The sequence below is a fragment of the Silene latifolia genome, chromosome X (assembly GCF_048544455.1).
Source record: "Silene latifolia isolate original U9 population chromosome X, ASM4854445v1, whole genome shotgun sequence".
NCBI classification, from domain to species: Eukaryota; Viridiplantae; Streptophyta; class Magnoliopsida; order Caryophyllales; family Caryophyllaceae; genus Silene; species Silene latifolia.
This window is the reverse complement of record NC_133537.1, coordinates 211,389,004-211,461,092: the sequence shown is the minus strand read 5'-3', so window position 1 is coordinate 211,461,092 and position 72,089 is coordinate 211,389,004. Positions and strand designations below refer to the sequence as shown.

Sequence of the window (72,089 nt, the reverse complement as noted above, 5' to 3'; positions counted from 1 at the left end):
GAAAGACAAGGCAGTTTTCAGGTGGTCGACATTGACGCCTCTTTCAATATGCTTCTAGGACGCCCCTGGATTCACGCCGCCAAGGCCATCACCTCAACCCTTCATCAGAAAATCAGGGTCCCTTTCGACGAGAAAACTATCACAATTCCCGGCTCCCCGATCAAGGCTATCATGAAGAAGGGAATAGCCTCTGAGGTCAATGAAGAGGACGACAGTGAAATGTGGTGATTCCAAGCTGTGAATGCCCTAACAGATGAATAAGCACCTTTTGATTGTGTCCCGTTCTCCAACCTTACAGTGAATCGTATTCTGATGCACCAGGGTTATTTCCCGGCCTACCTCTCAATCCGCTGAAGAGCACCTTGCCTCCCATGAAACAGGCCAAGGTCCCCAACATCCCCTTCGGGCTGAGATGAGTTAGATGTTTTGGGGTGGTTGTCTCGTAGTTTGGAGAATGTCACCATCTATGCTTTAGGTTTCGAGAGTATAACAAGATCTCCTTAGGATGATAGAATATGCAAATGAACTTTTGAATTTGAATTTCTGATTGATGGTTTACCATTATGAGAAACTCATAGTTGACACTAGTTGGATATGAGTATAGCTTTGTTGGAAACTTTGACCTTGATCTTGTGGAAGTTATTTGTAGATGTCTACGTTTTCCAGTGGTGAACTCACACTTATAGTGGAGTACCTTGTTTCATGGAATTGCTTAGGATGAAGTAACATAAGTGATTTGAAGAAATCCTTGGGAGTGTTGTGGTTATGAGTTTTGTTGTTAGGAAGTTTGCGGAACCGTTTTGGATGATGTTGTTGTTTGAGATATGAGTACTTGGCGTTTCCTTCATGTCTAACTCCCTTTCGTCTTTGACCATAAGCGTTACCGTTCATACCTCTCTTTCGTCGCTTCATCTTGCTCCTCCCGTAAGCTTGATGCTAGTGACCTATAAAAACTCTACCTTTGACATTCTTATTGACTTGACTTCAATTCTTACCCTAGGAAGTTCATCATAGCTCTTTTGTTAGTTAGGTTTGGATTCTCTTTGCGTAATTTGCTTTTATGATGTCTAAATTGCTTTTCATTTCATACAATTTCTAAATATCTCAAGCTACCATGTTTGTTTTGTTGTTAAAAGTTTATGTTACTTTTACAAAACCTTACCTATTTTAAGGGTTTGAAAATGAAAATTTGACTTAATTCTGCTTTTGTTCCTTGAGTATAGACTTCTTTAACATGATTTTAATTGCTAAGCCCGAGATTCCTTTAAATTTTATACAATTCCTGTTAACTTTAATCTATTTAAAATTTCTTGGTGAAAGTTTAATGTTATATTTTCAGGAATTTGACTCCCTTTTGAGTTTAAAAGTGAAACCTTTATCTCTATTTTGGCTTTTGCAAAAGAAAATTTGAGTGAATTACCTTTCTCTTTTGATTTTAACGTTGATCGGATGTTAGAACTCGTTATTAGAGACGTTTAATAACTTGTCCTACGCTTGTCGGCGAATTGATTTTGTTTTAAATTGGTCTTTGACTAGGAAAGTTAGCGTTCTTGTGTGCACGACAAGAGCATTTTCGTTCCATGAATGAGACTAACACTTTTGAAAACTCTTCAGTAATGCTTTTGAAAGCATTTTTTATTTTTGATTTATACCAATGATTTACTTTTCAATCTGGTTCTGTCGAAAAATTTTATTTGAAACTTTTGAAAGAATTTTAATTCTTACGATAAGTAACCTTTTAAATATTTTGGTTACCGATTCCAATTCCACTCTTATTTTATTTAGTCTTTCACTTCTACTTTCAAGTTTCGAGGACGCAACTTTTTCAAATGTGGGGTGATTGTAACACCCGCGAATTTCCCATTTTAACAATTATAATTCATTAAACCGTTTAATTACTCTATTTAAAATTTTTGAATTATTCAATTTAATTATTTTTATTTCAAATACGATTTTTATAAAAGTAATATTTTAAAGCTAAATTTATATAAAAATACGTATTTTAGTCAGACAATAATAATAGTGACAATAATAATATTTGTAATACCCCTCATATTTTATGGTTATATGACCCTTTGTGTGTGTCTAAAGTATAAGGTAGACTATGAAAGGTTAATAGAAAGCTTGCACAAATGTGCCAATTACAGAAATATGATCACTTGTTTTAGGAGTAATTTGAAACGGGAATATCTAGCGTTTTACAGCTTATATGAGGGTGATTCAAATTTTAGGTGAAAGGTTATTGTCTTAGCTTTCCAACGCATGGTCAAAACCTTTATTCCGATGAGTAACGAAGAAATGACAGCAGTTTGAAAATCAGTGCGCAAAGCTGAACTCGCTGAGTGATGTTACGCATTAATTAGTTTCATAATTTCGCACCTTATTATAATATTCCTAATAATATAATATTATATCCCATTATTATTATGATTATGATTATTATGATTATTATTTTATTTATTTATTAATTTACCTGCCATAAATATTTTATTATAATATTATTATATCTTACAACTTATAACTTTCCTAAAACGATACTACCTTATTACTATATATACAATAGCAAACCACAAATTTTATTCACTTTCACTTTCACAAAATATATATATAGAGATAGAATGAGACTAGAGAGATAAGGAGCTTGTTCATCTTTTCTTCATCTGAAGATTAATTGGTCACGCTTTTGTGAGACGGGTTTTGTTGCTTGGATTCGTGTGCTTTGCTATTTAGATTTTGTTGAGCCGCTTTGCTATACAGGTCAATTACTTTAATGATTACTTGGATAATGTTATATGATTGTTTGATTGAATTGTGTTGGATGAATTATGATTGTTGGATTGTTGGACTGAGATGATTTGATTATTGACTACCTCAGCTCGTGACTGAGATGCTTATATTGATTTGGTTTCCCCAGCCTCATATCTGGGATGGTAAGTATATTGTTTGCATATCATATCATGAGCACTTGCATTGGTTTCCCCAGGCTGGTTCTGCAGGACTTGTCTCTGGGATGTTATTGAGATTACCCCGGCCAGGGATTTGGCGGGATGAACGGGAGCGTCGGAGGATTGATCATGAGCATGCATTGCATTTGCATTTGATATTGTCTTGTATTCATTTATTGTTGTTGTTTAGCTATTCCTACTCAACCTCGTGGTTGACAGTGTATTCGTGAACACCTGTGGTGAACCATAATGGGGAGCAGATTTGACAGGTACGAAAGATTAGCTGACTTGGGAGCTATGGGATGCGTGAGGACTTGGCCAATCTACCTAGAAATCTAGACCACGTAGATTATGAGATCACTTTATTTATTTCCGCTGTGAGTTGTAAATTATTTTATATTAAGTTTTAGTTGATTAATTTGTAATACATATGTATTCATTAAAGCTTTAATTTAAAGAACTTTGGTGAGTTGGACTTTGTTATTCACTACCTCCGGAAACCGAGATGGTAACAGTCTTATTTATTTGGGAATGTCTAGCTAAAGGCTCCTGAATAAATGGGGGTGTTACAATATTAATTTCCGTCTCAAGTTAATATAGACTCGAGACATTATTCCGTCTAGCTGTACACCGTCACATTTCCACTTGTGAGACTAATCTTTTCTCGACCTATCCTATATCGACAACACACTCACCTACCCTCTTACACTTTACTTTTAATTATCTCTTCTATATATTATTTTATATTATTATAATTTTATTATTATTATTATTATTATCATATATTACTATATATTATTATTATTATTATTATTATTATTATTTGTGTGGCTATTATTTATCACCCGCCCCCACCCCCTCTTTCCTTCTTCCTCATTTCGAAAGAACAAGCAACAGCAGCAACATGAAACAACAGTACTCCTCCATTTTTGCGCGACATTCAAACCCAGATTTCTCCCCCAATTCTCGACCAAATTCCCTAATTCTTGCACCATTCTCTTCCTCTTTCTTTCCTCATTCTTTTAAGGTAAGAAAGTTGCGGTCCTGTATGACTTTCGTTTTTGACCCGTCTTATAAAGTTTCGGTTTTGCCTCAACCTCTTTCGTTTTCTTCCTCCATGACGAAGGTTTCGAAGACCCTGTGGAATATTGAAGCTTTTGGGGCCATTTATTTGATGAATAAAGAGCGGCTAAGGTAACGGTGATAGGTTACTCGACAAAATGTCGGGAAACTCGCCCTTTCTACTCGGTTTCTACTTGTTTATCGTAAAGTTTAAGCCTTTATATGTTTCCTCATGTATAGAATCGATTTTTGTAGTTCTTGTGGTTAACTTCCATGGTTATTGTGTCTCACTACGTGTCTCTTTTTTTTATCTGGTTTAGAGTTCGAAAATAAAGTGTTGCTTGTCTGCTTGCTGAGCAATTTGTATTTTCGTACCTGCTGGGTTTCAGTTTTAAAACGTGATAGGGATTAACATGATTATTTTGTGGAAAAGTTACTATTAGCTAAAATCGAAGCTTAAAAACGAGAAATTCTTGTGAATTGAAGGAGTACATCATTTGGGGATAAGTTCTGATACATGATGTTAGAACAAAATTTTCTGTTCAAAATGTTTCTCGTTTTCGTATGGTAATGTGTCAAATATTTTGGTGTATGCTTATGGGCTTGTAATTTATTTCTACCTCAGTTAAAGGTCCGACTTTTGTTTGAAATTGGTTACGTTCAGAAGCCTTTATGAGACGATCTGAATTTTGTCTATTGTTGCACTGTATTTGGATGGTTACTTTTGTCATATCTCCTTGAAATACGTGCTCGTGGCTAAGTGGTCGTGTCTGTTTCCTTGTCTTTCTTCTCCATTTATTTATTGTTGCTTATGCCTTACTTGTTTATTCCATCATTTCTTTTATCCTTGTTGGTTTAAACACGTATGATCCCATGTTTAGTTATAATTCGATTGCCTATGTCTTATCTAATATGATTGTTTGTTTATGTTCTTTATTATGTTCGTTTCGACATAGTGTGGCTGGGAGAACCTTGAGTTACTCCCCACTGACTGTGGCGTTCATGTTTACATGAATGACATGTGGTGAAGATGCTTACGTGGGGAAGACGTGTGGGCTAGAGAGAACTAAACCCTTGGACCTTAGTTTCTAGTTTAGAAACCCTTTATATGTTTATTCGTGGGATATCTTTTCCCCGTTTTCTAGACTTGGGTTGTAATAACCTAAATTTGTCTATTGTTGTATTTGTTTGATTTCTTTAGTGGCACCCGCGTGATATTCTTTAACTAGTAATTTTAAAAGTTTTTAAAATATCTCAAACTTCCGCTTTAATTTAGTAGTTATATTTTCCTCTTTATCGTGGGGTGTCACAAGAATTGTCTTTCATACTATATTGCATGCATGTTTATGTAGGTCGTAGTTTAGGTGAGCGACTATTACTCATCCTCTCTTACATATACTTGCTTACCCTTTGCTTCATGAGAGAAGAGTGACCCTTGAGAGTCCATTATCAAAGGTCGTGCAAGGTCGACGGTTCAGCTTTATTATAAACATCCTACGACTCGTTTGCATTTGACAGTTTTTGCTATAAATGTTAGTTTGCTTGCACTAAATTTGATTAAGTAGACGATTTGTAGATAACTCTGAGTTTCATTCCTTTCCATTAGTTAGTTGCATTTATAGTTTGCTTGGAGACAAGCATAGGTTTGGTTTGGGGAGATTTGATGCGTGCATTCCTTATAATATTTTTAAGCCTTATTTGCACGCATTTCTATGCAATTCCCGTAGTTTCAAGCTACGAAATTCTTCGAATATTCTACTTTCGTTCGTTTAGCTTTAATTGCAGGAATGAACCTGAAAGAAGCAAAACTGAGCTTGGCACTGTCCCTTTTGCCTGCATTCAGGAGATAGAAGGAATCGGAGCGAGAATACTATCACCTCAGGAAGCGTGAAGTCGTCTGGGAAGCAAATCAAACGTCCTATGGCTAGTTCAGGGGTGGAGTCATCGATCGAGAGCCTTTGCTTGCTTATATGCTCGATCGAATGCCCTTGGATGAGGAACAAGATCCTCGATCGAACCACTGCTGTGTTCGATCGAGAGATGCATAATTGGTGTTCCTCGATCGAGTAGTGTGGTACTCAATCGAGAGGTTTTTAGCTGAAGATTACTCGATGGAGTTGTTTCAATGTACTCGATCGATTATTTTGTTATCTGACGAGATATTTTCCTGCGTGAACTTGTTTATTTAATATCTTAGGTTAAATAAATTTCTCTCCTATAAATAGGAGAGACTGAATTAGGTTTAAAGGGTGAGTTTTTATCTAATCTTGGAATCATTGTGTTCCACGTTACTTCACTTTCTATTTTCCGGATCTCATTTTATGTAATCCTTCTTTACTCTCTTTCTATTTAATCTAGTTTACCATGTTTAGTATTGCATTATCTTTAGTTATTGCTTTATTTATCGTTATGAGTAGGTAATTCCTTAATGCTAGGATTAGGGGAGTCATGATAGTAAAGCAATGATGCGATAAATAGGTTAGGAGGTATACATGTAGGAATTTTTTTATGGCAACATAACTGTAAATATTCAGTTGAATGCATGCAACTGAAGTAATTAAATTGGTTAAATTATGACCTAGATCGGAAGATTGAAATGAATAGACCGATTATGAACAATAGAATACTCTAATGAGGGTGAAAGCTAAGTTAGTAGTATTTTAGAGCGGATAGCGGACCGGAAGGACCTTTCCCTTCACCCTTCTTATATCAAACCGACTGACCTTACCTTTAGCAGAATTGTGTGATATCATGTTTAACCGACATCCTACCATCTGTCTCTCTTTTTTATCACATCTTTTTTTTTCATTCTCATCTGATTTATTTGTTATCCTGTTCATTGTTATTAATTAAAATCAGTAGTTTAGTCAAATCAATTCAAACCCCCCGTTTTGTGACCATAGACAGACTGAATAACGAGTGGATACTGACCGCCTCCCTGTGGAGTACGATACCCTGCCACATTTTGAGATACCGGTGGATAACACCACCGAGCATGCCCTATTATCATTCATGGACGGGTATGCTGGGTACAACCTGATCAAAATAGCTGAGGAAGACATGTACAAGACTGCATTCACTACACAATGGGGTACATATAGCTACACTATCATGCCCTTCGACCTAATCAACGCCGGAGAAACCTACCAAAGAACCGCCACCACTCTCCTACATGACATGATGCACAAGAAGGTGGAGGTATATGCCGATGACATGATCATCAAATCAAAAGAGCAGGACGACCACATCAGCGCCCTTCGGAAATTCTTCACTCGTCTTCGGAATTAAAACATGAGACTAAATCCTGAGAAGTGTGCATTCGGGGTCATCTCTGGAAAACTACTGGGACACGTTGTCAGTAAAAGGGGCATCAAAATTGATCCTACAAAAATAAATGCTCTCCAACAAATGCCTCGGCCTAAGAACGAGAAGGAGATTCGGGGATTTCTCAGTCAAGTCCAATATATAAGCCGCTTCATAGCCAAGCTCGCTATGGCTCGTGAACCAATATTCAAGAAGCTTCGCGCCTCCGATCACACCGATTGGGACGACGATTGTCAAAAAGCCTTCGACAGGATAAAGGAAATCTTATCCAAGCCACATGTCCTCATGCCACCTCAGCAGGGAATTCCCTTATCCCTATACCTGACTGTCACCGACACAGCCATGGGAGCAATGCTAGCACAAACGGTCGATGGCGAAGAACGAGCCATCTACTACATCAGCAAAAAGTTCATCGAGTACGAAATAATGTACACCCAACTGGAAAAGACATGCCTTGCCCTGATCTGGTCAACAAAGAAGCTGCGACATTATATGCTCAGCTACACGGTTCACATCTATACCAAGATGGACCCGGTCAAATACATCTTCGAAAAACCCGTACTAAACGGAAGGCTGTCTAGATGGACACTCATGCTATCCGAATTTGACCCCAAATTCATACCCCTTAAGATTATCAAGGGAAGGGCAGTCGCCGATGTCCTAGTAGAAAATCCCGTCAACGAGTATCCAACGATCGACACATGGTCACTTCCTAACGAAGACATCCTTTGTGCCGATACTGACGCATGGGACCTATACTTCGATGGTGCATCAAACCTGAGAAGCTTCAGGGTAGGAATCCTTCTAATATCACCAGAAGGATAACATGTTCCGATCTCCGTCAAGCTAGACTCCGTTGTCACCAACAATGCCGCCGAATACGAAGCATGCCTCATCGACCTACAAGAAACCATAACACATGGCATAAAGAAGTTGAGGGTCCACGGCAATTCCTCACTCATCATCAATCAAGTGTCCGGGTCATGGAAAATCCGAAGTGACAGCTTAGCACCCTACCGAGCAAAAATCAATGAAGAGGCCGAATTCTGTAGATACCTCATTTCTGCACCTCCCGCAAGCCACCCGGTGATGATTGGGCCGCATGTTTGGTACACGGAACGATTTAGGACAGTTCGTAAGTTTATCATCAAGTGATAGCTTAAACACTTGTGTCTACCTCATAGTTGTCATGTACGCGCCGATACAGTCGTTTTGACAGTAATTAGAGTACATTTGGAGTCCGGGTCAAAAACCGTCTTCATTTTCTAATAACCGTTTTAAAATGCCGAGTCAGAATATTTTGGAATGTTTCGGATACTTCTATTCCATATTTTCAATCTTTTAATCTTTTTGGCAAATTATATCCCGGAAATATTATATAAAATATCAAGGAAATTGAGATCAAACCGCAATTCCATAATAGAAACGCGGAAATCTTTCTTCCGCAGGAGGAAACCACTTGGGAAAGGACGCAGAAGGTGCTGCGCCTCTTCCAAGAGACGCAGTGGCTGATGCGCCTCTTCCCCAGTTCCTTTCTGCGTATATTCAAATCTTTTCGAGATTCACTTCCAAAGTTTCTCCGAAACCCTAATGCCTCCGTGTGATTTGTATAAATAGGGACATTCGTTCCTCATATTTCTCACGCGAGTGTCCGCCCTTCTCTTCTCCCTTTGAATTCTAAGACCACGCTCTTTCTTTTTAGCGTCTACGTGCTCGAACTTTCGACCACGTAAGCTCGTTTCTTTCTGAGTACCAGCCTCGTTTTGCATGATCGACCAATTTGACCAACTCCACATCAATCAACTTAATCAACTTCGTTTATTTTCCTCTTAGAGGGCACTTTCGTCGTACATTCTAGTCGAGCATCACTAAGCGTTAACTTAGTCAATCTCGTTTCGTCAAACATGTAAGTCTGAGGGTGTAAATCCCATATTTTGTTATTGTACTTTATTTTTGTAATCATTATTGTAAGACTTACGGCGAAAACAAACATAAAACCGATTTATAAAACCTTATTTCAAACCTTTTTTTACGGATTAACAGGAGACTAACGTCGAGAAAGGACGCAGCAACTACTGCGCCTCTTCGAAGGGACGCAGCACCTGCTGCGCCTCTTCCTGAGGCTGCCGCAGTTCCTGCTTCCTTTCTTCTTCCTTCGTCTTTTGTTCCTCTGTTCGTTTTGATTTGCCTTCAACTGTTCATTATTCATTAACACAATAATAATATTAACATGTAAATCATTAATCATTGGTCATTAATTCATCTTTAAATTCCCGACTTAAAATCCCAAGTAACTCAATATTTGCGGGTTTTCGTCAGTAAAATCAATTCGGGTTTTTAAAGATTCGATTCATCAATATTGAGTCTCTGAAATTCATCCTTTGGTATATTTTCATCTGTTAATTATCGTCATCATTATAAATAGTTTAGCATTAATAACCTATTCATTATTAACCTTCTAATTAATCTTACAATTAATTTGTTCTAATTAATTTAAGTCCGTCTTTTATTGCTTTTATGACCAATTGACATGTAAATAATATATTTATCCACTTCTATCCGAGTCAAATATCGATAATCAAGCATTAAATTCACCAATGAACATTAATAACACGCAATTCCGACTTCACAGCCAGAAGTCACCTCATGAACAGATGCAATGAGCACTGCGCCTCTTCCAAAGGACGCAGTAGTGCTGCGCCTGTTCCGGGTTGAATTTTGCCCATGAACTTCCGTTGTTGCTTTGACATAGTTATTAGCTTACGTATTAATTTACTATTACTCGTGTTATCACCGTTAATATGTTCGTTACTTTATTTTCCCTTTCTTTTTCTCAAATTATCCGTTTTAAATGTATTTTCGACGTAACTCAATTAACCCATTGTAATTATTGTAATTTTTTATTATTGCATGTTGTTTATGATGTACTCTTTCTCATTGTTTGTACGCTCTCACATGCAATTAACCTAAATTTGTACCTCGACATTAAAGCATGTTAAACTACTTGATCACCGACTTAGTTAATTCTCACATGTTAGGATTAATTTATTGGATGTCGCATTACATGCATATAATATAGATGACATCCCTAATCATTAGTAGAGGCCGCTATCGAGGCGGGCGGGATTAGGTGTTCGATAAAAAGAGCTTCCTAATACGTACCCTCACCCCTTACTCCAGATCTCTGTGAACATCCGTGTTCATTGGCATCCACGAGAGTCATTCTAGACATAGAATGCTGGTCGGTCCGCTTTGAGCTTAGATTTCGGTTACTTGTCGTTAGGAGCACCTAGACCAAAACAATATTTATAACTTCACAAACAACTTTACTACTAGTAAAGAGGCAAGTAAAGGTCGGATCCCAAGGGACGGGTATTGATATAGGATTTTCGATTACAAGTAGTGATGTCTAGGGGTGTCACAATTTGGGTTGAGATAAGAAGATCACTAAACTAAATAGCAATAAAAGTAACAAGCAAGATGACTAAAATGAGATATAAACAATTCTTTAAAAGCACTAGGGTGTCATGGGTTCATAGGGGATTCATGGGAATTTATCATACAAACATATTCTCAAATTATAAACAAGCAATTATTGTTGTGATAGGATCGAGTTGGTTTATATCTTACAATCCTAGGAAGGTTTGGGTCCCGGAGCCTAATCGATTAGATTGTACAACACCTACAAGTCGACTTAATCTTCCCTACTCAACTATATGCATGGTCTAATGAGACTCGAGTTGGTGTATGTCTTACAAGTCTCATTGAAAAGGTAAGTGATGGGTAAAAAAAATGTAAGGATTCATACGCTCGCATTTCATCAAACATAACATGTGCATAAGTTGAGATCACAACAAGCAAGCAAATAAATTATGTGAACATATTAAATTAAGTATGAATCATCTTCCATGTTGGTTTCCCCTAATTACCCATTAACCCTAGTTAAGGAAACTACTCACTCATTATCAAGTTTAACATGTTCACAAGGTTGTCAATCATATTAACAAAGCAAAACATGATGAATAAATGAAGACGATTAACAATAATTAAAAAGGGATTAAGAGAATTATACCTAATGATGATTCCAAAATAATAATGCAAAGAATAATAGAAGTACTTGATGATTGATGGAAGGTTGTCAATCTCCCAATAAACCCAAATAATCTTCAATTACCCAAAATAAAAGATGAACAATAGATAAATTAAGGAAATGAGATTTGTATTAATATTTGATTAGAAGTTGATTACAAGATTAAAGAGAGATTAGAATAATATAAACTACACTAAAGATTGATAAGAAGAACATGATAATCTAATTAGACTAATGGGGTATTTATAGTGGGGATTAGGTGCACAAATTAGGGTTACTAAGGGCTTAAATGACTATTAAGTCCTTGAGGAATCGCTCCTCTCAAGAAATGATGCGGGTTTCCTTTTAGCTAGTCTTCCAAAAATATGCGCATCTCAAATAAAGAAAGAAGAGGACGTAATTCTCTGGAGTACAATCCGAGCGTCCAAGGGTCGGGACGGGCGGATTGGGGAGCTGCTGGACGGGCGTCCCGATGGTTGAGACAATCGGATCTTGGCTCAGCTTCCTTTTCTTCTTTCCTTCTTTTCTTCGTCCAACAATCATCCGGTATTTTTTCGGGGATGCAAGGATCTTCTTCATCATTGCGCATCTACTACATTATGTTCAAAGGCTTTCTAGTCTTGTCTTCTCTTTGATGCTTGGTCATTAGATTCGATCAATTTAGCTCTATTTTGCCATGAAAATGCAAGGTTTGCACTCCTCTCCTACCAAGGAAACAAAACCTCAAAGAATATGCAAAACAAAGGACTAAAGATAGTAAATGACCCAAATATGCACTAAAAAGCATACGAATGAGGCTAATTCGGGGACTAAATATGCTCAAATATTGATCACATCAAATATCCCCAAACCGAACCTTTGCTCGTCCCGAGTAAAGAGGTGACAAAACTAGGACCCTTATTTAAACTATCCTAATAATATAGCCTACATGAGACAATTAGCGGGTCTCACTCCGCCCCTTGAACTTACAACAAGACAACCATGAGGTAGGATGCCTTCTTGCAAGGCAAGGTGGGTCTTGCCAAAATGGAGACACATCCAATCATTAAAGCACAAAAAATCAAGTAATGGATGCATCTACAAAAAAGAATAGCCACTTTCCTCATCTAAGTGGCGGAAATTATCTAAAGGGGAAGCAATTCAAGGGTACACACTCCTTCATAGATATGGTTTCTTCAAACTACTAAGCCTAGAAGGATACCAATAAATCGTCCCCTCTCTACCATGCACAAAAGTGGATACGATGGAAAAGGGATCAATAGATTTGAGTATCATATGGGAGTTAGCTTTTGTTGTTGTCCCCCCCCCCCCCCCCCCCAATTTCTTGTGGCATATAACATTTGAGAACACTTTCTTTTTGCCATTTCTTTTGATGTTTGGCATTTCAATATTTGACAATTTCAACTTTTCTTTGCATTTCTTTTTGAACATTTTCAAAGTCACCCCATTTGTAGTGAGGGTGCTTGTATTTGAAGCATAGGAGTTTTCATTTTTGTTACTCCTCTTTTCTTTTTGATGCAATTGCAAACGTTTTTCATTTTCATTTCAATTCTTGAACTCAAATTTGAACAATTTTTGTGCCCATTCCCTTTTTTGATGACAAAATTGTGGTAGAACATGGATGATGGATGATTTCATGGTTTCAAGGGTCACCTTAGAATAAACGGTAGCCAAGGAGTTATCACACCACAAGGTACTCTTGACTAGGCCTTAATCCATAGGTCAAAGGATAATACCATGACACGTCCTAGAGTGTTTTACAAGTATTCTAAGAAGGAAAGTCTTAAAAAGAAAAAGCATCTACTAGGGCCTATATACACTTGTCAAGCAGCCCAAATAGACGGTTTCACAAAATTTTCCCTAAATGCAACTATTTGCCATGATGCAACTAACATGTATACATCCTAATGCATATGCTTCTACCAACTAATATGTCGAATAATCTAAATGTAATCCTAAATTCACATTGTTTATACCGCATCAATCAAAATAAAGCCACATAGTCATTTATATAAAGAGGAAAAAGGAGATTGGAAAGATCGTCATACCATGCGGTCTTCAATATCCTCACGTCTCGGATGTGGCGTAGTCAATCAATGTGAACAAGGATGAAAAAACACAACATATACAAAACAACATATACAAATCTACACTACAAAGGAAATGAACTTGTTTTTCGATTTTCAATTTTTCGATTTTTTGGATTTTTCGAAATTTTTGATTTTTTTTTTTTTTGATTTTGAATAAAGTCAAGTTAGAATTTCCCATTCCCACACTAGTATGGGCATTGTCCTCAATGGCCAATACGATAGGAAATTATGCAATGAATATGCATGATTTCTAAACTAAATGCAAACTATACTAACCTACACTACATGATGCATGTGTTTTTGTTATGGCAGAGAGCATAATTTAAATTAGCTCTCAATGCATATGCATGGACTTCCCAAAACCAAAATAGATATTATTTCTAATGTCATGAATTTCGGGGGAGTTTATGCACATGGAATGCAATGCATAAAACTAAAATTTGTCATTTTGGATTTTACAAGTTGGGAACAAAGATAAAGAACACCTTAATGAAGCCAACGTGTTAGTCCTCCAATGTTGTTAAGACTCCACAAAATAAATGATCAAGATAAAATAAAAACAAGAGGAATAGACAAGCCATAAGGGAGGTGTAAGAATGTAGGAGCCTCCAAAGGTTGGTAATCCTCACCTATTGTATCATCATCATCATCATCATCTCTTGAGGCATCATCGACCTCCATAGATGTGGAATCATGTCCACTCTCACTTTCACATGCTTGTTCTTCTTCACTTTCCTCTTCCTCTTCTTGAGCTTCTTCTTCTTGAACCTCTTCTTCTTCTTCTCCTTCTTGGTCACCACCCTCTTCAACAACCATCTCCTCTCCACCCGGTCTACTACCATTAGGAATGCTAGGAAAGAATACTTCCCTATCCGCCCAACTAGGCAAAGGACAAGACGGAACAAGAAGTCCTTGCCTTGCTAGATGTAGGAGAGGCGGATATTGGGCCTTGTAAGCATCCAGTCCATCATTGTAAGTTTTCTTGTGCATTTCCCTCATGAGTAGTGTTAAGTAATCATTTCCCACTTCGACATCCTTGGGTTTGAACTCGTGGTATTAAAATGGGTAAGGTGGGGTGATAATGGAGGAGGAGGGCTCGGCAATTTCGCCCCTTTGTTGTTGAATGATATACTCGGTCTCTTCGGAGAGTAGGAGAAGGTAGTTCGGTCGGTGAACATTCAATCGGCAAATTTTGGAAGGCAAGGTGAAGGATCTAGCTTCATTTGTTAACCACCCATATTTGTCGTCAAGAGTGTCGTGCTTGACCCACTTGAACTTGTGAATCATGGTGTCCATATCAACAAGATGGCCTCCTTTAACCGGCACATAAGTGTTATTTTTGTTGAAATCCCGGTTAAAATGCTTAGCCAAATGGTTAAATAGTCCTCCATTGACAATAAAGGCGTTGCCTTCTTTGCCACAATCGACATTAAGCCATCGTTCAACAAAAAGTCTTAGAGCATTGTATGGCTTGGTAAATTCCCTCCCAATGTTCAAGGCCGTCTCAAGAAGAAAACAATCGAGTTTGGTAAGATGATTTGTGCCATTTCTAGCTATCAAAGTATTCCCAATGACCTTATGCCATACTCTAATGCCCGGATGGTGGACTAAGAGAGCACGACAATCATGAAAGCGTACGAATTTCTTTCCGGAAATTGCCATCCAAAGAGGAGCGGGGTCATACATGATAGGAGTCTTTGTATATTTCGGGTTATCACTAAGGCCTAATATCATACCCAATTCGCCATAAGTTATGCGTCTATCAACATTTTCAAGACGAAACTCGATGTTGGTTCGAGTCTCCACCCTTGTGACTTTCAAAGAACTTAAAAACTCCAAGGTGAGGGAGGGGTATGTCAATTCTTTCATTGTAAACAATTTACCCAATCCCATGGACTCAAAGAAGGTTTTGGTTTGTTCAAGACACCCAATTTTGACAATGCATCTTCACAAATAAACTTACTAGGCATGATGGTTTTCTTAGCAAAGAGAATGAATTTCTCCCTATGAGAGTCGGAAGTGAAAGTTACCTCTGGATAATTGGATAATTGTTCAATGACCGGAGTTGTTATTGTTGTAGCTTCCGTAGGGGGGTCTTGTTGTTGAACCTCCAACCTTGCCTCATGGACTACCAATGCCTTTGACAATTGTTTTGCTCGAAGAGCTAGTTGCCTTTTCGAAAGTGTCTTCTTTGGGGGTGCCTTGTTACCTCCTTTAGTTCTTGCCATTCTCCTTTGCTTGATTACACCAATGAAAGGTTGAAATCTTCAATTTTTAGTGATACCCAAATTGATTTAGGATGAATGAATGTTGATTTGTATCCTAAAAATTAACTCAAAGGTTGAAGATTTTGGTGTTTGAATCACTTGTCGGGACGCTCGGATTCCACAATGTTTGGCTCAGGAAAAGACGCCACAGGACGAGCGTCTTGATTCTAAGACGAGCGGATTCTTTGGGGAGGGACGAGCGTCTTTCTGCGTGGACGCTCGGATTCCTTTACAGAGAAAATCCCAGATTTTTGCTATTGAAAAGACGAGCGTCTTTTGTGAAGGACGACCGTCCAAACTGAGACGAGCGGATTCTTAGCTGAGATGCTCGGATTCTTTTACATAACAGTTTTTTTGTATTCTGCAGCTCTACCAGACGAGCGTCTGGTGACTTTGGACGCTCGGGTTCTTCAGGATGAGCGGATTCTCCTTTTGGCCGCTCGGATTCCTCCTTCACCACACGGATTCAGGTCCATCCGTGGGTACTTCGTAACCCGTGTCATTTTCATTCTTCAATTCTCGTGTTCTTCATTGTAGGGGCACTACAAAGGCATGACTAGCCTAGGCAATTTCTATCCCTACACTAAGGTAAAGCACTACACATCAATAAAATCATAAGTCCCTCCCTCAATTCTCTCAAAATGATGAATATCTTGATCAAGGCACAAAAATATAAATCCAAAAATGACAAAAATGCAATGTAATAATTGAAATACAAGTTAGGAAGTTAGAATATTTACAAATGGTGGTTTAGGGAGGACTCCACAAAACTCTCATCCAATGTGAGATGTTAAGGGGGCATGTTCAAGGTGTAGTTGATGTTACTCAACACCTTGAAGAAGTAGTCGAAAGCTTGCTCATTATCATGATAAAGGTCCTCAATAGATTTTTGCACTTGTTGTTCTCCATGATGGTCTTGGTTCATAGCATTACCAATATAGGGATTGAATATCCCTTCGAACTCATCATCCCAAAGACCACAAACTTCGTCTACTTGATCATTAAAAATTTCTTGAGTTGATAGACAACTTTCCTTCTTTCTTGTCTTGGCCAATGAGGCCATCTTCTTCACTTATCATGGGTGAGCTTTTCAAGCTCTCATTGTTGCTATTTCCTTGCTCTTTTGATGGAGCATCATCCACTTTCTTTTTCCATTGAAATTCCAACTTCTTCCTATCATCCTTCCGGCTATAGTGATCAACCATAAAACATGGCTCATGCAGTCGGGGAGCCCTCATGGTCTTGTCAAGATTGAAAGTGATGATTTCATCTCCCACTTTAAGGGTGAGCTCTCCATGCTTCACATCAATCACCGCTCCCACGGTGTGCAAGTAAGGTCTTCCTAAGATAATAGGAATAGTGGAGTTTTCTTCCATGTCAACAATAACGAAATCCACCGGGATGAAAAATTTTCCAATTCTCACAGAACATCTTCCCATACCCCTAAAGGTGTCTTTGTTGATCTATCCGCCATTTGAAACGTGATGTTGGTGTTGGAATATGTGTCCTCCGACAACAATGCGATCACAACTGTCGATCATGATGATCACATGTTTAAATCTCATTTTAAGAATACACGTGGGAAGTAATATTTTACTATCAACTGGTCCACACATATCGGTAATGATTGGCTGACTAGAGTTTGACATTACTGTCGTGCGACAGTGGTGACCAGTTGATCCCCTTAGGGCATACCTAAAGGGTGACACTCTTAATTGTTTATTTAATTGATCCTATGTCGATACGAGTTAATTAAATTGCTTAAAATTGACGGACGATTTTGGAAGTAATATTTACGTGTCTTATTGTAATTTGATTATAATAAGATACGGTCTAAGTAATCGAATTGTTTTATTCCTTAGATGAAATTATTGTTTACGGAAACAATCGAAACAGAATGAATAAATTGTTATAAATACAGAATGTTGTAGTTTATAATTCGGAAACACTTTTTTCGGTACAAGTAATTATGAATTACTAGTTTATTTTAATAAGTGACATATTTTATTTTTAATTGTTAACAATACATTTTATATTTATAAGATGTCATGCAATAGGTCACATGTGACATATTGACAATATCACAAATAAAATGGACTCATCCATTTTATGTGTGTACCGAAATGGAGGGGGTCTTTTAGAGTTTTTATTGTGTTCTATAATAAGTGGAAAATACAATAATAATAACCTAGACCTAGCCTTGCATGCATAGCTTTATCTTGGGAAGAAAAGGAGAACATGCATTGGGCTTTCCCCCTCCCCCATGTCTGGTTTTTCTCATAAGAAAGAGCAAAAAGTTTTTGCTTAAGTTTTACTCTTACACTACAATATATGCTAGTGTAACATTCATTCAAAAATATCATCAAAACTTATAGAAATATAAGAGAGAAAATACTCCAATTCTCCCCTTCTCTTGGCCGAATAAACAAGAGAACAATAACACGTTTTGGGTCAATTTTTAGTAAAGATTATTATTATTCTAGATAAAGTAATATTAATCTATTAAGAGGTTATCTTGGGTATAAATCTTTGGGAGGGATTTTAAGCTTGAATCCTTGTTCATCCAATATTAGGAAGCTCAAGAACAAGTGAGTAGGAGAACTCACTTGTGCCCAAAATCCGAAACCATCATAGTAAAGATTGATGATTTCTTCTTTACATCTATTTATGTTTGCATGCATAAGATTTGTAATTATTTTATGACTAAATAATTTCTCACATATATGAATATGTAAATTAATAAGTTTAATGAATAACTAACAAGTGGTATCAGAGCCTTAGGTTGTTTGCATGCAAATCGGTTTATTGTTTTTCCGAGTTAATCTAATTAACAAACAAAACTTATAAATTTGTGTTTATTATGACATATCACGAAATTTATTTGCATGTTAAAGTTTCTGGTCCTAAAATGTATTTAGGATATTTTGGTTTATTTATGGATTTTATTGTTCATTTTATATAATAATGGCATTAAAATGTGATTTTTATGATAAAAATGTCATTTTTGGACTAAAAATAGCTAAACTTCGAATGTCACAGTGGTTTTTGGATATGTTTTCACATATTTTATATGCCGATGGCCTGTAAATTTTCATAATAAAATGAGTTGTTTTGCTCGAAATATGGATTTTTCAATTTAAAATCGTATTTAAATGGGAAAATAGGTTAATATGAGTTATATTTCGAATCTGGTCATGGAAATTTAGTATGTTGTCACATGCAATTTTACAATATGCGTGTAAAATATTTGGCTATAATGAAGTCTTGATGCATGATTTATAAATTTTTGATGAAAAATCACATAAATAGTGACTAGTGACTTTAATTAGTAAAAATGCTAAAACATACTTCATGACTAAGGAAAAACGTCACATGTTGCATTTTATCATATATTTCAGATCTAAAAGTGAAAAGTTGATAAAAATATTTTTTCTCATATTTTTATGGTGATAATTGTTAAAATCGATAAACCGCAACATTGTTTTTCTCGATAAATTTTCGAAATTTTTAACCTAAGTTTTGAACATTATGAGTGTCATGGTATTTTTCCAGAATGTTCATGAGTTTAAATTTCAAATTTTGAAATTATTTAAAATTTTATGATTTAATTTGAAGTTTATAGCAATTTTGTAATTTTTAGGTCCATTTATGAACAACATTAAGAAAACAAGTTTAATTATTGTCAAAATATTAGTGGAGACTAATTTTGAGTCCTAAGAAGGTTAGGGTAATTAACTTGTACATAAATATGATTTTATGTAATTATTGTGATTTTAAAAGGTTAAATCACGCAAATCCGTAAAAACCGATTAATATACGATATTGGCTCCTTAAAGGCAATTTAGCATAATATTTGGCATGTTCATACATATTACAATGCTGCATTTTATTTATGATTGTCATATTTTAATTTTATGTAATTTTTGAATTATGTAATTTTACTTAGTATGGCCTTAGTTTTAATTGATATTACCCGAAATGTATGGGAATATCGATTTGGTTGTAATTTATTGTGATCTCGTATCACCGTTTTGTAATTTAATAGATTTATTTTATTTTAATTACAAATGTATAATAGGAAATTATGTAATTTATTATGTAATTTATTTATTCCGGAGTTCCTTGAAGACGGTGCCACTCGAGAAGGCGATCCATCAAAGAATGTTGGTTTCCGAATTTGTAATAGTTTATTAGATTTACTATTCTAGGAAGGCCATACTAGGATTTTATTTATGCTTTGCATTTTATTTATATGTTGCATGCATCGCTAAATCGCCATAACATAAATTCCATTCATGGAGACTGCCTTGCCATAAATCATATCGGAACTTGGGTACTAGATACTGGTTGTGGTTCTCATTTGTGTAATCATGTGAAGGGGCTCCGAAACATCGAACCTCTCGTAAAGGGTGAGGTGGACCTGCGTGTCGGGAATGGAGCACGAGTGGCTGCCGTCTCGAGGGGAACATATGTGATCCAGCTTCCTAGCGGATTTGAGTTATTTTTATATAATCGCTATTATGTACCGATCTTTCTAAAAACATTATTTCAATTTCTGCACTTGACAAACTTGGTTTTTCATTTGTAATAGAGAATAATACTTGCATTTTCTCATTACACGATATGATTTATGGCAAGGCGGTCTCCATGAACGGAATTTATGTTTTAGATCGACCATAGAAATATTACACGTAATGAATAATAAGTTAAAGGTTGGTGACAAAGATCAAACGTATCTATGGCACTGCCGTATGAGACACATTAATGAGAAACGCGTAAAACAGCTCATAAAGAATGGAGCTATCTCGGCCTTTGATTTTCAATCATTTGGCACGTGTGAATCATGTCTCATTGGTAAGATGACTCGAATTTCCTTCAAAGGTGTTGGAATGCGCGCTGCTGACCTATTAGGACTCATACATACGGATGTGTGTGGACCTATGTCAATCACCGCACGAGAAGGCTATAGGTATTTCATCACTTTCACGGACGATTTGAGTAGATATGGCTATGTCTACTTAATGAAGCACAAAAGTGAGTCCTTTGAGAAATTCAAAGAATACGAGAATCGGGTATGTAACCCACCGGGTAGAAAGATTAAAACACCGCGCTCGCACCGTGGTGGCGAGTATCTTTCTCACGAGTTTGATCAACACCTCAAAGACTGTGGGATTGCCTTACAGTTAACTCCACCTGGAACACCTCAGTTGCATGGTGTGTCCGAACGGAGAAATCGAACACTACTTGATATGGTTCGATCCATGATGAGTCACACCGTGTTGCTCGACTCATTGCGGGGTTATTATGCTCGTCACCGCTGCTCTAATACTTAACCGAAGTCCGTCTAAAGCTGTTGACAAGACTCCATATGAACAATCGAAGGGAACGGTCCCTAACTTGTCCTTTATACGGGTTTGGGGCTGCGAGGCTTATGTCAAGTGGAGACACGAGGATAAGCTCAGCCCGCGATTGGTCAAGACATACTTTATAAGTTATCCTAAAGGAACGCTTGGTCATTACTTTTATTCGCCAACCGAACAACGTGTATTTGTTGCGGCTAGTGCGACATTCTTAGAGAAGGAATTTCTCGAGAATGCAAAGAGTGATAGAACCTTCGAACTGTCGGAGATTCCAGAACCAAATACCGAGCAACCATTGGAGGAACCAGTTCCTTCAATCCCGGCTACGGTTAATATTCCTTAGGAACCTAGGAGGTCGGGAAGAGTCTATATTCCTCCGGACAGATACATTGGTATGGTCGAGGAACATGACATAGATGACATTCTACTCTTAACAAGTAGTGAACCCGCAACCTATAAAGGTGCCATGACTAGTTCTGACTCAAAGCTATGGCTTGAGGCCATGCAATCCGAGATGGACTCCATGTATGAGAACAACGTATGGGATCTTGTTGACTTACCTGCTAAGGTTCGTCCCCTTCAATGCAAATGGCTTTACAAGATAAAGCATTCTGTGGAAGGTCAACAAGATATCTATAAAGCACGACTAGTTGCTAAAGGTTTCACCCAAGTGCCAGGTTTGCACTACGATGAAATTTTTGCACCCGTAGTCATGCTGTGTTCCATTCGGATTATCTTAGCGATTGCCGCTTTTCATGACTATGAAATTTGGCAGATGGATGTGAAAACCGCCTTCTTAAACGGTTTTTTGGAGGAAGAGTTGTACATGGTACAACCCGAAGGTTTCATCGATCCAGAACATCCTAAGAAAGTGTGCAAGCTTAAGCGTTCCATTTATGGACTTAAGTAAGCTTCTAGGAGTTGGAATCATCGTTTCGACCAAGTGATAAAGGAAAATGGATTTACTCGATCGGTCGAGGAACCATGTCTATATATCAAGTCGAGTGGGAGCAAGATTGTCTTCTTAATATTGTATGTCGATGACATACTCCTGATTGGGAATGACATACCTCTCTTAACTTCGGTAAAAGTATGGTTGAAGAACCATTTCCAGATGAAAGATCTGGGTGAGGCACAAAGAATTTTGGGCATCCGTATCTATCGAGATAGATCACGTCGGATATTATCTCTCAGTCAGGAGTCTTACATAGACAAGATCCTAAAGAGATTCAGCATGACTAACTCCAAAAAGAGGTTTCTTCCTATGGCTCCAGGGGTGCATTTGAGCAAGTCTCAGGCACCAGAGACACCGGAAGAGAAAGAGCGCATGACACGGATTCCTTATGCCTCGGCTATAGGATCAATCATGTATGCCATGATATGCACACGTCCGGACGTGGCATATGCATTGAGTATGACGAGTCGATTCCAACAGCATCCAGGTGAATCACATTGGATGGCTGTCAAGAACATTCTTAAGTACCTACGGAGGACTAAAGATTGGGCATTGACTTATGGAAGCGATCAAAAGCTATGCGCAACGATTCGGTTACGAGATGCTAGCTTCCAAACGGATCGAGATGACTCGAAATCTCGGTCTGGATTCGTTTTTACTCTTAATGGCGCTGCGATCACTGGAAGAGTTCCAAACAAAGTGTTACAAAGCAGATTCTACGATCGAGTCCGAGTACTATGCGCGTCACGAAGGCGCAAAGGAAGCGATATGGATGCGTCAATTCATACAAGGACTATCTGTAGTGCCTAGTTCGAATGACCCGATCACCATCTATTGCGACAATAGAGGTGCCATCTTCCAAGCTAAGGAGCCAAAGTCTAGCAACAAGTCTAGACATGTACAACGGAAAGCTCATCTAATCCGAGATTACGTGGAGCAAAAGGAAGTAGTGATAGAAAAGATTGCTACAGATGATAATATTGGAGATCCTCTCACTAAACCATTACGATAAGATAAGCATGAAGGGCATGTTAATTCCATGGGAATTAAACGTGTTCCTGAGTTGTAGTACTCTTTTATGGATTAGATTCATTTTCTTGTGTACTCTATACGACATCATCGTTTTGATATTTATATATTTTGTTTTTCATGTGGAATTGTACGACAATTTTGAACACCACAAAGTGAACTGAACAAACATTATATTTTTGGTCCTTAATTGCCCACATGAGCTGATAACTCTGGCAATTATTTTGTGACGTTGGTTGATGGTGGGTTCAACGAGCCATAAGTCAAACGGTTGACTGACCAATCACAGAGGCGAGTTATACGGATATCTCGTAGGACACAATTGTGACATCGACGTGGAGTCCTAAATGTTTTATAACATTCGGTGCCAGGTCGTGGATAGGACCTCCATGGTGATCCTAAGAGTCGATTCTTTTGACTATCGACTGTCTCTTGAGACTAAGGCAGATTTTGGGTGACTTTGGTTTCTTTCTCACGGTCATCCGTAACAGGGGGCCAAGTAGATTTTTTCTGGGTCATTTCATGTTGTGCTTAGATCGGCAGAGGTCGAGTTGAAGGAAATATTCAGCCTTTAGCAGGTACTCGATATTTCTCAGGGCCACTCGAGGAGTCAGAATCGAAATGCATGGCCATGCTCGAATACGAATTCGTTTTATCAGTTAAGTTACTCTCTAGTCGGGGAAACCACTCTTGATACAGATCGATTGTAAAATACGACCTTTGCGGATCCGGATCTGCAAATTGTTTTACATTGAGTGGGAGAAATTTTAAATGAATATGAGAATCGGTTATCGCACATACACTTGTACGGACAAGTGGGAGTTTGTTGGAGCCAGTGTCCTCCAGCTAGTGCGGATAACGTTATTGCACATACACTTGTACCGACAAGTGGGAGCTTGTTGGGGCTGGTGTCCTCTACAGTTAGTGCAATGACATATAAATCTCTAAAAGGATCAAAGGGTATACTTTTGTATTATTATCAGTTGGTCCACGTTTATCAATAACGGTTGGCTTGCTAGATAAGTTTGACGTTATTGTCATACAGATGGCGGTGATCAACTGGTCCCTAAAAGTCACACCTATAGGATACGTTTGAGAGATGTGACGGTATGAAAATACAGTCATGTTGATGCCTAATATGACTAAGCAGTTAGTCGGAGTTATTGACTAATAATTAGTCAAACGCGATGTTGAGATATTTTATTTAATACGGATTAAAAAATAATGGCTAAGGCGAATTAAGCAGTTAATTCGTAAATTAAATATAAACGATTATATTTGATTAATGTATATTGAATAAATTAATTATACAATATTGTCATTATCGGACATGTATTATTATATCGACTAATTCATGTTACTAGACGATATTTTAATAACCGATAACTGATGACGATTTATAATAAAATCGCGTCATATACATTTAGCATTTTCGAGTCGGACCACGAGTTAAAATAAAGAGGAAGTGAAAGCCCACTTCCCCATGAGGCTCTCGGTTTGGCCGAACCAAGGAGAACAAAAGGAGAGCTTTCTCTCCTTTTGTGACCTAATTCATTTTGAAAGAAAAATTAGGGTTTTGAGAGCATTTTTCCTCTGAAAATCCTAGATCTCACATCAAGAAAATTCACAAAAGCTCTCTCTATATTACAAGGCAATTAGAGAGCAATTCTAGCACAAGGGGCATAGTCTCAGACGATCTTGGGTGCAACGATTAGGAGGAAATCTACTTTGATTTCTGTTCTTAGGCCGCATCTCAAAGGACCCGAGGTTGATTCTTGTTCTTTATCGTTTCTCTATTGTTTTTCGTTTATGACCATAAATCGCATGTTAAATTTACGTTATAGTCCTAAATTTTAAGGGTTTTATTCGGATATTACCCCTCAAGGGTTGTATTCGGCTTTACCGATGCCTAAGTTAATATGAATTTGGATCTTGGAATCATTTATAATAGTTGGGTAGAGGTCACTATATAAATGCTCATATCTTGTTAAAATTATTTACAAGTATGATTAAAAATGACAAATGTTAATATTTTCTTTTCCTCCATACTTATAGTTCATTACAATGAATCCATCAAACGCTACTACACCAATAACTATTGAGTCTTGCCACAATGTTTTTGACGACGTTTGCTTCAACAATGATTTCGACATTACTAGAGAACTTTCTTCTGAGATAGGTTCGGATGGAAACATAAACGTCATCACTTCTTCTAAACCTCCTACTACTACAAGATCTCTTGTAAGCCGGTCTCAGGAAGAACGCCTCATAAAATCTATAGGATCTTTTTCTTTGGAAGAGAAAGATGCCAAAACTAGTGGCAGCTCAAGCAATCAAGTTCTTGCTTCTAAGGGCAAAAGGTTCAAGAAGAAGGAAAAGAAAGGGAAAAACTTCAAGCAAGTTGAAGATGAATGCCATTATTGCTATGGCATGGGACATTGGCTTAGGAATTGTCCCGTATATTTGCGAAATATAAGGGAAGGAATCATCCTTCCAAAAGGTAAAATTCCTAAGGAAATTTACGTTATTGATGTAAATTATACTTCCACTACGACATGGGTACTGGATACCAGTTGTGGTTCTCACCTTTGTAATCATTTACAGGGGTTAAGAGACGTGAAGAGGCTTAGCAAAGGAGATGTGGATCTACGCCTTGGAAATGGAGCTCGAGTAGCGGCCGAATCCATGGGAACTTATGTATTAGCTTTGCCTAATGGATTTGAGTTGTATTTACATAATTGTTTTTATGTGCCTACACTTTCTAAAAACATTATTTCAATCGCTATGTTGGAGATGGACGGTTTTTGTTTTGTCATTAAAAACAATCGTTGTACTATTTCAAGGAACGACTTGGTTATAGGCCAAGCTCCTTCCATTAATGGCATTTACATTTTAGAAACCTCGAATCCGACTAATGACATCTACAACATTCAATCAAAGAAACTCAAATCGAGTGATCCAAATGAATCTATCTTTCATTTGGCATTGTCGATTAGGTCACATAAACGAGAATCGGATCAAAAGAATAATTTCGACTAATGTGATTACACCATTTGATTATCAATCATATGGAACATGCGAATGGTGCCTTCTTGGCAAAATGACTCGTAATCCTTTTAGCGGTAAAGGAACTCGAGCAAGTGAACTATTGGGACTCATACATACCGATGTGTGTGGACCAATGAGCATCACCGCTCGAGGAAATTATGACTACTTCATAACCTTCACCGATGACTTGAGTAGTTATGGGTATATCTATTTAATGAAGCATAAGAGTGAAGCTTTTGAGAAATTCAAGGAATTTCAAAATGAAGTAGAGAACCAATTGAACAAAAAGATAAAAGCACTACGATCCGATCGTGGTGGAGAATATCATAGCCTTGAATTCGATTCACACTTGAAAGGTTGTGGTATTATATCACAACTTTCTCCACCCGAAACACCACAAATCAATGGTGTTGCCGAAAGGAGAAATCGAACCCTACTTGATATGGTTCGATCCATGATGAGTCAAACCGAGTTACCGAACTCGTTTTGGGGATTTGCGATTCAAACCGCAATAAGATCTTTGAACAATTGTCCCACAAAAGCCACCGAGAAAACACCATTTTAGATATGGAAAGGAAGAGTTCCTAATCTATCCTACATGAAAATTTGGGGATGTAATGCTTATGTCAAAACCAAAAATGACAATAAGCTAGCCCCACGATCTGAAAAATGCACCTTTGTAGGCTATTCTAACACCCGAGGTTATTACTTCTATAAACCTTAAGAGATCAAAGTGTTGATGTCTTGTGAGGCTGTCTTCTTAGAAAGAAAATTTATTTCTAAGAGACAGAGTGGGAGAAATTTTGAACTTGATGAAGTTCAAGAGCCACAAACCGAAGTAGAGACGCAAGAAGATGTTCCTTCGTCATCAAACGCGGTTGTCCCTCCTCCACGTAGAAGAACGGTCCGAGTTATTCGCCATCCCGATCCATATGTGGGACTTATCGAAGAAGATGGAACACTCGATGTGTTGGTTTTAGAAAGTGACGGGCCCGCCACCTACAAGGCCGTAATCTCTAGTCCAAATTCCTCCTTATGGCTTGAAGCCATGAAGTCCGAGATGGATTCTATGCATGAAAACCAAGTTTGGAACTTGGTGGATTTGCCTAAAGGGGCAAGACCTCTTCAATGCAAATGGATTTTCAAGGTCAAGAATGGCATAGAAGGACATGATGATGTCTACAAAGCTAGGCTAGTGGCAAAAGGATTTACCCAAGTCCAAGGTCTTCATTATAATGAAACCTTCGCCCCCGTAGCCATGCTAAGATTCATACGGATTTTGTTAGCGATTGCCGCATTTCATGATTATGAAATATGGCAAATGGATGTCAAAATCGCTTTTCTAAATGGGCATTTAGAAGAGGAGGTGTACATGATACAACCCAAAGGTTTTATCGATCCTAAAAATCCTAACAAAGTATGCAAACTTAAGAGATCCATTTATGGTCTTAAGCAAGCATCTAGATGTTGGAATCATCGATTCGATCATGTGATAAAAGAGAATGGTTTCACTCGAAGTGTTAAGGAACCATGTTTATACATGAAATTCAGTGGAAGCAATGTTGTGTTCCTAATCTTGTATGTCGATGACATACAACTCATTGTAAATGACATTCCAATGTTGTCTTCTGTTAAGAAGTGGTTAGGTAACCATTTCCAAATGAAGGATTTAGGAGAGGCACAACGCATATTAGGTATCCGGATCCATAGAGATAGATCCAAGAGGATATTGGCACTAAGTCAAGAATCTTATGTTGATAAGATTCTTCGACGTTTCAGCATGGACAAATCAAAAAAGGGATTGGTACCTATGGTAACTGGGACGATATTGAGCAAGTCTCAATCACCCTCTGAACGCATGAAGTTGATCCCTTCTGCTTCCGATGTTGGATCAATCATGTACGTCATGATATGCACACGTCCTGATGTCTCGTATGCCTTGAGCATGACGATTAGATATCAAGGAAATCCAGGTGAGAGTCACTGGATAGCCGTCAAGAACATCCATAGAAAATATCATGTAATTAGAGATTTCATTGAAAGAAAGGAAATTGCGATATGTAAGGTTGGGACGGATGAAAACATAGCTAATCCGCTCACCAAGCCTTTATCGCAGGCTAAGCATGATGGACATGTTGCGTCCATGGGACTCAAACGCATGCCAGTTTTATGTTAGATTTTGATATGAAATAAAAGAGTTGTTTTATTTGATCATATGCATAATCACATTTGTCTTTTATTTTTCCATTATTTTGTCATATTCAAATGGGTTGTGGAGACAAGATTGAACCCCATTAAAGTGAACTAAATTGACATAGTAAACGCCCATAGTCACTTGTATGAGGTGACGTCTCGAAGTGACTAGAGTGTGATGCGATTGATGGCAAGTTCAAGTGCCATAGAGTCATATGAGAATGACTAGTCGATCACATAGGCCGACTGTTAGGAACACTTTGTCGGGCCTTATGACCGCTTATAGAGTTCTGGCAAATTTATATAGCCTGGTCGTGGCGAGAGATACTATAGTATTCGAATGAGTCGATTCTTTTGACTAAAGATTGTTCGCCTAAGGTGGCACAGTTTCAGATTAACTTTGATTTATGTTACTACGACCTTCGTAAATGGGGTCAAATGGGCATATTTTGGGTTATGATGGTTGTGGCTAGTTGAAGGGAATGAGTGCGATAGGTATTTTCCACCCCTTGTCAGGGTTACATCAATATCTCAAGGCCACTCGAGGAATAATAATCTGGAAATGCGTGGCCATGCTCGGAAGGTATCTATGGTAGATAATTTCGGTCAATCAGTTATTCTCCAGATCGAGGAAACCACTCTCGATATGATCACTTGCAAGTGCGACCTGAAAGACACCTTGCATTGAGTGGGAGATAGTAATAGGACAAGAGAATTGGTGACGCACACTTATCGAGGACAAGTGGGAGATTGTTGGAATATGTGTCCTCCGACAATAATGCGATCACAACTGTCGATCATGTTGATCACATGTTTAAATCTCATTTTAAGAATACACGTGGGAAGTAATATTTTACTGTCAACTGGTCCACACATATCGGTAATGATTGGCTGACTAGAGTTTGACATTACTGTCGTGCGACGGTGGTGACCAGTTAATCCCCTTAGGTCATACCTAAAGGGTGACACTCTTAATTGTTTATTTAATTGATCGTATGTCGATACGAGTTAATTAAATTGCTTAAAATTAACGGACGATTTCTGAAGTAATATTTACGTGTCTTATTTTAATTTTATTATAATAAGATACGATCTAAGTAATCGAATTGTTTTATTACTTAGATGAAATTATTGTTTACGGAAACAATCGAAATAGAATGAATAAATTGTTATAAATACAGAATGTTGTAGTTTATAATTCGGAAACACTTTTTTCGGTACAAGTAATTATGAATTACTAGGTGATTTTAATAAGTGACATATTTCATTTTTAATTGTTAAAAATACATTTTATAATTATAAGATGTCATACAATATGTCACATGTGACATATTGACAAAATCACAAATAAAATGGACTCATCCATTTTATGTGTGTACCGAAATGGAGGGGGTCTTTTAGAGTTTTTATTGTGTTGTATAATAAGTGGAAAATATAATAATAATAACCTAGACCTAGCCTTGCATGCATAGCTTTATCTTGGGAAGAAATGGAGAGCATGCATTGGGCTTTCCCCCTCCCCCATGTCCGGTTTTTCCCATAAGAAAGAGCAAAACGTTTTTGCTTAATTTTTACTCTTACACTACAATATATACTAGTGTAACATTCATTCAAAAATATCATCAAAACTTATAGAAATATAAGAGAGAAAATACTCCAATTATCCCCTTCTTTTGGCCGAATAAACAAGAGAACAATAACAAGTTTTGGGTCAATTTTTAGTAAAGATTATTATTATTCTAGATCAAGTAATATTAATCTATTAAGAGGTTATCTTGGGTATAAGTCTTTGGGAGGGATTCTAAGCTTGAATCCTTGTTCATCTAATATTAGGAAGCTCAAGAACAAGTGAGTAGGAGAACTGACTTGTGCCCAAAATCCGAAACCATCATAGTAAGGATTGATGATTTCTTTTTTACATCTATTTATGTTTGCATGCATAAGATTTGTAATTATTTTATGACTAAATAATTTCTCACATATATGAATATGTAAATTAATAAGTTTAATGAATAACTAACAGTTGGTACATTTGAGTTCTCCCATTCCTAGCCTCTTGCTAACCGAATATGTCATGACACAAACACTTGCCCCAAGGTCACATAGAGCTTTGTTGATTGTAGTGTCACCAATGGTGCATGGAATGGAGAAACGACCCGGATCCTTGAGTTTTGGAGGTGAACTCCCTTGAAGGATGGGACTACTCACCTTAGTGAAGGCAATAGTCTCAGGCTTCCGGATTGATTTCTTCTTTGTAAGGATGTCCTTCATGTACTTTTCATAGGCCGGAACGTGATTGATCAATTCCGTGAAAGGAATCGAGACTTCTAAATTCTTCACAATTTCCATGAATTTTCCAAGTTGGTCATCAAACTTAGGCTTAGCTTGACGACTCGGGAATGGAAGTCTAATCATAATGGGCTCCTTCTCTTTAGCCTTTTCTTCACTTTTCTTTGAAACTTCTTGATTGGTGAGTTCTTCTTCCCTAGAGTTTTGCACAACTCTTTCCTTGTCACTAGCTTCCATAACTTCATCCTCAACTTGCTTCTTTGGTCCTTCATATCTCGTACCACTCCTCAAGTGAATGGCACTAACCGTTTCATGTCTTGGGAGATTACTTTGAGGTGGTAATTGCCCTTTTTGTCTTTGAGAGTTTGAAGATGCTAGTTGGGTCATTTGAGTTTCCAAATTTTTTGTGTGGGCTAGGATGTTGTTGATGGTGATGTCTTTTGCTTGGCTATCTTTTTGCATTTGAGTGAAAAATTCTTGTTGATTTTTCTGCATTTGGAGGACCGCTTTTTGAACATCAAAACCTTGGTCATTTTGTTGATTGTATGGAGTTTGATTTTGATAACTTTGGTTTTGGTTGTAAAAGGGTCTTTGATTTTGGTTTCTCATGGGAGGTGGGGTGTATGTTGGTTGAGGGTTTTGAACATTTTGGCTTTTGTATGAGAGATTTGGGTAGAATTTGGTGTTTTCATTGTAATAGTTGGAATAAGGAGTACCACTTTTGTATGCTTGAAAAGCATTCACTTGCTCATTTATTCCCCTACATTCACTTTGGTCATGTCCCAAAGTTCCACAATTCTCACATATCCCACTTGGGATTGATGAAGATGCCACCATGGCATTAACATGATGCTTTGGTGATTTTGAGGCTTCTTCAAGCTTAGCCATAGCCTTCTCAAACTTCAAGTTGATGATATCAATATGAGCACTAAGTTGAGCACCCAATTGAGTAATAGAGTCCACTTCATGCTTTCCTCCTCTAGTAGCCTTGCGAGGTCTACTATATTGTGAATTATGGACCGCCATTTCCTCAATCTTGTTCCAAGTTTGATTATCGTCAACTTCGTTGAACATGCCATTTGATCCCATGTTGAGAATATTTCTTGAGTCTTCAAAAAGACCATTCCAAAATTATTGTACCAAGAATCACTCGCTATGTCCATGATGAGGACATGGCCGACAAATTCCTTTGAATTGCTCCCAAGCTTCATACAAAGATTCTTCATCCCTTTGCTTAAAACCCGTAATTTGAGCTCTTATCATGTTAGTCTTTTCCGGAGGGTAGAATTTTTTGTAGAAAGCTAGAGCCAATTTCTTCCAATAGTCAATTCCAAGAGTTGCCTTATCAAGGCTTTTCAACCATTGTTTCGCTGTGCCAATTAGAGAAAAAGGAAATAAGACCCATCAAATTTGGTCTTGAGCCACTCCGGTTTGTGAAATCGCATCACAATAGTCACAAAAAGTTTCCATGTGGGAATTAAGGTCTTCACTAGGCATCCCCCCAAATTGGCTTCCTTTGACTAATTGGATAAATGCGGATTTTGAAATGAAATTTCCGGTTAAGTGTTGTGGTGTGGGAGTACCATTGGGTAGGTTCTCCTCGGTTGGAACGGAATGTGATTAAAACTTAGGCATTGTGGGTTGATTGTGTAATTGATTTTGTGTTGGGTTCTCCACACCTTCTCTTGCAAAAGGACTGATGAACTCAATAGTGTTTGGTTGAATATCTACAACCTCACCAATACCTCTCAAAGTATTTCTAGCAAGTCTTCTATTGGTTGTCAAAGTCCTTTCAATTTCGTGATCAATGGGTAACAAGTTACCTTGTGATCTTCTAGACATGCAAAATATCAAACAACTCGAAAACAATTAGAACAAACCTTGAGGAGTTTTACCCCCCCAAGGCAAAGAAAGACACAACTAATAACAATCAAAGAAAATCAAATCAAGTTAACACCGTCCCCGGCAACGACGCCATTCTTGGTCGGTCCGCTTTGAGCTTAGATTTTGGTTACTTGTCGTTAGGAGCACCTAGACCAAAACAATATTTATAACTTCACAAACAACTCTACTACTAGTAAAGAGGCAAGTAAAGGTCGGATCCCAAGGGATGGGTATTGATGTAGGATTTTCGATTGCAAGTAGTGGTGTCTAGAGGTGTCACAATTTGGGTTGAGATAAGAAGATCACTAAACTAAATAACAATAAAAGTAAACAAGCAAGATGACTAAAATGAGATGTAAACAATTGATTAAAAGCATTAGGGTGTCATGGGTTCATAGGGGATTCATGGGAATTGATCATACAAACATATTCTCAAATTATAAGCAAGCAATTATTGTTGTGATAGGATCGAGTTGGTTTATATCTTACAATCCTAGGAAGGTTTGGGTCTCGGAGCCGAATCGATTAGATTGTACAACACCTACAAGTCGACTTAATCTTCCCTACTCAACTATATGCATGGTCTAATGAGACTCGAGTTGGTTTATGTCTTACAAGTCTCATTGAAAAGGTAAGTGATGGGTAAAAAAAATGCAAGGATTCAGAGGCTCGCATTTCATCAAACATAACATGTGCATAAGTTGAGATCACAACAAGCAAGCAAACAAATTATGTGAACATATTAAATTAAGCATGAATCATCCCCCATGTTGGTTTCCCCTAATTACCCATTAACCCTAATTAAGGAAACTACTCACTCATTATCAAGTTTAACATGTTAACAAGGTTGTCAATCATATTAACAAAGCAAAACATGATGAATAAATGAAGATGATTAACAATAATTAAAAAGAAATTAAGAGAATTATACCTAATGATGATTCCAAAATTATAATGCAAAGAATAATAGAAGTACTTGATGATTGATGGAAGGTTGTCAATCTCTCAATAAACCCAAATAATCTTCAATTACCCAAAATAAAAGATGAACAATAGAGAAATTATGGAAATGAGATTTGTATTAATATTTGATTAGAAGTTGATTACAAGATTAAAGAGAGATTAGAATAATATAAACTACACTAAAGATTGATAAGAAGAACATGATAATCTAATTAGACTAATGGGTTATTTATAGTGGGGATTAGGTGCACAAAATAGGGTTACTAAGGGCTTAAATGACGATTAAGTCCTTGAGGAATCGCTCCTCTCAAGAAAAGATGCGGGTCTCATTTTAGCTAGTCTTCCAAAAATATGCGTATCTCAAATGAAGAAAGAAGAGGATGTGTTTCTCTGGAGTACAATCCGAGCGTCCCAGGGTCGGGACGGGCAGATTGGGGAGCTTTTGGACGAGCGGCCTGGTGGTAAGGACGAGCGTCCTGGGGAGCTGCTGGACGGGGGTCCCGATGGTTGAGACGCTCGGATCTTGGCTCAGTTTCCTTTTCTTCTTTCCTTCTTTTCTTCTTCCAACGATCCTTTGGGATTTTGTCGGGGATGCAAGGATCTTCTTCATCATTGCCCATCTACTACATTATGTACAAAGGCCTTCTAGTCTTGTCTTCTCTTTGATGCTTGGTCATTAGATTCGATCAATTTAGCTCTATTTTGCCATGAAAATGCAAGGTTTGCACTCCTCTCCTACCAAGGAAACAAAACCACAAAGAATATGCAAAACAAAGGACTAAAGATAGTAAATGACCCAAATATGTACTAAAAAGCATAGGAATGAGGCTAATTCGGGGACTAAATATGCTCAAATATTGATCACATCAAATATCCCCAAACCGAACCTTTGCTCGTCCCGAGTAAAGAGGTGACAAAACTAGGACCCTTATTTAAACTATCCTAATAATATATCCGATATGAGACAATTAGCGGGTCTCACTCCGCCCCTTTAACTCACAACAAGACAACCATTAGGTAAGATGCCTTCTTGCAAGGCAAGGTGGGTCTTGCCAAAATGGCGACACATCCAATCATTAAAGCACGCAAAATCAAGTAATGGATGCATCTACAAAAAGAATATCCACTTCCTCATCTAAGTGGCAGAAATTATCTAAAGGGGAAGCAATTCAAGGGTATACACTCCTTCATAGATATGGTTTCTTAAAACTACGAAGCCTAGAAGGATAACAATAAATCACCTCCAAGTTGTGTCAATCTAGGGTACTTTCGTCCTCAATCGTTAAATGCTTTCGTCAAGAGTAGACTCCCTATGGTGTTAAAAACACTGGAGGATCGCCGAATTCTCCTTCTTGCCTAGACAAGAAGAAGGGTCGTCCCCTCTCTACCATGCACAAAAGTGGATACGATGGAAAATGGATCAATAGATTTGAGTTTCATATGGGAGTTTGCTTTTGTTGTTGTTTTTTCCTCCCAATTTCTTGTGGCATAAAACGTTTGAGAACACTTTCTTTATGCCATTTCTTTTGATGTTTGACATTTCAATACTTGACAATTTCAACTTTTCTTTGCATTTCTTTTTGAACATTTTCAAAGTCACCCCATTTGTAGTGAGGGTGCTTGTATTTGAAGCATAGGAGTTTTCATTTTTGTTACTCCTCTTTTCTTTTTGATGCAATTGCAAACTTTTTTCATTTTCATTTCAATTATTGAACTTAAATTTGAACAATTTTTGTGCCCATTCCCTTTTTTGATGACAAAATTGTGGTAGAACATGGATGATGGATGGTTGCATGGTTTCAAGGGTCACCTTGGAATAAACGGTAGCCAAGGAGTTATCACACCACAAGGTACTCTTGACTAGGCCTTAATCCATGGGTCAAAGGATACTAGCATGACACATCCTAGAGTGTTTTACAAGTATTCTAACAAGCAAAGTCTTAAAAAGAAAAAGCATCTACTAGGACCTATATACACTTGTCAAGCTTCCCAAATAGATGGTTTCCCAAAAATTTTCCTAAATGCAACTATATGCCATGATGTAACTAACATTTATACATCCTAATGCATATGCTTCTGCCAACTAATATGCCGAATAATCTAAATGCAATCCTAAATTCACATTGTTTATACCGCATCAATCAAAATAAAGCCACATAGTCATTAACATAAAGAGGAAAAAGGAGATTGGAAAGATCATACCATGCGGTCTTCAATATCCTCATGTCTCGGATGTGGCGTACTCAATCAATGTGAACAAGGATGAACAAACACAATATATACAAAACAACATATACAAATCTACACTACAAAGGAAATGAACTTGTTTTTGGATTTTCAATTTTTCAATTTTTTGGATTTTTCGAAATTTTTGATTTTTTTTTTTTGATTTTTTTTTTTTTTTTTGAGGAAAAAAGCCAAAGGCCTATTTCATTAACGATAAGTCAAAGAGAACAGCTGAGTTCGCAGTCGGCGGTAGATTATCTGACCATTCCACACGACCAAACTCATTAGCCAAGGTATGAGCTAGCGCATGAGCAACCGTATTGTTTTTCCTACTGGTATACGACCAAACTACTAAAGAAAACAACGAACATAAATTTAAGATATCGTCTAACACTAAATGAAATAAACTTCTGCCGTGCTTGTGATTCCGAAGCGCGTCGATGACTTGCAAACAATCACTTTCGACCACCAACTTATCTTGTCCCTTCCTTCTCGCCTCCTTTAGCCCTTCAAGAATTGCCACCGCTTCCGCCATATGAGGTTCCAACATTTGAGCCTGCAAAATAGATAAACCCCATTCGACTCTTCCTCCATTGCTGCGACACACCATGCCCAAGCCAACCCCTACTCCAGTTAAGATCCCCGCGTCAACATTGAGCTTGACCATCCCCTCCTCTACATCCTGCCACCCCTGCTTATCCCCATTCCCCACACCCGCGGACTCCTTTACTTCCAGTCTGCTCTCCTTGCCCCCGAATCCTCCACTCGCTATTTCCTCCACCACATCACAAACTCGTTGCAGCACTCTCCTCGGGTTCACCTCCTTTCCTTCGAACAGGGCCTTATTTCGACATTCCCAAATTGCCCAACATCCCACCATGAACTTCCCATGTTCCATGCCCCCCATCTCCCTCCACCTCGCCTCTATCCAATCCCGCAGTCTTCCTCCATCCTCCTCCTCCTCCCTAAGCAAACTCAAACCCTCCCAAACCCGGTTAGCAACCCAACAATCTCTAAATAAATGGAGACTCGACTCAAAACAAGAATTACATAATGGACATAAAAAGTTCTCACCTCTAACTCGGGAAGCAATGTTCGCGCCTGTAGCTAGGGCCTCGCTGCACAGTTGCCAAAAGAATAGTCTGATTCGGGGCCACACCGGGACTTTCCATAAGCGATTCCAAAGCCATTTCTCCCTCTCCCATTCCGACATATCCCCATAATCAACAGACAATCTGGCACCGACAAGCAATTTGTAGGCCGTCTTTACCGTGTACACTCCATCTCGTTCAGGCTCCCAGAACCACAGGTCACGCGTTCTAGTATCCCCAAGTCTGATATTCCATATACGCTCTCTCTCGAAGGGAAGAAAAGTCGCATTCACAAGCTCCAGATTCCAGCTCCTACCATCGACATTTAGCAACTCCGACACTCTCATCTCTTCACGACCTTGTTGGCAAGGTGAAAGAACTCTCCCAGATTGCGTGCCCAAAATCCAAGCATCTCTCCAAACACTAGTCTCCACCCCATCCCCTATGCGTCGTCGGAGCCCACACTCCATAACTTTCCTAGCCTCAAGCAAACCTCGCCATGTGTAACTGGGGTTGTGTCCCAGGTCAGCCGTGAGAATAGAGCCATCAGGGTAGTACTTTGCTCTCATCATGCGCGCCCACAAGCACTCAGGGTCCGTAACTAATCGCCACACTTGTTTCCCTAATAGCGCGAGATTAAAGGACATAAAGTCCCGAAAACCCATACCTCCCATGCACTTTGGCTGGCATAATTTTCTCCATGCTACCCACGAAATACCTCTCTTCCCCTCCTCATGATTCCACCAGAACCGAGACACAATAGATCTAAGCTCGTCGCAAAAGTTCGCCGGGAGTTTAAAAACACTCATCACATAGGTAGGGAGTGAATTGGCCACCGCCTTTATGAGAACCTCCTTACCCGCTCTAGACAACAATTTCCCGCGCCAACCATTTAATCTTTTGCTAAGCTTATCACGAATTATGTCGGTCAATCCCTTCTTCGACCTGCCCACGACCGTAGGTAACCCCAAATATTTCGACTGCTCCTCTACCTCAACAAAGCCCAATCTAGTCGCAAGATTACTCCTCTTTGTCAACGGTACCCCTTTGCTAAAGGAAATTGTAGTCTTGTCGAGGTTTACCAGCTGACCCGAGGAATATTCATAGCGTCTCAACACATCTTTGATCACGTCTGCCTCCGTCTCCGTTGCTTTCGCAAAAAAGATACTGTCATCTGCGAACAAAAGATGCGAGACCACGGGCGCTCCTGGCGAAATCTTAACTCCGTGTAGCTGTCTATCCTCCACGGCTCTTGTCATTAGATTTGATAATGCTTCCGCACATAGGATAAATAAATAGGGCGATAACGGGTCCCCTTGCCTTAAGCCTCGAGATGGCCTGAATTCTCGTGAAGGAGTGCCATTAATAAGGACAGCGAAGGATACCGTCTGAACACACTCCATTACCCTGTTAATCCAAGCACTATCAAATCCCATAACAGTGAGGATCCGCTGCAAGAACGGCCATTCGACTCGATCATACGCCTTTGCCATATCAAGTTTGATAGCCATGTGGCCCTCAGTGGATTTCGAATTTTTCATATAATGAAAAATTTCGAAGGCAACCAACACATTATCAGAGATAATTCTCCCCGGAGTAAAGGCACTTTGGTTAACAGATACAATATCTCCCAGGAAAGATTTTAATCTGTTGGCGAGCACTTTGGAGACCAGCTTGTAGGCCACATTGCAGAGGCTTATTGGTCTAAAATCCCGAATTTTGTCTGGTGCTTTCTTTTTCGGGATAAGGACAATATTAGTTTTATTAATATCTCGCGGCGATCTTTCTCCTCTCAAAATAGCAAGAACAGTAGCGATAACTTCTGACCCAACAATGTCCCAGTAAGTTTGGTAGAAGAGTCCATTCATTCCATCAGGTCCCGGGGCTTTTAAGGGATGCATTTGATGTAACGCCTCTATAACTTCTTCCTCCCCATATTCACGGCTCAACCCCATATTCATATCAGCAGATACACGGCCTTCTAATCCAACTAACACATCGTCGAAATCCACCGGGTTCGAAGATGTGAACAGCTCCTCGAAGTAATTGTTGGCCACCCTCGAAACCGCCTCATCACCCGCATGAACCGTGCCATCATCACCCACAAGGCTAGCAATAAAGTTCTTTCTTCGTCTGTCCCCTGCTCTGGAATGAAAGAAGGAGGTATTTCTATCTCCCTCTTTGAGCCACAACGCCCTCGAACGCTGACGCCAATATTGCTCTTCCTTTTTTCGCAACCCAGCAAGCTCCGCTACCAATTTCTTCCTTGCCCTCACATTGGCCTCACTACGGTCCCCTTCATTTAGCTGGCCTAATCGCTTCATTTTCTTTTCCATGTCCTTCCTAATACGATTGATATTCGTCTTCTTCCAGGCTCTTAACTCACTAGCACAAGCCTGCAACATCGTCACCAAATCCCCTCTCCCTCTATAATAGCCCCTCTCGACAGCCTCCCCACACCCCTCCTCCTCCGTCCAAAATTGCTCGAACCGGAATTGGCGCCTCCTCACCCCCTCCATCTCTCTCCTATTGAGGACTAGCTTTATAGGAGAATGGTCAGACCATTCTCTTTCGAGGTAGAACAGCCGCGCAAAAGGGAAAAGATCAAGCCATGAACCCGTACACATCGCCCTATCGATCATGCTTTGCCTGTTGGCATCTCCTACTTGTCCATTATCAAAAGAGAAATTATATCCCTCCCATGCCACATCCCGAAGACCACAATCATCAACCGCTGCTTGGAAGTTGTTCATCTGCCTTTGGGGTCTGCTGCCCCCCTTCATCTCCGTTGAAAACAAGATTTCATTGAAATCTCCAATACAAACCCACGGCAGAGCTGATTGCCTGCTAAGAACTCGTAGTAATTCCCAGGATAAGTGTCTATCAGAGACCGCTGGCCAGCCATAAAACCCCGTCAATCTCCATTCACCCTGCTCCCCTTTGATAACGAAATCCATATAATGTACCGACGCAGATAGAAAAGTACAATCAATCTCCTTCCTCCACATCATAGCTAGCCCTCCCGACCTTCCCGCACTATCCACTTCCATTCCATAGAAACCATCAATCTTCTCTCTCACCCTCCTCATCTCACGACCACTAAGTTTCGTTTCGCATAGAAACAAAATGGCCGGGGCCTCCCTCCGGATAAGATCTCGGAGGGCAATAACTGTATCGGGGTTGCCCAAGCCCCGACAGTTGAGACTTAAAATATTCATTGGGCCCGGCGGGGTTGATCACCATCAACCTCCGCCTCAGGTATTAAGACGACCCCGTCTGAAATAGACTTGATCCTCTTCGAACTCTCAACAAACAAATCAGCCTCCCTTCCTCTCTTGTTTTGATTTTCCTCCAAAATTTCCCTTCCCTGAACAGTCCTTTCCCGCCCCTTCACCTCTTCCCTTGGCACCCTAACCCATTTCCTGCCTGAATATGACGAACCCTCCCTAAGGCCCCCTGTCGTTGCCCTAAGAACCTCACCATCATGACTGTCCTCCTTCTCCCCCAAAGGTAGATCACCCATATCCCCATCACGCATACCCTCCCCATACACAGGTCCTACTTTCTCCCCCACCGCGTCTCTCATATCCCCACCACCCTCTCTCCCCCCCTCAGCGACCTTCTGAAGCCCAGCCATCCTGCTCAAATTCGGACAGTCTTCCCCCACATTACCCCTTCCTCCCACTGTCTCCACGTTGCACCCCGCCCCTTAGTTGCAGCTCTTCAAGGAACCTGTTGGGACTGCACCTTCACTCTTCTTACTGCGAAAGTTCAGCGCAATAGCTTGTAATTTCTCAATCATAAGCGATATATCCTCCCCACGAGCTTCTTCATCCACAGCATCAAAACTAGCTTTGAGATTTCGAGCCGCTTTCCCCGAGCACTCCTTCACAGTTTTAATAACCTTCCAAGGGGAAGCACGCAACCAGTCTCCAAACTTCAATTCTTCCTCTTCATACGGCCCCTCCTCACAGTCTTTCTCACCATGGCCAATAAGACCGCAGCCATAGCAATAAATTGGGAGTCTTTCATATTTGACGTTGAATTCCGTGACCAATCCCTCCCTCATTCGAATAGGTACCACGGCTTTAAGGGGGGCACGCACATCATGTAAGTATCGAATTCGAATAGCTCTATCGATTTCGACGTTAGGTCCCGTTTCCACACTAATAAATTTCCCTAAGCAGTTCCCAATTCTTTCAGCATTCGCCACACTCCGACGTCCCGAAATAGGAAGATCATAAACCCTAGCCCAGATTGGAACGTGAAATAGCGGAACATCTGTAATCTTACCTGACTGATTTGGTTCGTTGAAGCACCAAACGAACCTATCGAAATGCCATGGTTGTCCTTCCAAAACCCTAGCCTTGTCACGCTCCGACCCAAATCGAAATATGAAGGTTTTTTCTCGAGCATCAACTACGTTCCCTAACAATGGTGTCGAGAGATTCCACAATTTCGTCATCGAATCGATAGCCGCCTTGATATTGATTGCCCTAGACGCCCAGATTTTACCCACCAGCATTGTCTCATTCTTCTTGACCCCTTCCCCTCCTTCATCATCCCAATCAAGAGCCAGACTATCGTCCCCCACCGTCGAACCCATGATCTCTTTTCCTGCCCGGTGATGACCCCATGCCGAACTATTCATTGACACCTGCAAAGAAAGACAAAAGCCAAACAGAAAAACGAACTAAAACCAAGCCCCTGCTCACGATCGAGATCGTGAGAAGAGCCCCGAGAAAGAGGATGAACCAAGACAAATGGACAGAGAAACCCTAGGAGACTCTAGACTCTAGAACGAATTTTATTGTTTTCCTAATTGGCTTTTGGTTTGATTTTTTTTTTTTGATTTTGAATAAAAGTCAGGTTAGAAATTATGCAATGAATATGCATGATTTCTAAACTAAATGCAAACTATACTAAGCTACAATACATGATGCATGTGTTTTTGTTATGGCGGAGAGCATAATTTAAATTAGCTCCCAATGCATATGCATGGACTTCTCCAAACCAAAATAAACATTATTTCTAATGTCATGAATTTTGGTGGAGTTTATGCACATGGAATGCAATGCATGAAACTAAAGATTGTCATTTTGGATTTTACAAGTTGGGAACAAAGATAAAGAACACCTTAATGAAGCCAAGGTGTTAGTCCTCCAATGTTGCAAGGACTCCACAAAATAAATGATCAAGATAAAATAAAAACAAGAGAAGTAGACAAACTATAAGGGAGGTGTAAGAATGTAGGAGCCTCCAAAGTTTGCTAATCCTCACCCATTGTATCATCATCATCATCATCATCATCTCTTGAGGCATCATCGACCTCCATATATGTGGAATCATGTCCACTCTCACTTTCACTTGCTTGTTCTTCCTCACTTTCCTCTTCCTCTTCTTGAGCTTCTTCTTCTTCAACCTCTTCTTCTTCTTCTTCTTGGTCACCACCCTCTTCAACAACCATCTCCTCTCCACCCGGTCTACTACCATTAGGAACGCTAGGAAAGAATACTTCCCTATCTGCCCAACTAGGCAAAGGACAAGACGGATCAAGAAGTCCTTGCCTAGCTAGATGTAGGAGGGGCGGATATTGGGCCTTGTAAGCATCCACTCTATCATTGTAAGTTTGCTTGTGCATTTCCCTCATGAGTAGTGTCAAGTAATCATTTCCCACTTCTACATCCTTGGGTTTGAACTCGTGGTATTCAAATGGGTAAGGTGGGGTGATAATGGAGGAGGTGGGGTGATAATGATCTATCCTAGCCGCGCTCGCTCATCTCCAAACTAGCCAAGACCAAGTAAATAATCGCCTCAACTCGATCGAGGGCTGAATTGTTGTTGTAGAAACTAGGTTGCCTCGTGCAGAAAATGAAATACTTCATGATTTTGTGGATGACTTCGCGAATGAAAATCCTCCACCTTTTGTGGGAGCACAAGAGGTCAACCCTCCCATAGATCCGACTGCAGCTGAGAAACGACTTCAATACTTGGAGGAACAACTGATGTATCTCAAAGGGGATGATATCTATAGGGAAAACAATCGCAAGTATGAGGCCGTGAGTTCCAAATTGTCAACCAACTTCAACATGATGGATATCCCGAAATTCAAGGGGCATGAAAACCCTTTGAACCACATCTGTGCTTTCAAGGATTACATGTCTATCAAAGGAATTAAACCCGAGATGTTCTTAAGGATCTTTCTTTCATCTCTTGACACCATCCCGAAACAATGGTTTTATTCTCTAGAGCACAAGAAGATTTCCACCTGGGATGATGCCGCGATCGAGTTTGCTAAGCAATATGCGGATAATGCTGAGATCCAAGTCAATATGCGCACCTTAGAGGTTCCTACCCAAAACGATAAAGAAGGCTTCACCGACTTCCTAAGTAGGTGGAGGAAGACTAGAACCCAACTTGTCGAGCGTCCAGATGAAGCTACCCTCGTGGAAAAATTCGTGGACAATTTAAACCCCATTTACGCAAATCATTTGAGATACCAAAACATTAAGACCTTCAAGGATTTAACTGTACTAGGGACAAGGATTGAAGATGACATCCGTAAAGGACTCTTGTCCAAAACGGTAGGTCATGGATATCAAGGTTCAACAAGTCGTTCTTACGGCTCTACTAGCAAGACTGATGAGGTTAACCTCCTCGAACCATCAAAGAAGAGTATCCCACAAAGAAAGTTGACAAATATTGGGGATACTTACTCCAATGCTCTGAAGAGATTGATGAAACAGGGTAAGCTTCAACCCATAGGCCCTACACCTGAACCAGAAAAGAAATCCAAGTCCTGGGACGAGAATTTATACTGCAGATATTGTAGAGGTAAGGGACACGATACAGAAAAATGTTACAAGCTAAAACATGTACTTCAAGACATGATTGAAGACGGTCGCCTACCAATACCGCCTGGAGGCAAGACTAACAACACTCAGAATCCTCTTGGAGTTCTAATGATTACAAGTGACGAATCTACCTTAGATTGCTCACATCTTATTTCCCCAAAAGAGGTGGTAATCAATGGGATATGGACAGATAGTGAGGAAGATGTCTACCTCCAGGATCTTCCCTTAATCAAAGAAGCCGAACGCGTCATGGATGAAATCATTGCCACGCTAGGCACAGAAACCAGCTCGAATCAACAGAAAGGATGGAGAAAGTCGATCAAGTGGACAAACAACCAAGGAAGACTCTTCAAGCTCACCACTGGAGAAGGAGAGATGTTCAAAGGAGAACCAGAAGATGATGAATTCGAGTCAGAGTCAGAGTCGGAGTCAGAGTCGGAGTCTAGAGATGTTCCTAGAGAGTCTCCTCCTGTCGTCACTCCCACTCCCCTTGTTTCTCCTAGCTTAGCATCAAATAGTAACAGTAGTTCGGGAAATGACCCAACAGCTGTCCCTTTACCGCCATTGACTACCGAACAGATGGCTTCTTTATTTCAACTTTTCTCAAATTTTAATATGAATAAATCAGGATCTGCTTACTCTTTGTGTTATTGTGAATGCAATTCTGTCTACGATGATAATGAGGATGACCCAGACCCAGAATCAATCGAAATACCTCCCTACATAGCCAAAGAAATACTACAAGAGGGGAAAGGGGGACCTGTTATAGAAAAAACCGAACCCATCAATGTAGGAACCGAACTAGAGCCCCAAGAACTTAGAATAGGGACGACCTTGAGCCCCGCCGAGAGGGCCAGTTTTATAGACCTCTTACACGAGTTCAAGGACGTTTTTGCTTGGTCCTACAAAGACATGGCAGGGATCGACAGGGATATCGCAGAGCACATAATCCCAATCAAACCAGGTTTCAAGCCCGTAAAACAGAAGCGTCGTCGAATGAGCACATAATGGGCTCTTAAGGTCAAAGAAGAAGTCGATAAGCAGTTCAAAGCCGGGTTCATCAAAGTTTTCGAGTATTCAGACTGGGTAGCCAACATAGTACCCGTACCCAAAAAGGATGGGAGAATCCGTGTTTGTCTTGATTTCAGAGACTTAAACAAAGCAAGTCCCAAAGATGACTTTCCTCTACCACATATCGACATATTGGTGGATAATACGGCGGATCACGCGTTGCTATCCTTCATAGACGGATATGCAGGGTATAACCAAATCAATTTGGCCATAGAAGATATGCACAAGACCTCCTTCGTAACTCAATGAGGTACCTATTGCTACACGGTTATGCCGTTTAGGTTAATCAATGCCAGAGCTACATATCAACGCACCGCAACTACACTCTTAGATGACATGGTGCATAAAAAAGTTGAGGTATACGTAGATGACATGATTGTCAAGTCGAAGGACAGAGAGGGGCACATTGCGAGCCTTCGCAAATTCTTCTCCAGATTACGAAAGTACAACATGAGGCTCAATCCTCAGAAGTATGCATTTGGGGTAAAATCCGGCAAACTCCTGGGATATGTCGTCAGCCAACGAGGTAAAGAAATAAACCCTTCCACGAACAAAGCTCTAATCGAAATGCCGCAACCTCAAACAGAGAAGAAAGTTAGAGGATTCTTGGTTAAGGTGCAGTACATAAGTCGATTCATATCAAAACTCACCGTGATCTGTGAACCTATCTTCGAGAAGCTAAAGAAAACGGATCACACCATGTGGGATGATGACTGTCAAAAGGCATTCGACCGAATCAAGGAGATACTAGCCAAACCACTTGTGCTCATGCCACCCCAACGAGATCAATCTCTTGGTCTATATCTCACGGTAACTGAAACATCCATGGGAGCTATGCTAGCTCAAATGGTAGGAAAAGAAGAAAGGGTTATCTACTACCTTGGTAATAAGTTCTTGGAGTATGAGTGCAAATACACACCACTCGAGAAGACATGCCCCGCTCTTATGTAGGCAACGAAGAAGCTACACCATTACATGCTTAGCTACTCCATCAAAATATACTCCAAAATGGATCCTGTCAAATACCTCTTCGAGAAACCCGTCCTCAACGGACGCCTAGCAAGATGGACTTTGATGCTCTCAGAGTTCGATCTCAAGTATGTACCTATGAAAGTTATAAAAGGGCGCGCGCGCCGTTACCGAGTTTTTCACAGAAAATCCCATCAATGATGCGCAAACAATAGACACCTGGTCGTTTCCGGAAGAGGATATACTCCAACCAGATGTAGACTCCTGGGACCTCTATTTTGAGGGAGCATCGAACTTAATAGGATTCGGAATAGGAGTGTTGCTCATTTCTCCTGAAGGCGAGCATACACCACTCTCTGTCAAACTCGACTTCGAGGTGACAAATAATGCTGCAGAATATGAGGCTTGCCTCATTAGACTACAAGCAGCAGTAGGTTTAGGCATCAAGAATCTTCGGGTACATGGAGATTCATCTTTGATCATCAACCAAATTACGGGATCTTGGAAAATTCGAAGTGAAAGCCTAGCACCATATCAAGCCAGGATAGACCTAGTTGTCCAATTCTTCGATCAAGTAACCTACCTACACCTACCTCGAGAAGAGAATCAATTTGCAGATGCTCTTGTAAAACATGCATCTCTGATTAATATGCCGAATAATATGGTAGAAATGTCTTTATGTATCGAACGACGGTCAGAACCGGCTTATGTGCACCAAATTACAGATGAAGAAGAAAACCCAGAGGAACCTTGGTTCCAAGCGATCTTGAACTTCAAACTCAACGGCACTTATCCACCGGATATGGATAAGAGGGGACAACGTGCTATACGCCTACTAGCTTCCCAATACGTCCTCATACAAGGGGAATTATATAAAAGAAGGCCTCTTGACGTAATCCTGTGTTGCCTTGATCATTCACAGGCACAGAAGGTGATGGAAGAAGTCCATGATGAAGAATGTAGCCCGCACATGAGTGGACCAATGATGGCAAAGAAAATATTGCGTTTGGCGTATTATTGGACCACAATGGAATCCGATTGAATCAATTATGTCAGACATTGTCATAACTGCCAAATCTTCGGGAATGTGTAACATGTCCCTCCTTCATTACTCTACACCATGACATCTCCTTGGCCATTTTATGCTTGGGGAATCGACATCATCGGAAAGATCACCCCAGCCGGAACAAGAGGTCACTGTTTCATTTTGGTGGCTATCGACTATTTCACCAAATGGGTAGAAGCGGCTTCTTATACTAGTCTCACAGCAAAGAAAGTGGCAAAACTCATACAAACATTTATCATCTGTCGATACGGTTGCCCACATGAGATCATCAGTGACAATGGATCTCATTTCCAAGCTGAGACCGAGCAATTGCTAGCCAAGTATAAAATCAAGCATCACCATTCCTCGCCATATAGACCGCAAACTAATGGTGCAGTAGAAGCAGCAAACAAAGACGTTGTCACAATCCTCAAGAAGATGATTGATAACTATCGAGATTGGCCAAGCAAGATACCATTTGCCTTATGGGGATATCGCACATCTGTTAGGACGCCCACTGGGGCCACCCCTTTCTATTTGACCTACGGCATGGAAGTCGTGCAACCAGTCGAGCTCGAAATACCATCCTTGCGTATTTTACTCCAAAGTCAAATCCCAGAAGCCGATTGGAAGAGGGATAGATATGAAGAACTCATCCTCCTGGATGAACGTAGATTGCGCGCGTTGTATAATGTGCAAACATATCAGGCACGTATCAAACGAGCCTTCAACAAAAGGGTTAAGCCAAGGAACATCAAAGAAGGAGACTTGGTTCTCAAATCAGTTAGAGCTATTTTACCTGTCGATCCGCGAGGAAAGTTTAAACCCAACTAGGCCGGACCGTTTCTGGTCAAATCCATACTCCCGGGGGGTGCAGTTAGGATCACAGACTTAGATGGGAATGAATTTTCCAACCCAACAAACCTCGACCAACTAAAACGTTACTATGCCAAGAATAAAAACAGAACGCGCCTCGCGTAACCTCACGTGTCGCTCATGTGGCACGGAATATAAACGGCCCCTGGCCAGCTGAAATAAGCTAATGTCACATTACTCTTGCATTTTGACAAATCGTCATCCTCATATCATCAAATAAACTGAATTGTGCTTTAAGAGTAAGTAAAAGCTCATGCTTATTTTCTAGTTCATTATAAGCTCTTGCTTAGAACAATTATTCTTTTACATTTACTTGAACTACGCGCAAGGGTTTGATTTCATTTTTAAAATGAATACGTAGGCAATCCTTCACAGGATACAACCCATTATTTTTTAAATGTAAATAGAAGGACATTTGCATATGCATTTGGAATTCGACAAGAATAATAAAAGAAAAATAACAACGGTCTCATAACCAATTAACCTTTTAATTTCATTTCTTTCCAGTATAATAATAATATGCTACATAAAAAAATAAATGCAAAAATAAATAGGCTAGGATTCTAAAAACCCCACCATATTGCAAATAATAATAATAATAATAATAAATAATATCACAGACATAGGCTATTCTTCCATTTTCCCTTTCCCTTTGTCATTTTTATCATATTTCTTGTCTCGACCACGAGTCGGACGCTGCTGCGCTATCTCAGACCTAATCACCAACGTTCTCTCTCGTGGTCAAGCCTTGCCATTCTTATCTACCACCCTTTCCACGGCTGGAGAAGTCTTCGGTTTCTTCGATGGATGAACAACTCAAAATCCGGCTTCTTCCTCTCCCTCGGTCAAGTGCTTCTCTTTCTCCTTCTATACATCACGAACCTTGTAGTTAACAGGCTCGCGTTTCCTTAGTCTCTCGCGCTCCTCAGGAGTAGTAGCTTTCCTTCACTGCAAGTAGGAATCTGATACCCATAGTGCACTAACAGAAGAGTTCAGGAACCACATGTTTCTTTGAGCCCATTTGATGGCCCACTCTCTTCGGCTCTCAGTAGTAAGCGCCAGGGCAGTCTGAGGAACAGTATCAAGCTTCGGAATCATCTGATTTAATCCAACCTGCCTCCTCAGCCTCTCTGGGAAGATGCATATCATGAATTCCAAGCTAGGAATGCGCACCGATCGGGTAGGATCCAAGGACGATACTTCAGTAACAGACTTGAGATGCCACCATGGTACGATCCATCTAATCAAGGGACCATCCTCGCTCTTCAGATTGTTCCCCCAATAGTTGCAGACTCGAGTAAAGTCCTCCATGTAAAGTCTAGTCCTCATTGCAATTGAGCGAGCATGATAAGCAGGAACATTAACTGGGGGCTCGATCAATCGTAAGCTCTCCATAAGCCAAACCTACCAAAAGCAGGTATTAATATCCAAAAAAAAAAATACGAGAAAAAACGAAAAAAAAAAGAGAACGAAAAGTTGTTTTCTTTTACCTGCAAAATGATGGGACATCCCAAATAAGGAAGGTCGCGGTTGGCTTTCTGTTATCTAACCCCAAAAGGATCTCTCCTAAACATAGGCAAGTTGGGCTCCTGCGCAGCTCCATCTGCTCAACTAGACTCAAATAGCGAGGGCCACCTCTCATATCCTCATCAACATGCCCTTGAAGGACATAAACATGCAATAGGCAAAACCCGAATGCCCTACGACTCGCAACATAAGAGATAGTAGGATCTGCCCTATTTATGAATCGATCAATGAAATTCAACATTCGGACTCCTTTTGAGGTCACAAGACGGTCAACCTCAGCTCTTGTCAATCGAAGCAAATCCCTAAATTTGTTTTTATACCCTTGAGAAGTAGAGGGTATAGCAGGTAAATATTCCGGGTCCCAACCACCAATTGCAGCAATTTCTTTAGGGAATGGGCAGATATCGCCTCCAGGAAAGGCAAATATGTGATAGTTCGGGTCCCAATACAAAAGACAAGCATCCAAGACCGGTTTGACAACCTTGATTAGCTTCAAGCTCAAAATTGATCCAAAGTTGTAGGCACCCATATCATGTTTTCATACATTTGAGAACTCGCTTGTCCATTCTTTGAGACGGATTTCTAAAGTATTCATGATGTATGATTAATTAGAGAGTTTTATGTAATAAGACGGAGAAAGACGGAAGAATTATGTGAATAAAACCTCCATCGACGTCTATATTTATACTAAAAGTTGTTTCCTAAAATCTATCAGGAAGGACACACTTAGGAACTGCGCCTCTTCAAAGAGACGCAGCTCCTGCTGCGCCTCTTCCTCAGCTGTATTTCTGTGATTTTCCGCATTGGATATTTCCTAATTTCTTAAAGCATAATTTCCTATTCGCTTGGGTTACTATTTTTGGTAATTCCGTCGAATTACTATATTTCGAGTTTCCTAATCTTACGGGCACGCATTTCGAGGCGATATCGGTATTCTCATCATTTCAGCACACTTATCCATTTCTTTTTAATTTTCTTTTTTGGGGAATCATTTCACCAATTTAATTACTTGTTTTCAAACTTACCCGTTTCTTTTTATTTATTTTCTTTTTTGGGGAATCATTTCACTTCCATTTCATTTCAAACTTATATGTTTCTATTTTCATCTTGTTTTAGGGGGTAACTGTTCGATTCATTAATCTCATAAGTTTACATATTCATATATGAATTAAATTATTTAGTCATAAAATAAAGACAAGATCTTATGCTTGCAAACTTTAATAAAAAGAGATGGAAAAATCTATTTCTCACCATCTTATTTTCGGCCATTTGGGCACCAACAAGATCTCCTTCCTGTTAGTTCTTGAGCTTTCCTTATAATGGATGAACAAGGTTCAAATTAGAACCTCTCCCAAAAGTATATACCCAAGTGTTACTCTTAATAATTAATAATATTATGAACTAGTAATATTATTACTCTAGCTTAAAATGACCCAAAATATTTATTTTGTTCTCCTCTATTTCGGTTTAGAGGAGAGAATTTTGTGGTTTTTCTTTCTCTAAAATGTCTCACAAATTATAGAGAGTATTACTTTTCTTACACTAAGAAAAATAGGTGAAGTTAGAGAATGAATGATAGAAGGAAAAACCCTCTATCTTTTCTTCTAAAAACCGGTGGGGTGGGAGGATAAAGGGGCCAATGCATGAGCTTGTGTTCTTCTCAAGATTAACTAGGCATGCAAGGCTAAGACTATGGTTAATCATTGTGTTTTCCACTTAAAATTAATTAACACAACTTCAACCATAATCCCCTCCAATTTTCGGCACATATATAAAATGGGAGGTCCATTTTATTTTGTCATTTGCCAATTGGAACATATGTGACATGTTACTTGACATATGAAATTGCAATGTATTTTTAACATATTAAAAATCAACATACTCATAAAATATGTCATATACAAAATTGACTAGTAATTCGTAATTACTTGTACCAAAACGGTTTATCAAATTATAAATTACAATGTCTTGTATTTATAATAATTATTCATTCAATTTCAATTTCAATTGTTTCGTAAACAATACTTTTATCCAAGTAATAAAACAATTCGATTACTTAGACCGTATCTAATTTAATCGAATTACAATAAGACACGTTAACTTTACTCACAAAATCATCCGTCAACTTTAAGCAATTTAATTAACTCGTATCGGCATACGATTAATTAAATAATCAATTAAGAGCGTCACCCTATAGGTATGACCTAAGGGGATCAACTGATCACCACCGTCGCACGACAGTAATGTCAAACTCTAGTCAGCCAATCATTACCGATATGTGTGAACCAGTTGACTGTAAAATATTACATCCCACATGTATTCTTAAAATGATATTTAAACATGTGATCTTCATGATCGACTGTTGTGATCATATTATTGACAGAGGACACATATTCCAACAATCTCCCACTTGTCCTCGACAAGTGTGCGTCACCAATTCTCTTGTCCTATTACTATCTCCCACTCAATACAAGGTGTCTTTCATGTCGTACTTGCAAGTGATCATATCGAGAGTGGTTTCCTCGATCTGGAGAATAACTGATTGACCGGAATTATCTACCATAGATACCTTCCGAGCGTGGCCACGCATTTCCAGTTCATTACTCCTCGAGTGGCCCTGAGATATTGTTTTAACCCCCGACAAGGGGTGGACAATTCCTATCGCACTATCCCCTTCGACTAGCCACAGCCATCATAACCCAAAATATGCCCATTTGACCCCATTTACGAAGGTCGTAGTAACATAAATCAAAGTTAATCTGAAAATGTGCCACCTTAGGCGAACAGTCTTTAGTCAAAAGAATCGACTCATTAGAATACTGATGTGACCATTATTTGCGCACATTTAGTCCCCTAATTGAGCCTATTTTGCATACTATTATAGCATTTCATGGCCATTTTATCCGTCACAACCTTCCTATTTGCTTTTCTATCGCATTTCATATGTTTTGTAGAAAAGGAGATAATAAGGCGGAAACTCCCGTCTTTCGTGCATATTTCGAAGCTTATTGATGATATTAGATGGACTAGTATGAAGATAAGGCAAGAATGATGACCAAAGATGTAGGAATAAAGTGTATATAGAGGGATCAAAGGGTTAAAAGTAAGAATGACGAGAGGGAAGGCATTACAAGAAGAAATCGCTCGAACACCGAACCAAGGGCTGCTTCTTTGGCTCTGCAAATATGATAGATGGAACGGCGTCGAAAAAACAAGTGATCTAGGCTTTTGAATCACTCCAATAGGAGTCTGGATGAGAAAATGACGTCCGTTTTACAATCCGAGCTCAAGATACAGCTCAACCCGCTCGGGTCAACTTCAACCCGCTCGGGTTGAAGCCCAGGACGCCCATATTTCGCTCGGGACGGTCGTATTCCTGGACAGGAAACTTTTCCTTTCTACGTGAACTACAATCCGTGCGTCTTCTCCCAAATCCGCCCGGATTGTATTTTCAGAATCCGCCCGGATTCAACTGAATCCGCCCGTTTTCCCCATTCAGAATCCGCCCGTCCCGACTCCAATACGCACGGATTCCTTTACAGCAATTTTCGTGTTCTTCAAGCTCCGTGAAAGACCCCCTTCCTTCGAAAAATACCGGAGTCTCCCTGCTCAAATCTCAAAAGTGTAATTACTAGTTTAGCCCTTAGTTAACCCTAATGCATCCGCCTAATTTCCACTATAAATACCCCATTTATAATAGACTTTTTTTTAACATCTTTTTAGCTAGAAAAATCCTTCCTTAGATTAGATTAGGAGTAGATTAGAATAGATTACTCTTTAATCTTTCCACAAATTACACATTAATCTTTTCATAATTATTGTTCAAGTTTATTATTCAAGTTTATTATTGGGTAATTGAAGATTATTGGGTTATTATTGGGAGATTGACAACCTTCCATCAATCATCAAGTTCTTCTATTATTCTTTGCATTATTATTTTGGAATCTCCATAGGTATAATTCTCTTAATCCTTGTTTTAATTATTGTTAATCTTTATTACTTGTTCATCATGTTTGGCTTTGTTAGTATGATTGACAACCTTATTAACATGTTAAACTTGATAATGAGTGAGTAGTTCTTTAGCTAGGATTAGCGGGTAATTAAGAGAAACCAACATGGGATTGATTCATGCTTAATCTAATATGTTCATATGATTAAATTGCTTGCTTGTTGTGATGTCAACTTTATGCACATGTTATGTTTGATGAAATGCTAAGCCTATGAATCCTTGCATTTACAACCATCTCTTATCTACTCAACTTGACTTGTAAGATATAACCCAACTCGAGTCTTGTTAGATCATGCATAGAAGTTGAATAGGAGGAAAGTAAGTCGACTTGTAGGTGTTGTACAATCTAATCGATTCGGCTCCGGGACCCAACCCTTCCTATGAACCGTAAGACATAAACCAACTCGGTTTCTCCACAACACTAATTGCTTGCATATAATTGTAAACATGTTTGTATGACTAAAACCATGAATCCCCTATGACCCCATGATATCCTAGCACTTTTAAACATTTGTTTACATCCTTCCTTTTATTGTTTGTTTTACTATATTGCTTGCATTAGTTTAGACACAACTACAAACCCAAACAAATTGTGACACTAGCATAAATTGAGATAGATAGACTTAGAACCCAAAGCACACCGTCCCATGGATCGACCTCGACTTATCGCTAACTAGTTGTTTGTTGAGTATTATAAATGTGTTTGATTGGACGAGTGACGACCTCAACCACATCAAAATGGCGCCGTTGCCGGGGACGGTGTTTTGTGATTAAGTTCTTACTTGTTTGTCTATTTTGATTTTGCTTCCACCTTGAGGAACTTGTTCCTCGAGGATTGTTCTTACCATTTTTGTGTAGTTTCCATGCTTGTAGTTGTTTCCTTGTCTTAGTTATGATGACTCAAGACTTTACATATGGAGTATGTGACGGATCTTTTGAGTATGACTATGGGTATGGGGAGTTTGAGGAGCAAGTCAACACAAACCTACCTTATTATTCATACAATGAAAATCCTAACTACTACCCCAAAATTTCCCACCAAAATCCCCACATCCAATATCAACAACAACCACCCACCCAATACCCACTTCATAATGAATTTCAATTGCCACAATACAACCAATTTTACACCTACCCACAATAAGATGACGAACCCATTGAAAATGTGATTCTCCAAATGATGGGAGATCAACAAAACTTCTTCAAACAAATGCTAGAGGAGAGCCAAAAGAGGGACAATGTTCTTCAAGGCATTGTTGCCCAAGGTGAGGAGTTGGAGATTCAAATTGCCCAAATGAGAGAATCCCAAGAAACCACCCCCCACCACTCCTTGGACATTGATCATGAATGTGAATTTGAAGGAGTTACCTTTGATAAGAAGTGGGAAGAGCCAACCTCATTGGGCTCTCGTGAGTATGAAAGTGTTGTGTTTGATGAGGAAGATATTTGATGTGACCATAATTGGCGCATATTTAGCCCCCGAATTACCATTGTTTCTATGCTTTTTAGTGCCTATTTGGGTCATTTCTTATCTTTAGTTCTTTGTTTTGCATATTCTTTGAGATTTTGATCCCTTGGTAGGAAAGGAGTAAGAATCTTGCATTTTCATGGCAAAACAAGGCTAAATTGATCATATTCAATGACCAAGCATCAAGGAGAGACAAGACTAGAAGGCCTTTGTACATAGCATAGTAGAAGAGCATTGTTGAGAAAAGGATCCTTGAGTCCCCAAGGAAATCCCCAAGGAATTCATGAAGAAAAGGGAAGAAAAAGAAGAAGGAAAGTTGCTGAACTACAATCCGAACGGATTGTAGAGAATCCGTCCGTCCGTCCCAATCCGAGCGTCCCGCAAAGGAATCCGCTCGGATTTCCCCTCGCCAATCCGAGCGTCTTGCCCAAGAATCCGCTCGGATTCTCAGCCAGATCCGCCGTCCCGACTCCCATCCGCACGGATCGCAAAGACAAAGACGTTTTCATTCCTCAAGCATCGATAAGAGAAGCCCTTCTCTCGGATAATCCCGGAGGCTCCTTGCTCAACTTAAAAAGTGTAATTACTAGTTTAGCCCTTAGTTAACCCTAATGCATCCTCCCTAATTTTCACTATAAATACCCCATTAGTCTAATTAGAGGAGCATGTTCTTCTTATCAATAATTAGTGTAGTTAATATCAATCAAATCTCTCTTCAATATTGTAATCAAATATTAATCAAGTTTTAATCCAAGTTTTAGTTCTTTAATCTCTCTCTTGTTCTTACTTTATTTTGGGTAATTGAAGATTATTTGGGTTATTATTGGGAGATTGACAACCTCTCAATCTAGGATTCAAGTACTTCTATTATTCTTGCTTTATTATTGGAATCATTAGTAGGTATAATCTCTTAATCCCTTTTTAATTATTGCTAATTACTTTCATTTATTCATCATGTTTCATTATGTTAGTATGATTGACAACCTTTCTAGCATGATCAATATGATAATGAGTGAGTAGTCTCTTAGCTAGGGTTTAATGGGTGATTAGGGAAACCAACATGGGGAATGATTCATGCTTAAATTAATATGCTTTCATATCTTATTTGCTTGCTTGTTTTGATCTTAATACATGCACATGTTATATTTGATGAAATGCTAAGCCTATGAATCCTTGCATTTACTATCATCTTCTATCCTTTCAACTTGACTTGTAAGACATAACCCAACTCGAGTCTTGTTAGACCATGCATGTGTTAAGTAGGGAAGATTAAGTCGACTTGTAGGTGTTGTACAATCCAAGAGATTCGGCCCCGGGACCCAAACTTTCCTAGGATTGTAAGATATAACCCAACTCAATCCATCACAACAATAATTGCTTGCTTATAATTTGAGAACATGTTTGTATGATCATATCCCATGATTCCCCTATGAACCCATGACACCCTAGTGCTTTTAATCAATTGTTTACACCCCTTATTTTATTTATCTTGTTAGTTTATTTTCATTGCTATTTTAGTTTAGTAACCTTCTACATCAACCCAATTTGTGACACCCTTAGACACCACTAGTTACAATAGAATCTTCATTTCAATACCCGTCCCTTGGGATCCGACCTTTACTTGCCTCTTTACTAATTGTAGAGTTGTTTGTGAAGTATAAATTGTGTTTTGTATCGACCATTGACCAACGACCACATATGCTTAATTGTGAACACCAAATGGCACCGATCAAAAATGGCGCGTTCGTTGCCGGGACGGTGTTTAATTGATTTAAGATTTCTTTTATTGTTTTTAGTTGTGTCTTTTTCACCTTGGGAAGTAAAACTCCTCAAGGTTTGTTCTAATTGTTTTTGAGTTGTTTGATATTTTGCATGTCTAGAAGGTTACAAAGAGATTTGTTACCTTTTGACCGTGAAATCGAAAGAACCTTGACGAATAATAGGAGACTTGTTAGGAGGAATTTGGGAGGTGTTGGTGAAGTTGTTCAACCCACTAGTGAGTTTGTCAATCCTTTCGCAATAGAAGGAGAAGAGAACCCATTAAACAATACCACACAAAATCCACCTACAATGCCTAAATTCTCGTCACACTCTATACCCACCGAGGAGGATTTACCAAATGGTACTCCTACCCCACAACATCTTACCGGAAACTTTATTGCCAAGTCCGCCTTCATTCAACTAGTTGAGAGGAGCCAATTCGGGGGAATGCCTAGTGAGGACCCTCATTCTCATATGGAAACATTTTGTGATTATTGTGAAGCTATCTCTCAAACGGGCGTGACTCAAGACCAAATAAGATGGGTCTTATTTCCTTTTTCGTTAATCGGCACCGCAAAGCAATGGTTGAAGGGCCTTGATAAGGCCACCCTTGGAATAGATTCTTGGAAGAAGCTAGCTCTAGCTTTCTACAAAAAATTCTACCCAGCGGAAAAGACCAATATGCTAAGAGCTCAAATTACGGGTTTTAAGCAAAGGGATGAAGAATCTTTGTATGAAGCTTGGGAGCGGTTCAAAGGTATTTGTCGCTCATGTCCTCACCATGGACTTAGCGAATGGTTTTTAGTGCAACAATTTTGGAATGGTTTATATGAAGATTCAAGGAACATTCTCAATATGGGATCAAATGGAATGTTCACCGAAGTTGATGACAATCAAACATGGAACAAGATTGAGGAAATGGCGGTCCATAATTCGCAATATAGTAGGCCTCGCAAGGCTACTAGAGGAGGAAAGTATGAAGTGGACACCGTTACTCAATTGGGTGCTCAACTTAGTGCTCACATTGACACAATCAACTTGAAGTTTGAACAAGCTATGGCTAGACTTGAGGAAAACTCAAAATCATCAAAGCATCATGTCAATGCCATGACGGCATCCTCATCAATCCCAAGCGGGATATGTGAGAATTGTGGAACCTTGGGTCATGACTCAAGCGAATGTAGGGGAACAACCGAGCAAGTCAATGCTTTCCAAGCTTACAAAAGTGGTACCCCTTATTCAAATTTTTACAATGAAAACACCAAGTTCCATCCAAATCTCTTATACAAAAGCCAAAATGTTCAAAACCCTCAAACAACATACACTCCACCACCCATGAGAAATCAAAATCAAAGACCCTTTTACAATCAAAACCAAGGTTACCAAAATCAAAATCCATACAATCACCACAATGACCAAAGTTTTGATGTCCAAAAAGCGGTCCTCCAAATGCAAAAGAATCAACAAGAATTTTTCACCCAAATGCAAAAAGATAGCCAAGCAAAAGACACCACCATCAACAACATTCTAGCTCACACCAAGATGTTGGAAACACAATTAACTTAACTAGCATCTTCTAGCTCACAAAGACAAAAGGGGCAATTACCACCTCAAAGTAACCCCCCTAGACATGAAACGGTTAGTGCCATTCACTTGAGAAGTGGTACAAGGTATGAAGCACCGAAGGAGCAAGTTGAGGATGAAGTTGTGAGAGCTAGTGAGAATGAAGTTGTGGTGCAAGGTCCCAAAGAAGGGGAATCATCAAAAGGAGAAAGTTCAAAGAAAAATGAAGACAAAGCCAAAGAAAAGGAGCCCATTGTGATTAGACTTCCTTTTCCAAGTCGTCAAGCCAAGCCTAAATTTGATGATCAACTTGGGAAGTTCATGGAGATTGTGAAGAACTTAGAAGTCTCAATTCCTTTCACGGAATTAATCAATCACGTTCCGGCCTATGCAAAGTACATGAAAGATATCCTCACAAAGAAGAAGTCAATCCGGAAACTTGAGACTATCGCCTTCACCAAGGTGAGTAGTGCCATACTTCAAGGGAGTTCACCTCCAAAATTAAAGGATCCGGGAAGCTTATCAATACCGTGTACCATTGGCGACACAACGATCAACAAAGCCTTATGTGATCTAGGGGCTAGTGTGAGTGTCATGCCGTACTCGGTAAGTAAAAGGTTGGGAATGGGAGAGCTTAAATGTACCAATATCACTCTTCAAATGGCCGATAGATCGACGAAGACACCGCTAGGGATATGGGAAGATGTCCCCGTGCGAATTGGGAAGTTTTTCATCCCGGTGGACTTTGTCATTGTTGACATGGAGGAAGATTCCAACATTCCAATCATCTTAGGAAGACCTTTCCTACACACACCGCAGTGCGGTGATTGATGTGAAACATGGAGAGCTCACTCTAGAAGTGGGAGATGAAAGCATAACTTTTAATCTTGACAAAACCATGAGAGCTCCTCGTTTGCATGAGCCATGTTTCATGATTGATCATTATAAGAAAAGATGAGAAGAAGAAATCGGAACTCCAATGGAGGAAGAAAGTTGAAGATGCTCCATTCAAAGAGCAAGTGAATTGTGACAAGGAGAGCTTGCAAAGCTCATCAAAATCAACCAAGGAAGAAGATGATGGCCTCATTGGCCAAGAAAAGAAATTGGGAGAGTTGTCTCCATCCAAGCAAGAGATTTTCAATGATCAACTCAATGAAGTTTGTGGTCTTTGGGACGACGAATTTGAAGGGATCTTTAATCCCTACATTGGGCATGCCATCGATCATGATCAACAACAAGAACCACGGTCTATTGAGGACCTCTACCACAACAATGAACAAGCTTTTGACTACTTCTTCAAGGTGTTGAGCAACATCAACAACACCTTGAACATGCCCCCTTGACATCTCATCAAGAATGAGAGTTTGGTGGAGTCCTCCTAAACCACCATTTGTAAATATTTCTAACCCCCTAACTTACTTTTCAATTTTTGTATTGCATTTTTGTCATTTTTGGATTTATTTTTACTTTGATCAAAATAATTGTCATGTAAGAGAGAAGTGAGGGAGGGACTAATGATTTTAATTGATATGTAGTGCTTTACCTTAGTGTGGGGATGGCAATTGCCTAGGCTATTCATGCCTTAGTAGTGCCCCCACAATGAAGAACACAAGATTTGAAAGAAAGAAAGAAAGAAAGAATGATAAGGGAATGCGTTTGTGCACGGATGGAATCAATCCGTGTACACAAGGACCAATCCGAGCGGATTCCTAAGAATCCGCCCCGTCTGAGAGGATCCGAGCGTCTGATGAGAAGACGCCGTCTTGGGCTGAGCTGAAATTGCAAAAATTCTTGATGTTGAAGAATCCGAGCGGATTTTACGGAAAGACGCCCGTCTCACGAGTAATCCGTCCGTCTTTTGAAAAAGACGCCCGTCTTGCGGTGAAGAAAAACAAAGAAAAATCTCGGACAAGAATCCGTCCGTCCCGCACGAAATCCGCCCGTCTCATCTCGGAAGAATCCGAGCGGATTCCCTGTAATCCGCCCGTCTCTAGGCGGGATTTTTGAAAATTTGAAGTTGAAGAATCCGAGCGGATTGCGCCTAATCCGCACGGATTTCCCCTGCGTCCTAAAATTGTCGAGTTCTTTAAATACCCACCCCACCTTCATTCATTCATTCATTCACTCATAAACACTACCCATAACATCAAAACCCTCATCCTCTCCATCTCAAAAACAAAAACCCTCAACAAAACTCACCAAAATCAAATCAAACCATCTTTCAAATAACAAATCAATCACTCCATCTTCATTAACAATGTGACCGCTTCTCATGAGGGAAGTGATGGTGATAGTAGCATGATGGAAGACTAGCCTTGGAGATTCCTACTCTCCCACGGTTTGTCTATATCTCTTTGTATTTTATTTCATTTTGATCATTGTTGGTTTAGTCCTAGCAACACCAAAGGACTCACACCTCGGTTCCATTGAGGTGTTCTTTCTTTATTGTTCCCATTTTTGAAAATCCAAAATGACAATCTAGTTTCATGCATAGCATAGTGTGTGCATGAACTCCCCATGCTTTGACATTAGCAATAGTGTCTTACTTGGTTTGGGGAAGTTAATGCATACGCAACGGGAGGTAATTTAAATTATCCTCTCCGTCATAACAAAAACCATGCATCATGTAGTATAGCTTAGTGTAGAATTGCATTTAGTATAGAAATCATGCATCATCTTTGCATAATTTCCATCATTTTGGCCATTGAGGACAATGCCCATATTAGTGTGGGGATGGGAATTCTAACACTTAACTTTTATTCAAAAACCATAAAAATTGAAAATTTTCAAAAATCATAAAAATTTAAAAATTGAAAAACCAAAAACAAGTTCATTTCCCTTGTATATATTGTTTTGTATATATTGTGTTTGTTCATCCTTGTTCACTTTGATTGACTACGCCACATCCGAGACATGAGGATATTGAAGACCGCATGGTATGATCTTTCCAATCTCCTTTTTCCTCTTTATGTTAATGACTATGTGGCTTTATTTTGATTGATGCGGTAAAAACAATGTGAACTTAGGATTGCATTTAGTTTATTTGTCATATTAGTTGGTAGAATCATATGCATTAGGATGTATAAATAATAGTTGCATCATGGCATGTAGTTGCATGTTAGAAAATTTTGCGAAACCGTCTACTTGGGAAGCTTGACAAGTGTATATAGGCCCTAGTAGATGCTTTTTATTCTTAAGACTTTGCTTGTTAGAATACTTGTAAAACACCCTAGGATGTGTCATGCTAGTATCCTTTGACCCATGGTTTAAGGCCGAGTCAAGAGTACCTTGTGGTGTGATAACTCCTTTAGCTCATGTTTATTCCAAGGTGACCCTTGAAACCATGCATACTTCTACCAATTCATCCATATTCTACCATATTTCTGTCATCAAAGGGAATGGGCACAAAACAAAAAGAAAGTCAATTTGAGTTCAAAGAAATGAAAAGTGAAAGAAAGTTTGCAAAAATGCATCAAATGAAAAGAGGAGCAAAAATAGACTCCTAAAACTTCAAATACAAGGCACCCTCGTTACTAATTGGGGTGACTTTGAAAATGTTCAAAAGAAATGCAAAAAGTTGTCAAGTATTGAAATGCCAAAAATCAAAAAGAATGGCAAAGAAAGTGTTCTCAAAAAGTCAAATGCCAAAGAAATTTGGGGGGAAAACAAAAATGAAAGCAAACTCCCAAAATGAAACTCAAATATCTATTGATCCCTTTATCCATCATATCCATTTTTGTGCATGGTAGAGAGGGGACGGCCCTTCTTCTTGTCTAGGCAAGAGGGGGAATTCCGCGATCCTCCAGTGTTTCTAACACCATAAGGAGTCTACTCTTGACAAAAGCATTTAACGATTGAGGACAAAGGTACCCTAGCTTGACACCTTTTGGAGGTGATTTATTGGTATCCTTCTAGGCTTAGTAGTTTGAACAAATTGCATCTATGAAGGATTGTGTACCCTTGAATTGCTTCCTTGTAGATAATTTCCGCCACTTAGATGAGGAAAGTGGCTATTCTTTTTGTAGATGCATCCATTATGTGTTTTTGTGTGCTTTAAAGTTTGGATGTGTCGCCATTTTGGCAAGACCCACCTTGCCTTGCAAGAAGGCATCCTACCTCATGGTTGTCTTGTTGTGAGTTGAAGGGGCGGAGTGAGACCCGCTAATTGTCTCATATCGGCTATTATTATTAGGTTAGGTTAGTATTGGTCCTAGTCTTTGTCACCTCTTTGCTCGGGACGAGCAAAGGTTCGGTTTGGGGATATTTGATGTGACCATAATTGGCGCATATTTAGCCCCCGAATTACCATTGTTTCTATGCTTTTTAGTGCCTATTTGGGTCATTTCTTATCTTTAGTTCTTTGTTTTGCATATTCTTTGAGATTTTGATCCCTTGGTAGGAAAGGAGTAAGAATCTTGCATTTTCATGGCAAAACAAGGCTAAATTGATCATATTCAATGACCAAGCATCAAGGAGAGACAAGACTAGAAGGCCTTTGTACATAGCATAGTAGAAGAGCATTGTTGAGAAAAGGATCCTTGAGTCCCCAAGGAAATCCCCAAGGAATTCATGAAGAAAAGGGAAGAAAAAGAAGAAGGAAAGTTCTTTGAACTACAATCCGAACGGATTGTAGAGAATCCGTCCGTCCGTCCCAATCCGAAGCGTCCCCGCAAAGGAATCCGCTCGGATTTCCCCTCGCCAATCCGAGCGTCTTGCCCAAGAATCCGCTCGGATTCCTCAGCCCAGATCCGCACGTCCCGACTCCCATCCGCACGGATCGCAAAGACAAAGACGTTTTCATTCCTCAAGCATCGATAAGAGAAGCCCTTCTCTCGGATAATCCCGGAGGCTCCTTGCTCAACTTAAAAAGTGTAATTACTAGTTTAGCCCTTAGTTAACCCTAATGCATCCTCCCTAATTTTCACTATAAATACCCCATTAGTCTAATTAGAGGAGCATGTTCTTCTTATCAATAATTAGTGTAGTTAATATCAATCAAATCTCTCTTCAATATTGTAATCAAATATTAATCAAGTTTTAATCCAAGTTTTAGTTCTTTAATCTCTCTCTTGTTCTTACTTTATTTTGGGTAATTGAAGATTATTTGGGTTATTATTGGGAGATTGACAACCTCTCAATCTAGGATTCAAGTACTTCTATTATTCTTGCTTTATTATTGGAATCATTAGTAGGTATAATCTCTTAATCCCTTTTTAATTATTGCTAATTACTTTCATTTATTCATCATGTTTCATTATGTTAGTATGATTGACAACCTTTCTAGCATGATCAATATGATAATGAGTGAGTAGTCTCTTAGCTAGGGTTTAATGGGTGATTAGGGAAACCAACATGGGGAATGATTCATGCTTAAATTAATATGCTTTCATATCTTATTTGCTTGCTTGTTTTGATCTTAATACATGCACATGTTATATTTGATGAAATGCTAAGCCTATGAATCCTTGCATTTACTATCATCTTCTATCCTTTCAACTTGACTTGTAAGACATAACCCAACTCGAGTCTTGTTAGACCATGCATGTGTTAAGTAGGGAAGATTAAGTCGACTTGTAGGTGTTGTACAATCCAAGAGATTCGGCTCCGGGACCCAAACTTTCCTAGGATTGTAAGATATAACCCAACTCAATCCATCACAACAATAATTGCTTGCTTATAATTTGAGAACATGTTTGTATGATCATATCCCATGATTCCCCTATGAACCCATGACACTCTAGTGCTTTTAATCAATTGTTTACACCCCTTATTTTATTTATCTTGTTAGTTTATTTTCATTGCTATTTTAGTTTAGTAACCTTCTACATCAACCCAATTTGTGACACCCTTAGACACCACTAGTTACAATAGAATCTTCATTTCAATACCCGTCCCTTGGGATCCGACCTTTACTTGCCTCTTTACTAATTGTAGAGTTGTTTGTGAAGTATAAATTGTGTTTTGTATCGACCATTGACCAACGACCACATATGCTTAATTGTGAACACCAAATGGCACCGATCAGAGGTTGAGTAAGCCAAATACTCTTAGCCTTTATGAGTACGAGGGTGTGGCTTTTGATGTCAACATTGAGGTGTTGGAGGAAGAGTTATTGAGGAGAAGTGACGCCCCTATTTATGATTCATATGGAGAAAGCGATGATGATGCATTTATGGAAGAAGATGATGAGGGAAATATGCACTCAAATGATGAATGGAGTTATGGGATTAGCCTTCTTGAGGAACCTATCCTTGAGAAGTTTGAAGATTGCTTTGATGAAGAGGAGGAATGCCTTCATGAGAACCTTTTCACACCCACTATGGAGCCCATGATAGTTGGAGATGACATTATGGACCTTGTCACGAAAGTCAAATCGTCATACAAGAATTACTTAGTGGAGAAGCTCAAAGAAAAGGTTAAGAAGGAGTCTATATGTGGAAATTTGGCATCCACTATCCCAACTCCTAAGACATCCCATCATCAAGACCATGAAATTTCACCTTCTATTCTTGGAAGATCACCTAGTCCAAGTATTTTCGTCATCAAATTTGGAAGAAATAGGAGCTACCGGAAAAGCCCCCATGACAAGAATCTCAAGTTTGCTAGTTTTAAGAGCCGGGAAGGCCATCATCACAAAGCAAAAGAGAAGGGGAAGGAGTTCAAAGGGAGGTCCCTCATGGATTGGCCCTACTCCATTTTGAAATGGTTCAAGACTTATTCATGCTTACTTGAGGACCATTCACAAACCTTTGATCAACAGTTGAGAGCATTGAGCTCCATGGATAATGGAATATGAATGAGTTTGGTGGAGTCCTCCCTCAAACCACCATTTGTAAGATATCCTTTCCTTTCACTTTGCATTACATTTCCACTTGCATTTAGTTATTTACATATACATTAAGCTTGCATTTGTATTATATTTCATATTGCATTTACATTATTTAGTTCATATAGTATAGTCGCATTGTAATATATCTCACATGATTCATGTAGATAGTTGCATATAGACTAGAATTCATGCATAGTCACTAATGGCCAAACCTATTCATTTCTACACTAGAAATAATGTTTAAATCGGTTTGGAGAGGTTTGATCATAAGTGACCATAGTTTAAATCATGCATCATATAGTATAGTTTAGATTGCATTCATTTATTACATATGTCATATAGAAATTGCATTTATCTAGAGCATGCATTCATTCATATCATATCATTGCATTTTTACTTTATTTCAAAAAAAAATCAAAAATTCAAAAACATGTATTTCTTTTTCATTTCTACTCCTACATGTACATTGAGGACAATGTCCAAAATAAAGTGGGGGATGGGAATTTATATTCCAAAAATGCAATGCATAAAAATTAAAAATTTTCGAAAAATCACAAAAATATGTCTTTTAATTTCATAAAACAAAAATCCATAAAAATTTGAAAATTTCAAAAACCAAAAACATGTTCTTTAATTTAGTAGTGTAGAATTGTATATACTTGTGCTTTTGTTCTCTTCTCACATAGATACAACACTACATTTGAGGCATTAGCAAGGGAAAATGAAGACCGCTTGATATGATCGTTCTAATCTCTATTTCCCTTCCATTTCTTTTTCATTATATGATGAGGATGGGCTTACATGTCAAGGAGGATGTGGTATAATTTGTTGTTACGGTTTGTGTATCTATGTGTTGTTAGGAGTTGCATTTAGTTTATATGACATATTAGTTGGTAGAATCATATGCATTAGGATGTTTATATGCTAGTTGCATCATGGCATGTAGTTTGCATGGTTAGAAAAATTTTGCGAAACCGTCTACTTGGGAAGCTTGACAAGTGTATATAGGCCCTAGTAGATGCTTTTTCTTCTTAAGACTTTGCATGTTAGAATACTTGTAAAACACCCAAGGATGTGTCATGCTAGTATCCTTTGACCCATGGTTTAAGGCCTAGTCAAGAGTATCTTGTGGTGTGATAACTCCTTGGCTACCGTTTATTCCAAGGTGACCCTTAAAACCATGCATCCATCCATCCATCATCCATGTTCTACCACATTTTTGTCATCAAAGGGAATGGGCACAAAAAGAAATCAATTTGAGTTCAATGAAATGAAAAGTGAAAGAAAGTTTGCAAAACATGCATCAAATGAAAAGAGGAGCAAAAATAGAACTCCTAAAGCTTCAAATATAAGCCACCCTCACTACATATGGGGTGACTTTGAAAATGTTCAAAAGAAAAGTGAAAAGTTGTCAAGTGTTGAAAAGCAAAAAATGAAAAGAAATGGCAAAAGAAAATGTTCTCAAATGTTATATGCCACAAGAAATTTGGGGGAGAAACAAAAACAAAAGCAAACTCCCAAAGTGAAACTCAAATATCTATCGATCCCTTTATCCACCGTATCCATTTTTGTGCATGGTAGAGAGGGGACGACCCTTCTTCTTGTCTAGGCAATAGGGGGAATTCTGCGATCCTCCAGTGTTTCTAACGCCATAGGGAGTCTACTCTTGACAAAAGCATTTAACGATTGAGGACAAAGGTACCCTAGCTTGACACAACTTGGAGGTGATTTATTGGTATCCTTCTAGGCTTAGTAGTTTGAAGAAATTGCATCTATGAAGGAGTGTGTACCCTTGAATTGCTTCCCTTGTAGATAATTTCCGCCACTTAGATGAGGAAAGTGGCTATTCTTTTGTAGATGCATCCATTATTTGATTTTGTGTGCTTAATGTTTGGATGTGTCGCCATTTTGGCAAGACCCACCTTGCCCTGCAAGAAGGCATCCTACCTCATGGTTGTCTTGCTGTGAATTGAAGGGGCGGAGTGAGACCCGCTAATTGTCTCATATTGGCTATATTAGTAGGATAGTTTAAATAAAGGTCTAGTTTTAGTCACCTCTTTACTCGGGACGAGTAAAGGTTCGGTTTGGGGATATTTGATGTGACCATTATTTGCGCAGATTTAGTCCTCTAATTGAGCCTATTTTGCATACTATTATAGCATTTCATGGCCATTTTATCCGTCAAAACCTTCCTATTTGCTTTTCTATCGCATTTCATATGTTTTGTAGAAAAGGAGATAATAAGGCGGAAATTCCCGTCTTTCGTGCATATTTGGAAGCTTATTGATGATATTAGATGGACTAGTATGAAGAGAAGGCAAGAATGATGACCAAAGATGTAGGAATAAAGTGTATATAGAGGGATCAAAGGGTTAAAAGTAAGAATGACTAGAGGGAAGGCATTACAAGAAGAAATCGCTCGAAAACCGAACCAAGGGCTGCTCCTTTTGCTCTGAAAGTATGCTAGATGGAACGGCGTCGAAAAAACAAGTGATCTAGGCTTTTGAATCACTTCAATAAGAGTCCGGATGAGAAAATGACGTCCGTTTTACAATCCGAGCTCAAGATACAGCTCAACCCGCTCGGGTCAAATTCAACCCGCTCGGGTTGAAGCCCAGGACGCCCATATTTCGCTCGGGACGGGCGTATTCCTGGACAGGAAACTTTTCCTTTCTACGTGAACTACAATCCTTGCGTCTTCTCCCAAATCCGCCCGGATTGCATTTTCAGAATCCGCCCGGATTCAACTGATTCCGCCCGTTTTCCCCAGTCAGAATCCGCCCGTCCCGACTCCAATACGCACGGATTCCTTTACAGCAATTTCCGTGTTCTTCAAGCTCCGTGAAAGACGCCCTTCCTTCGAAAAATACCGGAGTCTCCCTACTCAAATCTCAAAAGTGTAATTACTAGTTTAGCCCTTAGTTAACCCTAATGCATCCACCTAATTTCCACTATAAATACCCCATTTGTAATAGACTTTTTTTAACATCTTTTTAGCTAGAAAAATCCTTCCTTTGATTAGATTAGGAGTAGATTAGAATAGATTACTCTTTAATCTTTCCACAAATTACACATTAATCTTTCCATAATTATTGTTCAAGTTTATTATTCAAGTTTATTATTGGGTAACTGAAGATTATTGGGTTATTATTGGGAGATTGACAACCTTCCATCAATCATCAAGTTCTTCTATTATTCTTTGCATTATTATTTTGGAATCTCCATAGGTATAATTCTCTTAATCCTTGTTTTAATTATTGTTAATCTTTATTACTTGTTCATCATGTTTGGCTTTATTAGTATGATTGACAACCTTATTAACATGTTAAACTTGATAATGAGTGAGTAGTCCTTTAGCTAGGATTAGCGGGTAATTAAGGGAAACCAACATGGGATTGATTCATGCTTAATCTAATATGTTCACATGATTAAATTGCTTGCTTGTTGTGATGTTAACTTTATGCACATGTTATGTTTGATGAAATGCGAAGCCTATGAATCCTTGCATTTACAACCATCTCTTATCTACTCAACTTGACTTGTAAGATATAACCCAACTCTAGTCTTGTTAGATCATGCATAGAAGTTGAATAGGAGGAAAGTAAGTCGACTTGTAGGTGTTGTACAATCTAATCGATTCGGCTCCGGGACCCAACCCTTCCTATGAACCGTAAGACATAAACCAACTCGGTTTCTCCACAACACTAATTGCTTGCATATAATTGTAAACATGTTTGTATGACTAAAACCATGAATCCCCTATGACCCCATGATATCCTAGCACTTTTAACCATTTGTTTACATCCTTCCTTTTATTGTTTGTTTTACTATATTGCTTGCATTAGTTTAGACACAACTATAAACCCAAACAAATTGTGACACTAGCATAAATTGAGATAGATAGACTTAAAACCCAAAGCACACTGTCCCATGGATCGATCTCGACTTATCGCTAACTAGTTGTTTGTTGAGTATTATAAATGTGTTTGATTGGATGAGTGACGACCTCAACCACATCAAATACTATAGCAGCTCTCGCCACGACCAGGCTATATAAATTTGCCAGAACTCTATAAGCGGTCATTAGCCCGACAAAGTGTTCCTAACAATCTGCCTATGTGATCGACTATTCATTCTCATATGACTATATGGCACTTAAACTTGCCATCAATCGCATCACACTCTAGTTACTTCGAGACGTCACCTCATACAAGTGACTATGGGCGATTACTATGTCAATTTAGTTCACTTTAATGGGGTTCAATCTTGTCTCCACAACCCATTTGAATATGACAAAGTAATGGAAAAATAAAAGACAAATGTGATTATGCATATGAGCAAATAAAACAACTCTTTTATTTCATATCAAAATCTAACATAAAACTGGCATGCGTTTAAGTCCCATGGACGCAACATGTCCATCATGCTTAGCCTGCGATAAAGGCTTGGTGAGCGGATCAACTATGTTATCATCCGTCCCAACCATACATATCGCAATTTCCTTTCTTTCAATAAAATCTCTAATTACATGATATTTTCTAAGTACATGTCTAGATCTATTACTAGACTTTGGCTTTTTGGCTTGGAAGATCATCCCACTATTATCACAATAGAGAGTGATGGGATCATTTGCGGTAGGTACTACTCTTAGACCTTCCCTGAATTGCCTGATCCATACAGCTTCCTTGGCAGCTTCTAATGCTGCAATGTACTCAGCCTCCGTTGTTGAATCATGATCACGACTTCCTTGAAGCTTCTCCACCTAACAAAGACCACTATTGAGCATGAAAACAAAACCAGCTTGTGATTTCATGTCATCTCTATCCGTTTGAAAACTTGAGTCCGTGTAACCATTAACACGGAGCTCGGTGTCTCCTCCAAACACTAAGATAGAATCCTTAGTTCTTCTCAAGTACTTAAGGATGTTCTTGACGGCTATCCAGTGACTCTCACCTGGATTTCCTTGATATCTACTCGTCATGCTCAAGGCATATGAGACATCAGGACGTGTGCATATCATAGCGTACATGATTGATCCAACAGCGAAAGCATAAGGGATCAACTTCATGCATTCAATATCATGGGGTTCGGAGGGCGATTGAGACTTGCTCAATATTGTCCCACTTACCATAGGTACCAATCCCCTTTTGGATTTGTCCATGCTGAAACGTCGAAGAATCTTATCAACATAAGATTCTTGACTTAGTGCCAATATCCTCTTGGATCTATCTCTATGAATCCGGACACCTAATATGCGTTGTGCCTCTCCTAAATCCTTCATTTGGAAGTGGTTACCTAACCACTTCTTAAGCGAAGACAACATTGGAATATCATTTCCAATGAGTAGTATGTCATCGACATACAAGATTAGGAACACAACATTGCTCCCACTAAATTTCATGTATAAACATGGTTCCTCAATACTTCGAGTGAAACCATTCTCTTTTATCACATGATCGAATCGATGATTCCATCTTCTTGATGCTTGCTTAAGTCCATAAATGGATCTCTTAAATTTGCATACTTTGTTAGGATTTTTATAATCAAATAAAACCTTCGGGTTGTATCATGTACACTTCCTCTTCTAAATGCCCATTTAGAAAAGCGGTTTTGACATCCATTTGCCATATTTCATAATCGTGAAATGCGGCAATCGCTAACAAAATCCGTATGGATCTTAGCATGGCTACGGGGGCGAAGGTTTCATCATAATGAAGACCTTGGACTTGGGTAAATCCTTTTGCCACTAGCCTAGCTTTGTAGACATCATCATGTCCTTCTATGCCATTCTTGACCTTGAAAATCCATTTGCATTGAAGAGGTCTTGCCCCTTTAGGCAAATCCACCATGTTCCAAACTTGGTTTTCATGCATAGAATCCATCTCGGACTTCATGGCTTCAAGCCATAAGGAGGAATTTGGACTAGATATTGTGGCTTTGTAGGTGGCGGGCTCGTCACTTTCTAAAAGCAACACATCGAGTGTTCCATCTTCTTCGATAAGTCCCACATATCGATCAGGATGGCGAGTAACTCAGCCCGTTCTTCTAAGTGGAGGAGGGACAACCGCGCTAGACGACGAAGGAACATCTTTTTGCGTCTCTACCTCGGTTTGTGGCTCTTGAACTTCATCAAGTTCAAAATTTCTCCCACTCTGTCTCTTAGAAATAAATTCTCTTTCTAAGAAGACAGCCTTGCAAGACACAAACACTTTGTTTTCTTGAGGTTTGTAGAAGTAATATCCTCGAGAGGTCACGGGGACTATTATTCAAAGATATAATTGCGGTTTGAATCCAAATCCCCAAAACGAGTTTGGTAAATCGGTTTGACTCATCATTGATCGAACATATCAAGTAGGGTTCGATTTCTCCTTTCGGCAACACCATTGAGTTGTGGTGTTCCGGGTGGAGATAGTTGTGATATTATGCCATAACCTTTCAAGTGTGAATCGAATTCATGGCTAAGATATTCTCCACCACGATCGGATCGTAGTACTTTTATCCTTTTGTTAAATTGGTTCTCTACTTCATTTTGAAATTCCTTGAATATTTCAAAAGCTTCACTCTTATGCTTCAATAAATATATATACCCATATCTACTCAAGTCGTCGGTGAAGGTTATGAAGTAGTCATAATTTCCTCGAGCGGTGATACTCATTGGTCCACACACATCGGTATGTATGAGTCCCAATAGTTCACTAGCACGTGTTCCTTTACCGCTAAAAGGATTACGAGTCATCTTGCCAAGAAGTCAATATTCGCATGTGCCATATGATTGATAATCAAATGGTGTAATCACATTAGTCGAAATTAATCTTTTGATGTGATTCTCGTTTATGTGACCTAATCGACAATGCCAAATGAACGATTCATTTGGATCACTTGATTTGAGTTTCTTTGATTGAATGTTATAGATGTCATTAGTTGGATTCGAGTTTTCTAAAATGTAAATGCCATTAATGGAAGGAGCTTGGCCTATAACCAAGTCGTTCCTTGAAATAATACAACGATTGTTTTTAATGATAAAACAAAAACCGTCCATGTCTAACATGGCGATAGAAATAATGTTTTTAGAAAGTGTAGGCACATAAAAACAATTATGTAAATACAACTCAAATCCATTAGGCAAAGCTAATACATAAGTCCCCTTGGATTCGGCCGCTATTCGAGCTCCATTTCCAAGGCGTAGATCCACATCTCCTTTGCTAAGCCTCTTCACGTCTCTTAACCCCTGTAAATGATTACAAAGGTGAGAACCACAACCGGTATCCAGTACCCATGTCGTAGTGGAAGTATAATTTACA

General features: G+C 39.1%; 1 protein-coding gene and 2 non-coding genes across 3 annotated transcripts; 1 reads left to right on the top strand and 2 right to left on the bottom strand.

Moving 5' to 3' along the window:
* The first annotated feature begins 31,807 nt into the window (after positions 1–31,807).
* Positions 31,808–31,915, top strand: LOC141624822 (small nucleolar RNA R71). Its single transcript, XR_012534626.1, has one exon. It is a non-coding gene; the product is annotated as a small nucleolar RNA R71 (small nucleolar RNA).
* A 4,009-nt stretch (positions 31,916–35,924) lies between these two features.
* Positions 35,925–40,453, bottom strand: LOC141619219 (uncharacterized). Its single transcript, XM_074436249.1, has 2 exons — positions 40,057–40,453; positions 35,925–39,985 (listed from the first exon to the last, which is right to left on the bottom strand). Exons 1-2 carry the CDS (start codon positions 40,451–40,453, stop codon positions 35,925–35,927), a joined length of 4,458 nt encoding a protein of 1,485 aa, XP_074292350.1.
* A 16,624-nt stretch (positions 40,454–57,077) lies between these two features.
* Positions 57,078–57,184, bottom strand: LOC141626003 (small nucleolar RNA R71). Its single transcript, XR_012535738.1, has one exon. It is a non-coding gene; the product is annotated as a small nucleolar RNA R71 (small nucleolar RNA).
* Between the last annotated feature and the right edge of the window lie 14,905 nt (positions 57,185–72,089).

Excerpts from the sequence above, each read along its gene's own strand:
- LOC141619219 (XM_074436249.1), bottom strand. The coding sequence starts at position 40,453 with ATGGCTGGGCTTCAGAAGGTCGCTGAGGGGGGGAGAGAGGGTGGTGGG. Across the intron at positions 39,986-40,056 it reads ACCTGAGGCGGAGGTTGATG|TTATTGCCCTCCGAGATCTT; the intron begins GTGATCAACCCC and ends ACCCCGATACAG.